General features: G+C 53.6%; 1 protein-coding gene across 1 annotated transcript; it reads right to left on the reverse strand.

The window, feature by feature from the left end:
• Nucleotides 1–17,490: 17,490 nt before the first annotated feature.
• On the reverse strand, nucleotides 17,491–48,251 carry WSCD1 (WSC domain containing 1; the record flags this gene model as incomplete). The annotated part of the gene is made up of 8 exons (XM_082860367.1): nucleotides 47,611–48,251; nucleotides 41,085–41,199; nucleotides 40,559–40,743; nucleotides 36,263–36,384; nucleotides 22,943–23,102; nucleotides 22,071–22,235; nucleotides 19,255–19,455; nucleotides 17,491–17,843 (listed from the first exon to the last, which is right to left on the reverse strand). Exons 1-8 carry the CDS (start codon nucleotides 48,035–48,037, stop codon nucleotides 17,491–17,493), a joined length of 1,728 nt encoding a protein of 575 aa, XP_082716493.1. The 5' UTR covers nucleotides 48,038–48,251.
• Nucleotides 48,252–71,344: the final 23,093 nt, after the last annotated feature.

The following is a 71,344-nucleotide window of genomic DNA, read 5'->3' on the forward strand; positions in this document are numbered from 1 at the left end:
AAACCCTGAAGGGGAAGATTTTATTGCTTGTAGTGTTTGAGGTTGTCTAACAGTCTATTTGGCAGTTGGACTTAAGGAGTGAGAGTAGAGGACTTGAACTAGTGAGGTTGTATCAGTGAGCTAATGGTATAGTAATGCTGCATAACAAACCACCCCAAAACTCAGTGGTTTAAAACAGTATTTATTTTCACAATCTTGGATCTGCAGATTGATTATAGTATGGCTGATCTAGGGTGGGCTCAGCTCCAGGCTACAGGGTAGACTCAGGTCTTTTTCACCTGTGATTCTTCTGGGGCCCAGTCAGAAGTGGCAGCATCTACCTGGCACATAATCTTCTCAGGTGTATCACTGGAGTCCAAAAAAGCAAACTCAATTACACAAGAACATTTCAGGCCTCTGATTGTGTCACATTACTAACATCTTATTGACAAGTCATATGGTCCACCCAAAGGTCAAGGAGTGAGGAAGAATACGAGGCCATGGAAAGGGCGTGCAAGTAAAATTTATTACAGAGCAGTGAAGAGTCAGAACCAAAAATTCAGTCTACCACAATGGAAGCTATAGGAGTAAGGAGGAGAGAACGGATAAATGAGGTGATAGGCAGAAAGAATAAATAGAAGTTGGGAGCAGATGGGATGTAAGTGGGGAGAGCAGGGGGAAAGTCTGTGATACATCCAGGTTACTGAGTCAAGATTTTAGTACCATGAAAGGGTAAGAACCACTACGGTAGGCTGGGCATTCCCTAGCTCGGCACACTTCCTAAGGCATCTCAAAGACCTTCCGATGGAAAAATGTCATAGTGGCACATAACTTATTCTGTAAAATTGTAATTTCCTAAGAGTTATTAGGTCTGTGGATGAGAGTAGAGACCAAAAAGCAAAGTGGAGGTAAGATGGTGGGCAGGTCAATAGCCCACCCTGTATCAGCTGTGTGACTCCTTCCCCACACCAGCCAGCTCACTCCTCACGCCCCCGCCACCTGGCTTCTGCTCCGCAGACCCCACTTTTCTGATGTGACTCTCACCAGCTCATCAGTGATTTTCTCCATGCTAAGTCCAACAGACACCTGCCAGCTCTCCTTTTAATTCTCTACAGCATGTGACACTGTCAACAATTCCCTTCCTGAAATCCCATTCCCTGGGATTCTGCTTTGGGATTCTCATTTGCACTGCTCTCCTATCTCCCTGAACATTTTTTTTCTCACTGTCTTTTCCTGGCTCTTTCAAATTTTCAAGGAGGGAAATTTTGGCGACAGAGTTAGAGAAAAGAAGTATTTGGCAGTAAATCGTCCAAAAATTTTTTGCCTTGGAAGCAACTAGAGCCTGACGCTACCAATGCCTGCTGTGCTGTGGAGCTGGACGGGTGGTAGGCTCATCTGGGGCCTCCTGCCTCATTTGAACAGTGACCCCCACCCACACCTCCCGCCACCTCCAATAATAAATTCAGGCGCGAGCTCAGCCAGTATTAGCCACATCAACATGTCTGACCCCCTTCTGAGTTTCTGAGGGGAGGTTTTGTAGCTAAATCGTCTGGGTCTCCCACACAGCCCTAGCGCAGGGTCTGGCACGTAGCGGATGTGTTCTACTGATTGTGTCAAGTTAATACCTATCACACATGCAGAGGGGAAGGGGCACAGCCATGAGTTAAAAAGTTAAAAATCTGCTTCTCCCACTTCACGACAACCTTCAACCTATCTTTCCACTCCATCTCTCCTCCCGTCACCTGTCTGTGCTCCACTGAAATTGCTCGCGTGTTTGTCCGAATGGCCGTTCACCTCCCCACCCCCTCCCACCCCTTCAGCATTCAGCTCAAACGCCGCTTCTTCCACGAAGCCTTTGCCGATTTTCCAGCCGGAAGCAAGCGCTTTGCCTCTGAACTCCAGTAGCCCTCTCTCTGCATCTCTTCTGGAGCATTTTTTGACTGTCCACCCTGTGTCATGTTACTTCTGTCTGCTGCTTATGTATTCCCTTACCTGATTGCCCATTCCTTGTCATGGGGAATTTGGTCCAAGTTTTGCTTTTCCCCAGTATTTAGCTAATGATTTGAAAAGAGTGGGTCCTCAGTAAATCTTTCGGTAATAAACAAATGGGGGTGGGGGTGGCAATCTGGGGAGAAATCTGATATATTCTTGAAAACTCCTCTCTCAAGCTTGTTGTTTTGGAAGGGAGAAGACTAAAATCCGTTTTTATTGAATCTGTCTCCTGTTTGCAGAATTATTTTGTGGTCTCATTCACTGGGCCAATTATCTTTATGAAGATGAATTACGACAGGCGAGAACCCACTTGCCTGGATTACTGTGTGCTAACTGTGTAATTAGTGGCCGGCGTCTAGGAGGGGAGTTTGTTGGATATTTCCATCGGAAAAACAAAAACACATTATGTTCCATAAAAAACAATGAACAATGATAATTTCATTTTTATTGGTCATTTAAAAACATTCACTGATAATTCTCCCCCTGTTTAATAGGCATATGTTTGCTTCCTTCAAAATATATCCATAAAATTGTTGCAAAAAAACTCCCACTCTTACATAGTCGTTCAGCCTTCTCCCATTATGAAACCTTAATGAAGGATTTTCAAAGATGGAAAGTGTAGAGTTCAGCAAGGGCATTAAACGAGTGGTCCAAGTTACCCTGAATGAACAGGTCTTTCCCGAGAATCTGGCTCGGGCCAGGCCCCAGATGAACTACTGCCTTGTCCTCAAGCCAAGAGACTTTTCACACCTGAGAGGGTCTATCCTCTGTTTTGCCTTTGAATTAGACCGAGAAGAGTCCTTGTCACTAGTATCCCTTCCTTTCCGTAGATAATCAAGAGGGGACTCCAGGTCTCTTCAGGGTAACTGGACTCCAGGGCCAGGCCAAAGGTAGACCCGAAACAGGTGAAATAAATGTTAACTATATGAGCGAATGACCCTAGGCTGGCCGGCTGGCTGGATGAATGAATGTTAGATGGATGGATGGATGGATGGATTCCACTGAACTGGATGGGACTTCCCATATCTCATTCCTTGTGGTTCTTGCAGAGACTATATATGTATCTCACTGCCGTTGGTTCCCAGCTCTTACGGAAAGAGAACCAGAATCTTGAGCTCCCAGGGAGCTAGTTACAGCCTCTGGATCCATCTCCCAGGTTCAGAAAGGAAAACGCTTTCGTGTGTTTCCAAAACCACCTTAGGACGTTGTGTCCGTCTTCCTAAGTAGAAATTCAGTCCTCTGCGTGAAATGTGTTGCCTTTTCCTCCTTGGTCCTTTGGGCTGTGCACCTTTGTTTTCCGGCCCCTGTCGGATCCTTGGCCTCTACGTTCACTCTCCTATCATGTGCAAGGCCAGAAAATCGCCACGGATGAAAATGGAGACTGAAAATCCAATTGGCGGCCTCTCAGAGGGAGGAAGCTCAGAGACCTTCCGGACATACTGGTTTCTCTCCAGAAACAAGATCCACCGACTCGTGCTGTGAAGTGCTGGAAGCCTGACCAGCCTTCCCAGCATGTGTGTTTGTGTGTGTGAGTGGAAGTCTGTGTGCTCCCATGTCTCCAGAATTCTTCCTGTGGGGGGGAAGGTGGGAGAAGGGAGGATGGAGAATGCTCTAGGGCTTGCCCCCCTACTTCTGATCATCAGGCAGGGCTGGGCGGCCGCCAGCAGGCCAGTGGGCCACACCCCAGTCCGTGTGTTTGCTCCCGGCTGAACCCCAGGTGAATATGGCTCCCCCCCGAGCTAAGCTTTTCTGCCATGTGCTCACCCAGCACTCAAGGTGTCTCTGAGACCAAGGCACAGGGTATCCTTCCCACATTCCTGCCCCATGACCTCCATTTTGCTAGGACCTGTGGTTCCCCACAAGCAAAGCCCCAGCTGCAGCCTGGTGTCTGCTCTGCCCTGGCGGCTCTCCATCTGCCCGCCCTTTTGTTTCCTACATCCCATTTGGCTTTATTGGACTCTGCAAACACTTTCTGCCTGTACCACTCTCTGACACCATGTAGCACTCTTCGAACCACTGTTTGTCCCCGGAGGGTCATGGGAGGGGCTGTGAATGAGCCAGAGTCACCCGCCCCTCCTGTCCTGGTTGCAGCTCCTGGGGATCATCACAGCATTGTCCTCTACCCCGAAAGATGAGACATTCTTCTCTATATCCCTTAGGAGTATGTCTGGAATGACACCCACTGGTGTGGCTTCTATAATAAGTGTGTTGATGGAATTTTCCCGAGTGGCAGGGGGGGCACCATTGGATGATGAAGGAAAATGTTCATGATCATTACTTAGATGCTAGGAAATGCCTTGCTTTAGTCAGTGGAGTGGATAATTTCTCTATATTTGTGTGATGTTTCCCCTCATTACTCATTTGCTCCTTGATGTGTTTGATTATTCATTCAACAAACATTTCACAAACACCCAATGAAGCCAATGGGTCAGAGAAGTTAGCACGGGAACTGGGCACCCTAGGTTCAAATGCCAGCTCCCTCATTTCCACACAGTTTTTCAAACCCCCAATTCCTTATCTGCTAACTAGGAGTAAATATAGTATCGGCGTCATGAGGTTGTTCTGAGGGATTCAGTAAGATCACGTTTTAAATCCTCCATAAATGTTAGCTACTATTACTGTCATTGATGTTGTCATTGTCACTATTACTTTTAGCCAAATGTCGAGTGGGATGCTGCGGAAACAGAGATAAATAGCATGGCCCCTGCCCCTCAAAAGCTCACAGCCCAGCTGCAAAGGCCGATATGAAAAGTGCCAGTGAGGGTCAGTGGCAGAATGATGGAAGGGGACTGTGGGGACTGCAGAGGAGAGACCTGTGAACTCTGCCTAGGGACACAGAGAAGGCCACTCGGAGGACGCAAGTCCGTTCAAGTGGGCCTTGAAGAGTATTTAAGATGCTAACAGTCAGAGAGGTGAACGCATGACATTCCAGGCAAATGGAAGACCACAAACATGGGCAAAGGACAGCTAACCATCTAGGGTAGGTGAGCATCCTAGGACGAGGAAGAGGATGGTCATGTGGCCAGGTTACAGAAAGCTTTGAATGCCAAGCCAAGGCAGGGGCTGGGGGCATTTGGGGTTTATTCTATTGGCCATGGGAAGTGATTCCAGCATCTTAAGCAAAGGAACAATGGGATCTGATCTTGGCCAAGGGTACAACTTGCCATTATAAAAATAAATACGTTCACCTGAGACTCTGAGAAAACTGGCAGGAATAAGCAGCCAGATTTTCAGCGCTTTGCCTGTGTGAGTTAGCTTCCTGCCACAGGCAAGGGGGCCAAGAAGAATGATGTCACGGAGGCTGTGGGATGCCTCGTGTTCAGAGCCGGCAGCCAAATGACGCCTACCAGGCACCGTGAGGCAGGGGAGGTAAACAGGAAGGCATTTAGCGCGACGCCTAGCTTCCTCCAATCCCTGCGGCCCTGGTGGGCCCCTGGCAATCTGGGGAAATTATAGATGGGACACCGAGGGGCAAAGCACATTAGAGCCAGATGGACCTGAGTCTGAACCCTCATTCTGCCACTTAACTAGCTGTGTGACCGTGGGGACCAATTGCTTAACTTTGCCAAGGCTCAGTTTCCTCATCTGTAAAATGGGAATCATGGTGACCATTTCACAAGGTCGTGGTAAGGACTCAGTGGGAGAATGTACGGGAAGTTTTAAGCACACGCCAAGTATGCAGTAAGTGCTCATCAAATGGTAGATGTTAAAAGGGGCTTTGGGGAACTTTGAAAAGACTCAGCACACAGGCCTTCTCCACTTCCCAGCACCCCTTCCTCTGTCAGGTCTTCTTGCAGTTCCTCTCTGCCCAGGCTGCAAACTGCCCCAGGACTGGCTGGAGAGTAGCATGAGTGGGAAAGCACAGCTGTCTGCCCTGGAGGGTTATGGTCAGAGAAAACAAAGGCATATCATGCATTTTTTCACCACTTTCCTCTTCAGAGGGTAAAATACACGCCATACATCTTTTTTTCCCCCAGAACCTTACACATTTTAGCTGTAAATGGTAAAACACATCAATGAATTTCCCCATGAATATTTATTGAAATTTCACTTTTAATACAAAGCCATTTGAAAAGTGAAACTCCAAGGAAAACCATTTTGTGCAGCCATTGATTTTAAAATATTTACTATGAATATGCTCATCCTAGAAATATTACACACTGCTTTTTAGTATTTGTTCTGGATGAAATTGCAGAGATTTAGCCTAGGTGGTTTTTACAAGCTGAACAGTGTTGTCAAGATGATCCTCTGGACGGCATTCAGCTGGCTTTCCTTCTAGTCCTGGATTCGTTGGTTTCTAGCAACTGTTCCACAGGTGTCTCTGGGATTCACAAATGGCTAGTCAGTGGGGACTAGAGACACACCTGGAGCAGATAAGCTCTGAAAACAGATAATTAGAGAAGCATGGACACTTGAGCCGGAAGGAGCTTAGAGGTCATCTCGTCCAATGCCGTCACCTATACGTAATGGGCCCTTAAAGATTGGACGCCATTTTTTAACCCATCCACTGGACTGGCAAACACGAGAAAGACTGATAATTCCCAAAGCCCATGAAGACGCAGGGGAATAAGCATTTTATACGTTGCTGATGGGAATATGAATTGTTAACAGACGTTTTTGAGAGCAGGCCACCAGTATTGATTAAAATTATAAGTACACACACCCTTTGAACCAGCAGTTTAACTTTTGGGAATCTGTCCTGTAGATCTAAAAGCACTCGTATAGAAATGCATAGGTAGAGTGAGGCTTTTTTCAGCATAGTTTGTAGTGGCCCTAACTAGAAATTGCCTGGATATCCATCAAAAGGGCAATGTGTGAATAAAGTGTTCTCTGATTCTGTAGACTGGTGGTGTCTAAGTATTTTTTTTGTTTGTTTTTGTTTTTGTTTTTGTTTGCGGTACGCGGGCCTCTCACTGTTGTGGCCTCTCCCGTTGCGGAGCACAGGCTCTGGATGCGCAGGCTCAGCGGCCATGGCTCACGGGCCCAGCCGCTCCGCGGCATGTGGGACCTTCCCGGACCGGGGCACGAACCCGTGTCCCCTGCATCGGCAGGCGGACCCTCAACCACTGCGCCACCAGGGAAGCCCTCTAAGGGGCTTTTTTTTCATTGTTCATTTAGTGATAGCATGCACCTCCCAAATATGGATATTATCTTAACTGTAGGATAAACAAATGCAAAATAGAAATTTTAAAAAGGTGAGATAAAAATAAAGAGAGATAAAACTTTGAATAGTTTTTCCTTGTGCCAATGGGGTGTATGCACCCTGTTTTGGAGATCCTTACTAGAGAATATTATGCTACCTTCCTAAAAGAGTGAAATTGAATTTGGGGGGCCATCATTTGATTTTGCAAAAATGTGATTATACAATGCAGATTGTTCTTCCTTTTTATCTTCCACTAAATGATGCACTATGTTCATGGATATAGATATATGGATATAGGTATAGAGACACACACACACATGCTTTTACATATTCATAGGAATATTAGAGAAGGGTCTGAATGGATTACACCAGGCTGTCACTATTGGGACTATATTGGGGACAGGACAGGAAGGTTTGAAAAGAAAGGAAATTGGTGGGGGGGAAGATATAAAAAAGACTATAGCAAAATGGGAAAATGTTCGTAATATAATGCTAAATAAAGAGGAAAGCAAAAGTCTACATTAGTTCACATAGGTAAAAAATTAAATTAGCATATGATAAGGGACTAGAAAACTATATGGACAAATGAGGGTAGTGATTGGATTAGGTGCATAACTTTTGTCTTGTGTTTCGGTTTTCATTTAACCTTAATATTAACAGCTACCGTCTCGTCTCCCTCTGGGGTATTTACTCCTAGGTTCTCCTTCTCCCAGGACAATGACATCACCCATTGTTCTCTCTGCAGAGACCTTGTGCATACTGGTGCCCATGCTCCATGGACCCCACGCTCCCATGGTTTCATTTCACACACCTGGCAGGCAGGCTTGTGTCTCTCAGGCCCAAGTCCAAGTGACCAAAAGAGAGAATCGGATCACCCCAGCTCAGGTTAGAGAGTCCCAATGAACTGTGGCTGGGAAGACAAGGTCGTGAGGTTAAACCCAGATGTCACCTCCCCCGCCGTGTTTGAGTGATAGAGAAGGGGACGGAATCTTCCACAGATGCATGGATGGTTAGTGGCCCAGACAGTTCTGGAGCCCAAATTCTGCAGATCCCAGGTCTGGTGAGCTTTCCTCTCCTCAGAGTTGTCTTATTCTCCACATCCGAGGACTAGCTCAGTGATCTATGGGGTTAGGACACGCAAGAGGTATCAAACAGGGCATTTCTGTGGGAAAATGGCAGAGTAATTCACAGAAACAGCATGTGGGTGTTTAAAGGAGTGAGAATAGCTGAGCGTGTCTCTGGATTATTTCCATCTGTTGTTCTTCTGCAATCAAAAGTCTGCATAAAACGTTTCACTTTTGGAATCCACTGCCCAGCGCAGCCGTCAGATCTGAGGGTTTGCTGGCATCCTTTGCACCCAACATCCTCTTCCTGGCCCCATGACTTGGCCTGACCCTGAGCAGCAAAACAACCTCAGCCCAGTGATGAGAAAGACAGAGAGAGAAGGTCTGGGCAGAGGGTCCTTGGACGGGGCTGCCATGGTTGGATAAGCCCTGCTTGGTGCTCTGAGGGGCAGGAGACGAAGTCAGGTCCAGGATGCTTCCTCAGTCAGAACTCAGTGGTGCCCGAGATGGTCCCACTGTCCTTGGCTACTGGGCCGTTGGAAGGGAAAATTCAATTATAATCCTAACATGCTTGGTACATCTGAAAATGTGTCATAGTAATTAAATGCTAATAAGGTGAGGGAGAATAAATGGGTAGTTTCCTTAAAGATTACACTCCACCACCCAAGGTCAGGGGGAAATTATAAGTAATGTAGTGGGGTAGTCAGATCACTCTGGCTGAATAAATGTCACAGTGAAGGCAAGGAGTCATTCAGTTTTCTATATTTGAACATCTCATTAGCGTCTGTGTCATTCAAAGATGTATTGGGTGGCAGAAAGGTGACATTTAAGGCCTCTCATGGAAAGCCAAGCCCTTAATTATCTGATGGAGGTTAATGTGGCCGTGGAGCAGGGGAGGCCTGGGCGGAACAGGGAGTAACGGATTATGCTAAGAGCTGGTTTCACGGGTGAGCCCAAGGAGTGGGCCATCCCGTTAGGATGTCTGGCCAGAGTTTTCCTGACTTGTTGATTCCCTGCCAGGCTGAATGTGGGGACCAGGACAGTTCTCCTTGGTATTAAGAAGTGATGCCTGTGATTATAAGGGAGGAGACGGCAGGAAACGAGCCCTCACCGTTAACAGTGATGTAGGCAGGAGCCCCGCCAGGCTGTGGGTCTAGGGAAGCATCGCTGAGGGTGCTGAGGTCGGTGGTGTGGCTCTGTGCTGGGGAGACACCCAGCGGAAGCAGCCGCGGGGCAGACTGTGAAGGGACTGACTCAACGGTCGAAGGTCCTCCGCTGGAGTTGGCGGGCAGCTACGAAACGGCTCCCAAATGATCTCACCTTTTGGTATTCATGCCCCTATATACTCCCCTCCCTTGGATGTAGGCTGAATCTTCTGACTTGCTTCTAACGAATACAATACAGTAAGAGTGATGGGATGATTTCCAAGATTAGGTTACAAAAAAACTGTGGCTTCTATCTTGTTCACACTCTCTTTAGGTCTTCTCACATTCTTACTCTGATGAATCAAGCCTTACGGAGAAGCTCACATGGCAAGGAGCCAAGCGTGGCCTCTGGCCAACAGCCAGTGAGAAACGGAGGTCCTCGGTCCAACAGCCCGTGGGAAACTGAATTCTGCCAATGACGATGTGAAGGAGCTTGGAACTGAGTCCTGTCCCAGCTGAACCCTCAGATGAGACTGCAGCCCAGCCAACTTCTTGGGTGCAGCCTCATGAGAGTCCTTGAGTGGGAGGACCCCGTTAAGCGGTGCCCAGATTCCTGACCCAGAGGAACTCTTAGTTAATGAATGTTTCTTTACATTTGTGGCTCTAAGATATGCCTAAATTTGGTGGTAATTTGTCACCTGCTGATAGATAATGGATACAGTGAGCTTTAGACTCTGTGAGGCTGCTGGGTCAAGGAGCTCCAGGCTGCCCAGGAGGCAGACTCTCCTTGCTCTGTCTCTGCATTTCTCACCCTTGCGCCATCGCATAGAGAGAAAGGCTCTACCTCACCTAACTTGGGAAGTGGGGCTGGGAGAGAAACCTTCCTCATTTCCTGCCTGAGCCAGGGCATGGGAGTCGGTCCAGGGAGGATATCCCCTCCATCCTTCCCTCTCTTGCCACCCATCCAAACACACTCTCCCTCTTCTATTGCTCTCGGGAGAAAAAGGAAGGGTGAAGGGGGTGTTCTGTGTGCTACACCTCGGAGCCTCCAATAGAAAGGAGGTTTTTATTTAGAAGAAAAAAGTTTTGCTAGGGGTTTAATGATTAACTTTAAGGAATGAGCTGCAGATCTGGAGGAGGTAGAGAAGCTACCTGTCCCAAGGCAAACAAGAATGGCGTCCATCGGCAGTGGAGGCTCCCATGGGGAGCAAAGGTGGGGATGACACCATTAGACCATTTACCTGAACATCCAGGGAAGAGCTTTTGACAAGAATCCTGCCAATTTGTCTCCTGTTCTTCTCTATGAGTCAGGAGCAGATGGGTGACTGAGAACTTATGTAACAGTTCAAAACAACTCTCCAGTGGCATTTGGGGGCTGCCATATTTCTTCACTTTTTTTTTACCTCTGGCACTGAATGCTTATAGATCAACCCAGTCCCCAAGCGTCTCAACAAACAGGGGATGGAAAAATTCACCAAGTGTCTCAGCAACATCTCCTCAGCTCACAAATAGGAAGAAAAAGGTATTATTTTCCAGGAAGATGTTACTTTCCTGAAAATTTTACAAGCCAGGCGATTTAAGATTTTCATGCATCCTCCTTCCTTCCACTAATGTTTCCTGTGCCTCTTGCATATCAGGTCATGGGCTAAGGGCTGAGGTTACAAACATAGATACTCTTCCTGTCTTCACTGGTTTAAAAGCCAGTGAAAAAAATACATAAATATAGCCTTTCAAGTGAACGAAAAAATGTTGGTGAATTGATCATCAAATTAAAAAAAAAGAATGGAAGGAATAAACAAAAATTATTTGATGTTAAGAGGATTTTATTTCTCCTCTTTTCCATTTTGGAGGAGACCTGACGAAGCTTGGCTTCTCAGGTATCCAGGCTCTTGTCACCTGTAGTGGTCAGGATGCTGGCATGTGAGTCAAAGGGGCAGCTGTTTGTCAGCAACTGGAGCGCACACCTGCACAAACACATATACATAAACACACAGACTGCTGGGCTCCGGTCCACCAAAGATGCCTATCTATTAATATCTTGGAAGAGCAGGGCCTTTCTGTTGCCTCGGGTGCTGGTAACTTAGGATGAAAACTCTGGGCTCCTATCTTGTGCCAATTACGGTGCCTCTCTTTAACCCCAGTCCTTTGAAAAGTGCTGCTCTGAGCAGATTTTCAAGTACTGGGGATGCTTGATAAATGGCCCTTAACATTGAACTCAGGTGCCCACCAAAAAGCATCTTGGCAAAGAATTAGCAGTGAAACGAATGGAGTCGCTTCCAAATGAGCTGAACGTGCACACGTGCCTCATTTTCAGCAACTTGTTGAAGAGTGATGGGGATGCCGTACAGGGGCAGTCAGGTGGTTTTGGGGAGGGAGCCCACATTCCGGCCCTAGTTCCCCCACCCATTCTCACAGCCGAACCTCGTAGGAAACCCGTTCCCATTCCCAGTCTCATTCTTCTTATCTGTAAAATAAAGGATTTGAACTTCGGGCAACTCAGTCGCAGAAACTAAATTTTTCTTCCCCGCGAACAGAAATAATGTCCACCTCACTGAGGCACATATGGGGTGACATCTGTGACACTTTCTGACCTGTAAGAACACTATTTACTGTAATTGATCATCACTGGCTACATCATCAAGCCATGGATCTGTCTCAACCTGAAAACAATATCGCAGGTACCGAAGACACCTTGGAAAGTTCATTCATTCAGCTCGTGCTTACGCATCCAGCATCAACTGGAATTGTTTTCATTTTTGTTATCAAGATTCCTCCTTTTATAGAAGCAATTATGTTTGTCATCTGGGTAGATATGCTCGTGTTTCCCACGGCAGGGACCCAGATTTCTGCAATGCTTCTGCATAGTAGAAGTTCTCAGGCGGGCCCCAAATCTATCTTCAGTCACAAAAGGGAGTACTGGGGACAAATGTACTCACATCGACTTCCTGGGACTCCTGACTCCCTCTACATATTTTCTGGACCTCTGTCCTGCACACTGTATTATGGTCAGACTTTCCACGGAGAGTTTGAAGATAAGGGCCACATATAACTCCCTTTGTCCCTCCAATTTTTAGCACACAGTAGGGCTAAAGAGGTTAAAACAGAGGAGGGGACCTCTCAGTGGCATCATCCCACCTCTCCGCCAATGGCAGCGGTTCTGCTTTGCCCCAAGCTTGCGTGTCCAACTCAGCAAAACCGAAGCGGCAGGGCTACGCAGACCTACCCTCCTCCAGTTTACTGCCCATCAGCTGTTACCTGAACATGTCCCTCAAAGGGGGTCTCACGCTCAATCCAAGTAACTTGTCAAAGCATTCCTTCCAACACGACATCATATTCTCCATGAAAGGAGTTACGGTAAATAGAACAGGACCACGGTTTTATAATCATCACAGATTACTATCCCAGTCCTCTCATCTGTCAAGTGGAGATAATCACATAGCATCGGTTAAGGATTAAAGGAGACAGCTTCTAGTGTGGGCTGGGCGATCAAGAGGAATGATTTTCTCAGGATATGCAGGTGACCTCATAATGTACTGACTTAAAGACGCTACTTGTCCTGGCTGACAGAGCACAGCTTCCTCCTGAGGATTTCACACCCACCCCCCATTCCCGTAAAAAGCAGCTTCCTAACCGGACAGCTCATTCTTGTCTGAGCCTCCGTCTTCATCTGCTTCAGCCATAGAGACAGAGAATGTCAGAACCCCAGGGCCTCTCAACCCAAGCCCTTTGTACACAGCTCTGGGTTGTAAGTAACAGAAACCAGACTCAACCCAACTTAAACAATAAAGGGACTATATTGGCTCATGTAACAAAACCATCCACGGGCAGGGCCAGTCACAGGCAAAGCTAGATCCTGTACTTAACAGTGTCATCAAGGACCTGGTTTCCTTCCCTCCCGACTCTCCCTTCAGTTATCAGCTTCATGCTGGGAGCGGTTCCTGCCCCAGGATCGCAAGACAGGTACCATCAAGACCCAGGATTACCTACTTCCTCGTTCACATCCAGCAGAGTGCATGAAAACATTCCCAGAAAAAGTCTTGAAATTCCATCTGGTTCCATTGCCTTAGCTCTTATGACCATACCTGAACACATCACTGTAGCCAGAGAGATGGGGGGGTGCTGTGGGCTCAGTCTAGGTCACGCGTCCCACCCCAGAAGTGATGGTAGAGACAGCTCCAGCACATCATAACCCGCCCCTGCCAACGGACATCAGGGTCTGCTGGGAAAGGAAATGGGGCAATGAACATTGAGGATGCAACCAACAACCTTGTTCAGGCCAACTCGGCAAATGCTGAGTGGTCATCAACGTGGGTTCAGACCAATCAATTTCTCCCTAAAGGCTAATGAACTACTTCGGAGGCATCACATTTTAAACACCTCCAACAAGTTTCCAGCCAAAAGAAATCAAACTTCAGCCCCAAGAATTCTTGCACCCACAAAGATCAATCCCAGCACTTCCATCTCCCCTCTTGGGACCCCCCCTAAGAACCAAGCAGCTCCTGCTACTTTTAAGGGAGAAAAATGCATTCTGGTATGCAAACATTATTGCATATTCACGCACTCAAAGTCTAATTGTAGCTGTAAGAGACTTCATTATAAGATGCGCACGTAATTAAGCAGCTTTCTAACCAGGGTTTGGAAGCCTGTCTATTCTTCTCTCTCATTTACATATCGCGGGGATTATCAGGATGAGTTTTAGTTTTTTAAAATTATATATTTTGGTTTTTCCAAATTGATCCACAAGGGGAGGTGAAACCCATGAGAATTCCATGTTTTAACACAGGTTTGTGTAACTCCACAGCCTTACTATTAAAGTTGGAATCTGTAGACAGTCGGGGTTTCCCTGTTCTGGTTCCTGATGCATTTGTCACGCTTCTAAATACAGAGCCTCTTTTACTGTGGCTGGTTGGGACAGTATCCTCTTTATGGAGAAGCTAAGAGCTATAGACGAGACCTAACATGGAGAGAGACAAGTGGACTTTCCCAAAAGGACAAATTCCTTTCCTGTGTTTCTCAGGAGCTGGGCGACAGCTGCTGAGAACCGTGTACACACAGGACCTTAGCACCTCCACACACAGGGCCTCAGCACCTCCTCACCCAGTGTCTGGGAGCACGTGCCAGTGGTCAGGTGCCTTGCTGGCTGGACTGACTCAACACGACCTGGATGCACCCTGATCCCATCATTCCATCCATCTGCGTGCCTGGCTAAGGTGCAAAGGAAACTACAAGGCCGTTTGAGCAGGTGGCCCTCCACCTGGAAGGAGAGGAGGTTTCTGGGTACCTGGCAGCAGGGAACGGACTCACGCATCGTCCAGGAAGAACGAGGCGGTGCCGCTGTTCTCCTGACCCCCTGGGGTGATGCGGGAAGCCCAGGGGGCCAGGCCCTGGCTGCAGTCCTGGTCGGTCCTCCAGCTACTCCACTGCTCTTCACAGACTCCTCGGCATATGAGCCTCCATCCCGGAGGTCGTCTGGGTGGCCAGGACGCCAGTCTCCAGAGGAGGCCAGCTTCCCTATTCTCCATCACTCAGTGCTACGGTCTCCTGTGAGACTTTAGGTTTGCTCTGGGATGCAGGTATCCCCTGGCCCCCCTTCCAAGGCAGTGTGGAAGCTCCTGGTGGGTTTCAGTTACACCTACAACTCAGGAGAACTGGCCTCATCAGGGGCCGTCGCAGACTTGGCCACAGAGCCATGCTGTATCAATAACTGTTTACAAAGACCCTGGTGTTTCCAGCTTTGAGCTGAGCCGAGTGATGCTTTAGAAGGATCTAGAACAGCGTCGGCATCGGTGTGGGTTTGGGGGAGCCTCAGGAAGAACCTGGAGACCACCAGGAACAGATACTCTAGGCCATTCACCGGCAAAACCGAAGGCGTGGGAGGCTTCCCTCTGAAGAAGGGCAGGTCCGCCAGGCCTCCGGGCCCTGCCTTCCCCACTGGGAGTGGCCCTCAGCTCCCACTACCAGCCAGGGAGCAGAGGGTCTGACATACCCATGCCCGGCTTTCCCAAACCCCTCACCCCCTTTTCTCCTGCTGATGCAGAGGTCAGACCAGCAGGCCCAGCGCAGGCCTGGAGAAGCTGCAGAGGGGCTCAGGGGCTGCCCAAGTTCAGGGCCGCCCACATTCCTCCCTCGCAGGGGTCAGTGTGCAGCTGAGCTCTCCACAACCCGCCTTGGGTCTCAGCTGTCCTGGGCTGTGCTCCTGGGCTCGACCCCACCCTCCAGACCTGAGCCCCCTGGTCTCCGCAGCCTCATTTCTGAGCCCAAGACATGTAGCAAAGGGCGACCCAAGAAGGTAATTAGCGGGCTTCCCTGGTGGCGCAGTGGTTGAGCGTCCGCCTGCCGACGCAGGGGACACGGGTTCATGCCCCGGTCCGGGAAGATCCCACATGCCGCGGAGTGGCTGGGCCCGTGAGCCGTGGCCGCTGAGCCTGCACGTCCGGAGCCTGTGCTCCGCAACGGGAGAGGCCAGGCTGAGCACTAAGTGGCTGCAAGGAGGGTCCCTTTCTGTGTCCCCTCCTCTGTCCTCGCCCACCCACTCCCGTCCTCCTGCTGCACAGACTCAGACAGACACACGCCCCACACCCACTCACCTCTTCTGCAAAACATACAAGGGTTTTCTAAGCCTCTGAGCCTTTGTACATGCTGTTCCCTCTGCCTCAATTACCCTTCCCCTCTGCGTGGCTGGAATAATTCCTACAGGTTCCTCAAGACCAGTTCAAAGCCACTGTGATGCATTCCCTGACCCCCTGGGAGCCCGCACAGCACACACACTCCTCTGTCACCGGGTTTCTCACTCCCATTTGTGATAACCCCTCCCCAATCCCCACTAGAAAGTGGGGGAGGGGACCTTATGAATCCACCTTCTCAGGAGGCCCGGAGGCTTGTACACAGCAGCAGGCATCAGTGCCCGGGACTTCCCTTCCCCTTCTTGGATGAACGAGTGGGAAAGATAGCTTCACAGAAAACAGAGACAGAGCGGGTGACAAAGAGGCCCAGTGACAGGAGGTGGTGGGTGAATAACAGAGAGACAGAGAGGGCTGGGCCAGTGGGGGTCAGACAGGAGCTGCAGCCTGGTTGACAGGCCATGCCACCCCCCTTCCTCATGAACCCGGGGCGACCCCGTGGAGAGCAGGGGCCCGTCAACATAGGGGGGGACAACCAGCGGCACCCAAGACTCATCCCTCCTGGGTCTGCCCATGCCCACCCCTAGCCCCCTTCTGCTGGCATTGCTGGTGTACGGGGCCCCCAGGTCTCGGGCTCCCCTGGAGGCCCAGCCCCTTCCCTGCCCTGCTGTCTCCTCGCCCCCACACCCTGCTTCTGGGACATGGCCCGAGTCCCCAGCGTTATGGGGACAGTCGGAGAAAGAAGCCAGGCAAGGAGGCGCCCACTCCAGGGAGTGCTGATTTTGGACGGGGGGTCGGGGGTGCACAGAACTTGTGGCCGGTCCTGAGGTGCGGGGTTTGTGTGGACAGCTCCGCTCCACCCATGGTGCCACCAGCCCACCCCCAGCGAAGGGAGCGGCAGGGCCGCAGAGCTGGCGGGGCCCGGTCATCGCACCACACACACTGTGGGCTGCAGGTGCACGGTCAGGGCTGCCCGGCCCGGCGGGCACAGGCTGGGAGCCCATCTCCAGGCCGGGCTCCCGGGTCCTCAGAGCACTAAGCTCGCCCAGCCCAGTATCCCCCAGTCAAAGCCCCTGAGCAGCAAGCCTGCACTGGGCTGGAAACAGGAAGCCCGGGGCCTCCGAGAGCCCAGGGTGCACGTGTGTGTCAGTGTGTGGGAGAGACGGACAGGCAGCCCCTAGGAACGTGCAGACGCCACACGCCTGCATCAACGTTCACGCCTGCAAGTCTGGGAGTGTCTGGCACAGCCGGGGTGGTGGCGTAGGCGCGTTAGGGCACTGTGAGCGGCGAGTGGCAGGTCTAAGCGGGTCTGGCTAGGAGTGCGTGTTCCCTCGCGTCCATCCTGTGACATCGGGTCCGCCTGGCCGGGGCTCACGTCCAGTCTCCCCGTGCGGGAGGCAGGCAGCCCTGGGGGCGGGTGGGGAACCTCCTTGCAGGTGGCATCGTCACCCGAGCATCCCAGGGGGGCACCCGAGCGTTGGAGCACGTGCGTAGCCCCGCAGGGGCGGCCGGCTCCCAGCCGGGTGGGCAGAGCGGGCCGGGGCCTATCATCTGGGCACGTACTCCCGGGGCAGCCCGGCCCAGTTGTGGTCACGCAGGGCCCGGTCCACCGTCCGGATGTAGCCGTTGATCAGGTCCTTCATCGCGGGGGTGAAGGGCTCGAGGTCGTGCGGGCGCCGGCCACGCCGCCGGAAGCTCCCCTCCTTGTTGTTCTCCACGCAGAGCAGGCGCTCCTCGCTCACGGACACGTTGAGGAAGGCCACCATCTCCCGCAGCGTGGGCACCAGGCTGCGCCGCAGCTGTTCGTAGTGCACCACCAGCAGCCGCTTGCCGTACTTGAGCCAGTCCAGCACGTGCGAGGACCACCATGACGCGTAGCTGTTGACAAAGTCCGGCCACTCTGGGTGGGAGAGAAGGGGCGCCGTGTCAGGGCCCGGGCCCGGTGGGGCTGCTGGCCTCCTGGGGGCCAGGATGCGCCATCGTCCACCACCCAGGGCGACCTACCCGATCTCCCACGGAGGAAGGCCCTCTTGGTGACCTTGTGTAGGGGAGGGTTACTGTCAGGCTAGGCTCTGAAGAGCTGCAAGCCCGCCTGGGAGCTGTGACCTCAGGTCCACCTTCCCCCAGCAGTTTCCTTGGAAACACACCAAGTTAAGACGAACGGGGACTGTGCATTCCAAGAACTGGTTCTCTCTCTGGTGGACCTCGCCCTCTGGGACTGTCCCTGTGTGGCGAGAGCCCAGGGTCTCGGGCTTATGGGACACAGTGGAGTTAAAGATGACCAAGGCAGGGCCTCTCTGTCGAGATGACCCTCGGTTCACCTTGATGTTGCCCTGGCAGCTCTGCACATCCAGTCTGGGTAATGGGAGCCGAGCAGTGTGTGTGGGGCAGCTTCTGTGCCTCCTAGTCAGATGAAGACGCTGTGCAGGCCGGATTTCCTGTCCCAGGGCCTCCTACACAGCTACGTGAATGGGGTGCCTAACTGACGCTTCTTGTGTCTTGTGGGTGCAATCGCCGGTGTAACCAGTGACGTACAAGGAGCCCACAGACGGGGCCGCTGCAATCTCTGGCAGGTGATCTGCTCCATGAGGTTTGTTTTCAGCAAATTTAGAAATTCGGTGGGTCTTTTTTTTAAGTGGGGAGAAGGGTGCAAAGGTCAAGAATCACCCCAACAAAAATCGCTTCCGTAATTGGGCTATTAAGACAGCTAAAATGCTGTGGGAAGCATCTGCCTTCTCTAACCTTCACAATGACCCCATGAGATGGGACCACCCTTGTTTTTAAGGTGAGAAAACCGAGGCTCAGAAGACAAGGTCTGCAGCTTGCCTGGGGTCACTGGGCTGGTAAGAGACCCAGGAGGGATCAGAGCTCAGCCTGCCTGCATCCTCAAGGGGAGTCAGCAGGAGGGCAGGGGTGGCTGATGGGGGCTGCTCTAGAGGGAGGGTGATAGGGAAGGCGGGGACACCCACCAGCCTCAGGTGATCCGGAGTCACACAGGGACGGAAGCACAAGCCTGCCCAGCCTCAGGCCCCGTGTCTCATCGTGCCACCCACACTGCCGGACACAGCTGCATTTCTGATGGTTTCGTTTTATATCACTCGCTATCCTGACTTGTGTCTCTTTAATTCATTGTCCAAAGGCTAGACTGTTCGTGCCTTGAGGGCAGAGACTGTGACCCCTGTAGCCTGGGCTCCTGGCACCTTGCCCAGTGCCTGGCACATAGTAGGACTTCAGTAAGCGTGTATCAGCAGACTGACCCCACGAATAAAGTTGCAACGGTTCCCCCCACCCCGCCGGCCCCTTCTGCTCACCTTTGCTCTTCCAGTTGCGGTCAGCTGCGTAGCCCAGGTGCCCGGCACATTTCCTGTTGAACTCGGCCACCAGGGACCTGTACGGGTTCCGGATCAGCAGGATGGCCGAGTCGAACATCTCAATTTCCCTCCTGCCGCTCTCGTGGGTCTTCACGCAGATGGTGCGCCGGCTCCTCCAGTGGTCCTTCTCGCCCTTGAACCCTGCCCGGGAGAAAGGCATCGTGGAGCCCCCGCTGCCACTGCAGCAGACAGGTCTGAACGCTAACCTGCACCCCTGAGGGAGAGCCGACATTGGGGACACGGCAGAGGGCACTGGGATGGCCTGTGGATGGCCGATAGGGCCTGACCCTGCCCAAGAGACAGTGAGGGCAGGAGGCATCTAAGTGGGGAAAGATGGCATCTGCAAGAGAAAGAAGATAAGGCACCTCCTGTAGATCCCAGCAGTCAGCAGGCAGAGCCGATCATGCCCTCTCTCTAGACACTGCAGTGCATCCATCTGGGCATCTGCGTGGCTACGTCACACGAGCACTGCAAATAACCCTGTGAGTTGGCCACAGCGGAAGGCACAGCCAGATGACGAGACTGAGGCTCAGAGTGGGTGTGTGACTGGCTCAAGGTCACACAGCACCACAGCGTCAGAGCCAGGGCTCTCTCCACGTGGCTCTGTGTGTCCCTGTGAGGCCTCCCCACAGAAGGGGCAGGGTCCCCATCCTCAGGCTGAAGGGCAGTCAGCAGCTGTGGCCCCACCCTCTGACCTTATGCCACAGTCCTACCCTCTGACCTTACACCACAGTCCTACCCTCTGACCTTATGCCACAGTCCTACCCTCTGACCTTACGCCACAGTCCTGTAACTGGGCTCCAGTCTTGCGTCTGTGGAGACTCTACCCATCCCTACACAGAGTCACACATTTATCAACAAATATCATCGTGTGCCCGTTCTGTGTTGGACTTTACACTGGGGACAAAGGGGTAACACCCAGACCCCGTCTTTAAGCTGACAGTCTAGTGGGGGGAGAGCCCAAGGGTAATACAGAGCATAGGGGCTCATGGGGACTAGTTTGGGAGTGTGGTGGGATGTCACAGAAGGCCTCCTGGAAAGATGTCCCCTGAACCTGGTCTCCGGGCCACATCTCAACGTAGCCCGTGCCATCCAGCTCTGGCGACAAGCTCCAAAATTGCCCATGAGCTTGCCTCGGGCTCTTGGAAACATAAATGAGTCCCACCCCCCCACCCCCCTTCACGAATGGTTGCGAAGTATTTGTATCTACAGCAAGTCTTTGATGCCTGGAAAATGCAAGCGTCCTTTGAGTCTGTAAGTCTGGGGTCACCAGCTGAAACTCAACACATGTTTCAAATTCATCTCTGCCACGGGCCAAACACCAAAAGTCTTTGCTTTGATTCATTCTGTCCAACAGCTGGGAAGTTCCAGGAAAGAATGAGTCAAACCACGAGCCAAGTAAACATGAGATCTGGTCTTTGACACCCTGCGGCCCAGGGTGCCTTTTGTACTGCCTTCGCCTATTTCAACAGGTACCACTTTTCCGCGTAACTCAGACCGCGCTCGCCCGTGACGGTCTGGCATTTTGGCATTGGAGCTTCTTTGCGAATTTCATGTGTGTGCACATGTGTGTGTGTGTGTGACTGCTCTGACAGTGCTCTGAGGCCAGTGGCTACATCTAACCAGTCTCGTAAGGCTCAAAGATGCATTGGGGAATCTCTAAAGTCATTCTGAGGCAGTGTCGACCCAATCCTTATTATGTCCAGCTATCGAGCCATTGGGCCACTTAGCCATTTGTAGACTGAGGCAGCCAGCTGTTTGAATAAGGGAAAGGCCTTCTTTCTAGATGAATACGGTGGGTAGCTGCAGCCTGTACACGTTAGGTAGTTCCCAGGGGACTAGGCCGGAGTGGGCAGGTCCATGTGCTTCACCTGGTCACTTCACCTGTAGCTGCCGTAACACTCAAGCCTCCCGGGGGTGATGAAACTGGGTTACATGCACACCCTTGGCTTTTTCCCGACCAGACCAAGATGGCTGTGGGTGATTCCAGAACCCGCTGCCCACCTCAGGAAGTTTGCGTTTTCTCCAGGCTGTTAGTATCCTCATTTCCTCAACCAAACTCTAAGAATCCCAGAGAAACTGTTGTTAACGCTTGACAACAGAGAAATATATTTCCCCAAATATAGATCCCACTTGGCTTATCTGAGGTTCGTAGTCTTAAACAGTGCACAGATTCGAGCCATTTTAAAGTTCATTTACTTGACATAATGAGGCCTCTTATTTCTACAAGAGAAATATTAGAAATCATTAAACTCTTGAAGATTTTTGGACCTCGTTTTAAAAAATCGTATTTTGATAAGCTACACTTGCCTCAAAAAAAAAAAAGAAAAAAGAAATGAACACATGAAGTCAGTTTCCCCTAATTATTGAGGGTTCTAAACATTAAGGAAAACTCAAGAAATGTTTACAGAGAGGGAATCTAAGCTACTAGGCTTTCCCTTTGCATCCAGAACAGATCTTGTGAATTTTCTCTCAAAGTGTGGTCCTAGGGCTGGCTGTGTCAGCACCACCTAGGAGCTTGTTAGAAATGCCAATTCCTAGGCCCCATCTCAGATCGACTAAGTCACACTCTCTTGGTGGAGGGGGGCATGCAAACCAGGAAGCTATGTTGAATTCATAAGCCCTCAAGGTGACACTTAACGCGCGTTCGAGTTTGAGAAGCACAGCTCCAGTGCTCCAAGGAGGACCTGGGCTGGAGAAGCTGCAGCCCGGGCGCTGGGAACCGCCTTCCTCCCTGCCCTGCAGCCGGCACTAACCTTTGTTGTAGAGAGTTCCATCGAAGTAGTAGCTGCCCGTGTAGAAGCCGGTGGCATGCTCGATGAGGTGCCGCGCCCATGTGTTCCCGGCTCCCGGGAAGCTCGACAGAGCCACGAACACTTTGGATTTGGTGGGCAGGAACCTCCGGTCCGTGCACCGGGTATCTGGAAGTGCAGAAGTCGTCTCCGGGTTACCCACCTCCACTGCGACTCCCAGACTCTCTCTCAGACCTCCCTAGATAGGAAATGCCAACCCACGACTCCCACTGGGAGATGAATGGGAAAACTGAGGCCCAAAGAGGGGAAGGGATTTGCCACCTGGACCTTGGCTGCATAGGTCCACGGCTGGCCAGAGAAAGCCCCAGGGACGACGAGACCTCCCCGTGTAAGAGTCTGGTGGGAATCAGCGTCCTGCAGACTCCCAAGGTCAGCTGGGGCAGACCTGCTTCTCACACAAGGAAGATGCTGGAGCCTGGGCACACAGCCTGGGGGACTTACTGGTCCCCAGGTCCTGGACTGGCTCAGGGAGGCCCCCGTGGCCACTGGGCTGCCATGTCACCCAGCCCCACCACCCTGCCACTGCTATCCCTCTAGACCCTGCCTCTCTGCTCATCCTCAAACCACCTTCATCCCCAGAGAGACTCAGATAACGGTCAGGTGCTCTCCAAACCGAGCCCCGCATCCTGTGTCCTGCCTCCAGGGATGGTGGAGGCCTCCTGTTCCCGTTATCCCAAGATAGGACCACCCACCAAGACACCTTCCCCGCCCAGGACCGCATACTCAGTCCAAACCCCCAGACCAAGTGCCACAACCAGTGGCAGACACAGGAGGAGGGCCCCGCACGCCTGTACACCTCCGGGGGCAGAACTCACCCTGCACGGGCGTCTGGTAGACCTCACAGTACTCCGCTAGCCTTTGGGCCTCAGACTCCTGGCCACACAGCGAGCTGTCCACAGCATCCCGCAGGTTGAACTGGGGGGTGGGGTAAGCACAGTAGCACTCCCAGCCCCTGAGGACGGCCAAGGGGAACTCCTGCCAGGGAAGGAGAGAAAGAGAAGCATCTTGGGCGAATGCAGGGGCCACGCCCCCGCTGCTCAGGGACCAGGGTGAGCACGGGGGACGTCCTGCCAGCTGCATGGGATCTACAGGGGTGTCTGTCCATCCTCCCAGCGCTGGGCTCTGGGCCCAAACCCAGGGGAGACAAAGCTCCATGAGACAGGACCTCTGCCCTCTAGCAGCTCATCCCTGGCCGGTGACGAGTCCACTGTTTTTTGTTTGTCTGTTTGGTTTTGTTTTTTATGATAATTACAGTCTTTATTTATGTAACTGGTCACAAAGTCATAGCTGGTATTTATAACTACCTTCTTCTATTACCCATTCTTTGTGTGTGTGTGTGTGTGTGTGTATAATTTTTTTTTTTTTTTGCCACACCACACGGCATGCAGAACTTCCCCAACCAGAGATCTAACCCGTGCCCCCTGCAGTGGAGTCTTAATCACTGGACCACCAGGGAAGTCCAGAAAAGTCCACTGTTAATAGCACCGGTGCTATTACAGAGGGGTGACTCCACGGGAGGGACTGGACCTGGATTTTGGAGACATCTAGGGGGTCGTCAGGAGTGCCAGGGAGGGAACAGCGTTCCAGGGGGGAAACCACATGTGTCTGGGTTAGAATGGGACAGAAAGGCCCACCCAGGGCAGCTCAGCATTCAACATCTTTAACCAACAGACTGTGAGCCCCCAGTGAGGTCTGGAATTCCCACCAGCCCTCCCTGGAAAGAGACAGACCTAACCCCTGCTTCTGCAGTCCTGCTGCAGGGTGGGGTGCAGGGCCGGTGACAGATTCCCACACAGCATCTCTCCAGGACAGGAGGGGTGGGCAAGGTCAGATGTGCTCAGGCTGATGGGGGCTTCCTTAAATCGCAGGGGCCCTGCCAGGGTTAGAAGGCCAAGCCAATTCCTGGCGGTTTTTTACATATGTTTTCTTGGTTCCCTCTGGGGAGGAGAATGCACCCACCGCACAGCAGCGAGAGCTGGGGCGCTGGCATTGGGAAGGCCTGAATGTGAATTCAGGTTCACAGCCTGGGTAACCTTGAACCTTTCTGAATGTCACCATTGAACAAAGGGAATAAAACCCACCTTGCACATCGGTTATGAAAACTAGATGAGAAAGGCCCAGATTGCCCAGCGCTGGGCCCAGCACACAGTAGGTGCTTTCTTCACAGAGGAGCAGGCCATCCTCGGCCTCCTTTCCCTGGTGGGCAAGTCCTCCACTCACCTCTCCCAAACATTTTACTTGAGCACCTACTATGTGCCAGGCACCGGGTAGGACACTCAGCCCCATTTCCACTCTGCCTCTCCCTGCATCTTACAAACAGGAGATGAAGGCCCCCTGGAGCACAGAGAGAGGAGAGGAGTCAATCGGGTGAGTGCTTGGGGGCGAGGGAAGCAGTGGGCAGAGAAAACTTCTCGCTAAGGGAAACGCTGAACAAACCTTTTTATTTTTTGCCCACAGCAAAAAAAAAAAATCTCATAAATAAATAAATAAAGGAAAATCAATAGTGTCTTCTGAGCGTGGCTTGGCGAGCCCAGGATCTCGGCACTCAGAAAAGACAGTGGATGGTGTCCCAGCCAGGGGAGGGCGATGCAGAGCCTGGGGCCGGCTGGTCCCTTAGGAGGTAGGGGGGAGGCTGCCGCCAGTGGAGGGCTGTTCTCCCAAGCGTAGGTGGGATGTTCTCCCAGAGGCCTCACAGCCCCCACGAAGGCCTCTCCCCATCCCCCTCCTCCTTCATCAAGGCTCAGGGGCAGCTTTGCCTCTGCCAGCCGCACATCCCTCTCTCAGGGCTGAGCTGCCATGTGGGGACAGGAGAGGATGCTTTCACTATTCTTACACTACACACCCCTGCACACGCACACACACACACACGCACACACACCCCTGCACACGCACACACACCCCTGCACACGCACACACACGCACACGCACACGCACACACACACGCACAAAATCTGCTTCCGGAGCTCAGTGCTCACTTCGGCATTAGAAACGCCCTTAAACATTTTATGGGACCATAAGCAAATCATCTCCCCTTTTGGAGCCTTAGTTTCTCCATCTGTAAAATGGACATATTCCTTGAGTTGTCCTGCCTGGAAGAGTTGGAGGATCTCACTTCTCTCCCTCTGGTCCACCGTGAGGGCCAGTGAGACTAGGACATTTACCCCCATGCCTTTCCTGGACGAGGCTTGAGTTGCAAACTTCTCCCAGGACAGGGGGCTAGCGGTAGGCAGTCATTCTGGGTGTCCATGGGCTCATGTCCAGAGGCACCAGGGAGGAAGCACCCGGTAGGAGAAAAAGCACCAGGTTTACAATCCAACAGACCTGGACTCGAATCCCGGGGCCACGGCTGAATATCTGTATGACCTTGGACCAATCACTACCTGTCCCTCAAGTCTTGGCTGCCTCATCTGTCATCTGGGGGCAATAATATTCACACCATAGAGTGCTGGGAGAATGAAGGGAGGATGATGCATGAAAAGGACCCAGCACATAGTAAGGGCTCCCTTACTCTTAACTCTTAAGACCTGTAATTGTACTAGAGGCGGGCCCCAGACCACCCTCCTGACACGCAGAGTACCTGAGAGTTTGGTTCCTAAAATTCCTCTTTCTGGCTCCCCCTCCAAGGCCCCAAAAGCTCAGGATCAAGCAAAGCTTGGAAGTCCCTCCCCCAAGCAGCACTTGTGATCCTTAATCTCAAACAGACACATAAAGAAAAGAATCGCTGGGACTTCCCTCGTGGTTCAGTGGTTAAGAATCTGCCTGCCAATGCAGGGGACACGGGTTCGAGCCCTGGTCTGGGAAGATCCCACATGCCGCGGAGCATCTAAGCCCATGTGCCACAACTACTGCGCCTGCGCTCTAGAGCCCGCGAGCCACAACTACTGAAGCCTGCGTGCCTAGAACCTGTGCACTGCAACGAGAAGCCACCGCAACAAGAAGCCCGTGCACCGCAACGAAGAGTAGCCCCTGCTCACTGCAACTAGAGAAAGCCTGTGCACAGCAACGAAGACCCAATGCAGCCAAAAAATACATTTTAAACATATATTAAAAAAAAGAAAAGAATTGCTTTGAGGGCTCAGTGGCCACAATGGGGCCCTAACCCTGGAACCAGGACCCACTCAGCCACAGCTGCCGTCACTGTCAGAGCTGCGGTGATGTCCAGCACAGGCAGCTGGGGCCGCTGGGCTTGGAGTGAGGGGACAAAAGGCTGGACAAACGCCATCAGTGCCTCTGGCTAGACTCCACCCACCCTGGGGCCCCCATGTCATTTCTCAACAGAAAGCGAATCTGTGTCCTGATCCTCAATGAGAATGTCGTTGGCTTTCTGGAAGCAAGTTCTCCTGCTGATGTGAGTTAGTGAAAAGCCATCACAAGAACTGCAACCTCTGGCCTCTCCCACTGCTATCCATCCTCTCCCGAAAAGCCCTCATCCCGTCTCGTCCCAGCTCAATACCTTCATCACAGCGAGCAGAGGGAACAAGCAGCCTGGGTACCACGGCGGCAGCAGGGAGCACGCAGCTGTCTGCGTCTGTGTCTCCCACACTTCTATCCACGCTGGCTGTTACAGGCTGAATTGTGTCCCCTAAAATTCATATGTTGATGCCTTAACCCCCAGCACTTCAGAATATGACTGTATTTGGAGACAGGGCCTTTAAAGAGGCAATTAAGTTAAACTGGGGCCATTAGGATGGGCCCCCATCGAATCTGACTGGTGTCGTTATGAGAAGAGATTAGGACCCAGACACACAGAGACGGAGGAGGCAGCCATTGTCAAGCCAGAGAGACAGGCCTCAGAAGAAACCAACCGTGCCAACACTTTGATCTTGGACTTCTAGCCTCCATAACTGAGAGAAAATAGATTTCTATTGTTGAAGTCACCCAGCAGTCTGTGGGAATTTGTTATGACAGGCCGAGCAAACTAACACTAGCTTTCTTACCAGTCCTTGGCCACTGCAGTCTCGCTCCCACCTCAGGGCCTTTGCACTTGCTGTGCCCTCTGCCTGGAATGTCCTTTCCCAGATACCCTCATGGCTTTCTTCTTTTCAATTAATTTAATTAATTTATTTATTTTTAATAATTATTTTTAATTTTTTTATTTTTTTAATAATAATTTTTAATAATAATAATTTTTTTATTTTTTTAATAATTATTTTTAATAATTAATTATTAATTTATTTTTGGTTGCATTGGGTCTTTGCTGCACGCGGGCTTTCTCTAGTTTCTCTAGTTTCTCTAGCGGCGAGTGGGGGCTACTCTTCGTTGCGGAGTGTGGGCTTCTCATTGCAGTGTCTTCTCTTGTTGCGGAGCACGGGCTCTAGGCACACGGGCTCCATAGTTGTGGCTCGTGGGCTCTAGAACACAGGCTCAGTAATTGTGGCACACGGGCTTAGTTGCTCCGCAGCATGTGGGATCTTCCCGGACCAGGGCTCGAACCCGTGTCCCCTGCATTGGCAGGTGGATTCTTAACCACTGTGCCACCAGGGAAGCCCCCCAGATACCCTCATGGTTTTCTCCCTCACCTTCTGCAAGACCTCTTCTGTGAGGCCTTCCTGGCCACCCCATTTCGAGTTGCAACATCCCTCCTGCTATCACCGATACACCCAATCCCTTGCTGTGTTTTCTACTTTTGTTTCAGTGGTATAACTTACCTCGATGGGACACTCTGACCCTGAATGTACCACCCAGTCTGTTTTGATGAACGCCTAGCAGGATACACAGCATTTCCCTCCCACCCGTTTCCTCGGCCCCTTCCCAGTCATACCCCCGTCCCCCAAAGCAACCCCTAGTCTGACTTCCATCATCACAGATGAGTTTTGTCTGTTCTAGAATGGCCTGTACATAGAATCACTCAGCACATGTTTTTGTGAGCCTGGTTTCTTTCAGAAGAATATTTGTGAAGTCCACCCATGTTGTTCTGTCTGGCAGTGGACTGTTGCTTTTCATCGCTGAGTATCGTTCCGTGCGCGGACATAACAAGTTGTGGACTCCTTCACTTGGCGGATCCCTGGGCTGTTTTCAGTTTTTACCTGTTACGAATAACGCTGCTGTGCACATTCTTGGGCAAGACTTTCAGTGGATACACGTCTTCATTTCCGACGGGTACATACGTAAGGTTCCTGCTTCATTTTTCTCCACGGTGCTTGTCACCGTTCGACATACTATGTATCTTACCTGGTTTACTATCTGCCTTTGCCCACAAGGATATAAGCCGGGATTTGTGTGTGTCTGGGGTGCCTTGCTGCATTCTCAGTACCTGGAACGAAGTCTAGAACGTGGTGGATGCTAATGGATGTTGGATGGATGAACCAACGAACGAATGGATGTCCTCTCCAGATCCCAACTCCCCCCAGAGTGGTTGGCAACAGACTCGGACGCGAGCCTTCTGTTGGTCACTTGTGCCATGAGTAAAGAGGACAAAGCCTGCTCCATCTGAGCAAACCCTCCCTGACAACAGGAGCCCCACGGGACTCCGCCACCCTGAGATTCCTGTCCGGACAAGAACATTTCACCAACACGGTTTAAAAAAAAAAGTCTGCTCAGGGCAGGCTGGGTCTGTCTCCCTCCCCGGAGGGAATGGCTGATGTCGGTGCCCCACGATCCTGTATCCCAGGGCTGTGGGGCCAGGCTGCCCCCACCCGAACCTTTTTGCTTCCTTGAGTGGCTTAAACTGTCACGTTCCCGGGTGTCTGCAGAGCAACGGGAGAGCTGCAGACAGTAATGTGGTTTTATTTACAACATAACCTCTTCAGCAACATCACTGGATTCTGAAAACACAGAACAATTTTCAGCCCCTTGGGGATTTCTAAGACATGATTTCCTTAAAAATTAAATATTGATGAATCTTATCTCTCTGCCAACCTTGCTGCTCCCCGGCACCTCCACGTCAAGCTGCAGGGGGAGAGAGAGAGAGAGAGAGAGAGAGAGAGAGAGAGAGAGAGGGAACAAAAGCAAGAGCGAAAGCACAGAGAGAGAGAAGAGGAGACAATGAACCAAGACTAGGCAGAACAGGAACACAGATGTGATACTGCTTCGAACAGATGAGGAGTTCCGAGGGCAGGGTGGGTGCACACCCTGATCCCAGTACTTTCTCTACAGCCTGAGCCTGGGTGTCCAGGATGGGGGCTCAGGCGGGGACTGGGTCTGCAGTGTGTCTGGGCATTCAGCCTGGAGCCGGGTCACGATACGGCCAGGGCTGGGCTCTCCGGGCGGCGGGGACCCACACGCCAAGGCTTGGCCGTGGCCAAGGGGTCAAGGAGCGGACATTGCAACAGGCAAGGAGCGAGGCCTCAAGAAGTACCCCCACTGGGGTCTCCTCTTCTCCATCCTCGCTCCTCCTTGGGCACCCTTCTCAGGATCTCCAGGATTACACAGAATTACCAAAACTTCCGAGATGAGAACTTCTGGTTTCAGAAGGCGAAGCTGAGGCTTGGAGGCCGGCGGCAAGCAGCCCACGACCTCAGGGTGTGTGGGAGCAGAAGCCAGCCTTCCGGACTCCCAGTCCGGGGCTTTGCCACACACCACACTCAGCCCCCGGGAGGCAAAAACGTGAATGCGGTGGGTTTGTGACGAAATTCAGGAACCGGCATGGAGGTTGCCTCTTACCAGTCTCTTGCCTCCAGAGGAGAACTGGGGAACATTCAAGACACAGAAAGGAGAGGAGAGGCCCACGAAGGGGGATGTGGGGACGGGGATGAAAGGACCGACTCTTGCTTTCCGGCGAATATCAGTTTGAATGCAAACCCGTCCGCTGATCCTGTAACTGAGAGCATGTTTCCCTCTGATCTCACTGCAGGTGTGGGGCTGTGTGGTTTGGACGGGTCGCTACGGGAGGTGGACCCAGATTGAGGCCTGTCGTCAGGAATTCCGGGCTTTGAATCTCATTTGTGTGACTGTCGACAAGCTACCGGGCAGCTGTGAGCCTTGGTTTTATCATCTGTAAAAGGGGCATAGCTTAATGATTAAGGGCTCTGGTGTGAGTTTAAATTTAGATGGCTTGAGTCTTGATTTCTCCAGCTGTAAGGGGGATTTTAGGATGCAATGAAATACTCTCATCTCTTGGTATCTGCAGGGGATGGGTTCCAGGACCTGGCACAGATACCCAAATCCGTGGATCCTCAAGGCTGCGGTTCTGTGTTCATGGATTCAACCAATGGCTGATGATGCATACTGTGGTACGAATTTATTGAAAAAAAATCCACACATAAGTGGACAAGTGCAGTTCAAACTATACTATTACGGGGCCTTTCAGAGAGTAGGCCCTCAGCAAGTTGGCTGGTCCGAGTCCGGAGGAGGCCAAAGGCATGGGGTGGGGGCATTAGGCCATCTCTCTGCATTCACTCTTCTCCACAGGAAGAGCTAACGCACCAGCCCTCTTCCACGTGTCCAGCCTCAAAGGTGCTGCCTCAGGATAACTTTGAGCTTAAATGTCAGAGTGTCTCCAGGGGCCCCTAGGGGATGTCCCCTTGGGCGATGGCTCTCCGCAGACTGGAGCCCCAGACAGCAGACAGAGGTAGTAATTCACAAACCCCAGACCCACGCAGGATGGACTGCATCTATCGGGATGCAAGGGGACGTGGCCAGAGCCACCGCACAGCAGAGAACAAGCCGGCTCCGCGTTAATGCGCACAGGCAGCTGGGTTAGCACCTCCTTTAAACGGAAAAAGGAAAAACCTCAGAAGAAATGTCGAAGGGAAAACATCCAGGTGATAACTATTCTGTATGAAGAACGTATACACCCCAAAGAGGCTAAAAGAGGGCAGGCAGAAAGGATAACACCTCTCTCCCTGCGATGCCTTTCTCAGTAGGACCACTAGCAGTTGCTGGGAGAGCAAACCTCAGATCACAAGGTGTAATAGCAGAAGCTTCACACGTTAGTAAGCTATTTGCAGATGGTACCAGATTTCGCCCATCAGTCCCACCGCAGGAATGGCACACTCCCACGAACGGCCTATCTACTCGAACAGCAATACGGGGCTTCAAAATTAACGACCCCGCATCCGAATGGGCAGCAGTGCAAACATCTAAGATCATTTTCACCTTCTGTTCAAATGAGGGAGGTGATAACATCTAGAGGCCAGAGAATGAGCAGGTTTTCTTCCATCACCAGCACGATCGCAGAAAATTAGACAAGATCATTTTACTGTGTTGAAAAACACATTACACAGGTCAAGTCGCCCTTGCTGGCAGAGAGTCAGATCATTAAGATGCGGACGTGGCCCCAAATGTTCTTTCCCCGTCAAACTACACTCTGGGAGCTCCTCAAATCCGTTGTAACTAACTAGCAAAAAAAGGGTAGAGATTTTTATCGGGAGCCACAGATAAATCTCAGGTGGTACTCGAAATCGGGGCACGGCACCAAGAAGGCTCCCCGTCTTTTCCTGCTTGCGTGCCCCACCTCTGGCATCTGCCGCTCCCGGCCCCTCTGCCCAGCCAGCCCTAATTAAGCCTGTTGTCCCCACCCTCAGGTTTAGCCCCGCCCCATTTAACAGTCTGCTGTGAGCACTTTCCATCATAAAAGTCATTGAAAACATTTTCAGTGGCTGTATTATAGTCCGCTGTATGGCCGTGGCATAATGTAACCGTTCCCACATCGTGGGACATCCGAGCTTGTCTTGCGGCCAAATTAGAATGAGATGAAACTGCCACTGGGACGTCTCTGCAGCCTCGGTGCCACCCGCCTTTCCGGAGAGGAAGTGCTTGGCACGTCGGTCAGGAAAGTACAGCCAGAAATCTCCAAATTCACCTCTGTCATTCACCCTCAACGTCCAGGAGAGGAGAGGGAAGACCCTTCCTGCAAATAGATCCCTGGCCTCTGCAGGCCTGGGTCAGCTGAACTTCCAACTGATCCTGTATCCACCAGACCTCAACGCTGGAGGCGGAATTTGCTTCTTCATCCTCCCTAAATAGTTGTAAAGGACAATCGATCACCAGGATTCAGATGCGTGGGGAACGTGAACCGGGCCTGGTATGGCTGAGACAACACATGCTAGGTGGCCCTCTGGGACAGTGGGTCCCTGCAGGGGACCCCTGGCTGTGTCTGGATGCAGTCTGGGTTGTCACAGCTAAGTGGTAGGTAGTGGGTAGAGGCCAGGGACGCTGCTAAACATCCTACAATGTACAGACAGATCCCCGAACAGTTACCCAGCTCGAAATGTCAGCAGCTGCAAGGATGAGCAGCCCTGCCCTAGATGAGGTCAGGGTCCCCGCCTAGCTCCCACTGGGAACCTGAGAGCTGACGGGGAGCATCAGAAGGCCTGAGTACAAGTCATACCGACAACCGCAGAGCAGAAGGAGGAGAAGCGAAGAACGGACTTTCTGGGAACCGGCGGCTCACTCTGTCAGGCAGATGGTGGTCTGACTTACAAGCATGGCATCTGGGGCCTCATCCTTGCCCTACCGGGAATCCCTAATTCCAGAGCCAGGTCACAGGTGGACTTCACTCACAATTTTGGCAAGGCATCTCCGGGGGTGGCCCTGAGGACTGCTGTCTCCCAAAGGGATCCACAGAGAACACCCCTCACCCCGGAGCATCCTACCCACAGCTATGAAGCCCCACGCCAGTCACACCGCCCCCTCCCTGCCACACCATCCGTAGCTCCCTCCTACCCACCGAAAAACATCTGGACTTGGAGGCGGGCATTGCAGCCTGTCCCCGTCCTACCTTTCACATGGCACCGTGGAGCCCTGCGCTCTGGGCGGGCTGGCTGCCTTCCCACTACCTCACCCCTGCCCCGCCACTGCCTGGTTTTATGATGCACTCCTCACGCCCCTCCCCTGCCCGCGGACGCCGCCCCACACCCTCCAGCTCTAACCCTTCCAAAAAGCTGCAGCCCTCCTACTGAAGCCTCCCTCCAAGCCTCCTTCATCCGCATCAGGCAGTGACCTTCCTCTGCTGTATGTCAGAATCACCCAGTTCCTGTCTTAGCCCTTCTTCAGGGGTGAGCTCTATCTCCCGGGGCAGCTGGCATCCCCCGCATAAGCGTCAGTGTATGTGTTTGGCCCCTGTCCCACAGGTATGTCCTGCCAAGACCTGCTTTCAACTTGAAAGCTGGAAATGGTGACTCTGATCCTCACAGCTGCAAACATTCCGTGGATCGAAACAATGGGATTCAAGGAAACAGCCCCTGTCCCTGCCCCATCTGACAATACAGGGGAGGCCAGGATATGAGCCAAGCTGTCAGCACAGATTCTGACGCCTGTAGGGCAAAGGCCATTTCTGAGAACCCTGGACGCCCTTTCATCCTTGTTCTGACCTCAACAATTCGCAGCATCGCTGCCCAGAGCCAAACAAGTAACCAGCCCTTGAAACGCATCTCAAGGGGAGACGTACAAAATGCAAAGGTGCAAAACGGCATAAGCGATCGACAACCCTCGGGTATCTTTTGGCGCACGTTGCAATGTGAGATTGCAGCGACCTGGATTTCTGTCAGTAAACATGAAGAATGGCTGGAAATGGGAGTTGAAGAGTTTAAAATCTTCAAGTTCTGTGTCTGTAACCACAAGGCAGAATTCTCTGGGCCCCTGTGGGCTGTCCCAGGGGAGGCATCCCCAGAATACCGGGCCCTCTACCTGGGATGCTGCTTTGAAGTTATCTTCTCCAAAAGAAGAGGCACGAGGATGCCTTGCTTCCCTCTCATGCAGAGCTGGTGGGGCGTAAAATTAACACAACCTTTGCCGAGGGCAGCATGGCAAAGTTTACCCACAGGACGAGGACAGACAGCCTTTGACCTGTCATCTCCTAAGAATTTCATCTGGCAGGTCCACCACCGACACAAAATGACCCACCTACAAGGATAGTCATCAGAGCCTTGTTTGTAAAAGCAAAAGACTGGAAACAACCTAAATGCTTAATAGCGGGGCGTTGGTTAGAGAAGTTATAGGACATCCATGTAATTGAATAAAAGAGTGGGAAAGCGCTTTCTGTGCCAATGTGGAGCAATGTCTAAGAGAGAGGAGGGGATCGTGGGGCAGAGCAGTGTGTGTGGCTCGTTACCATCTGTGGGGTTTGTAAAGGCATCGTGACTCTGTAAAGGAACAACCACTTGAATATTCATAGAATCTCTCCGAGAGTGGCTGGCCGAGGTCAGGTCCGTCAGCTGCGTCCAAGGAAGGACATTGAGTGGACGACACACAGGGGTGAGAGGAAGACTTTCCCCTCGACCCCCTTTGGTGTCTTTTTACTGTGTTCCACGTGAGCATGTTATCTATTGGAAATAATTTAAAACATCAAAGAGGCAGAGCCGTGATGCTGCCCGCTCCCTTTCCTCTTGTTTCTTTTCCTGTCTCCTGTCTCCTCCCGCTAACTCGCCTGTCCCCTTCCCCCGCCGATATCACACCGAGAGGCGGCAGCAGCGTGAAAAGCACGGGGCATGGTGTCGAGAGTGGGATGTAAAGCCCCGTCGCTCTGTGCCTGCGTGTGAGAGCTCTCACTCCTGCAAACCTGCACTAGCTCCGCAGCAAGCAGGGGTCAGACTATCCCCGCTCACGGAGCACTGAGAGCCGTGAGCCGACCACCAGTGGGAAGGCTGCAACCCAGCGCCCGGCACACAGGAAGACGCCTCTATGTCTGCTGACCGGGAGGCTGGCCTTCAGCAGGCCCAGATCAGCTGAGTTCCTCTGATTCCAGTGCGCGGCTGTCCAGGGAGCCGCTCTGAACTGCAGGTGTGAAGGAAGCCCAGAGAGGGCGGCTTGCTCCCCTGCTGGGCGAGCAGGTGTCCCTGCCATCTCTACTGGCTCTGATCCCACCAGGGGGAGAGGGGCGGAAGGGGTCCCCAGGCCAGTTGTCTGTGAATCAAAAAACAGTCTTTTCGGCTCCCAGAATTGTGTCTCATGAGCCCTGATGCCTAAGACATCTTTGGCAGTGGCTTTAGAAATGCCGGGAGATGTCAGAGAGCCACTTCAAAGGCCGCGACTGTGCAAGAGGGAAGCGAGCAGGAAAAAGGCTTTGTCTCCCCCCACCTCCAAGGGAAGCATCTCAATAGGGCTGAGAGCGTGGCAGCTCCCTGTGGGTCGGGGCCCCCTGCAGGGAGTGCTTCTTTGTGTCCAACTACAAGTGCTTTGGCTGAGGCCCACGCCCTATACCCTTCTAACAACCAGCAGGCTACGGAGCTAGGCAGAGTTCAAATCCTGGATCTCCCCCTTCCTGGCCGTGTGACCTCGGGCAGGATGCCCGAGCTCTCTGTTTCCTCACCTGCAAAATGCAGTTCATCAGAGCACCTACGGTTGTCAGGAGGATTAATGGGTTAACATGTGCAAAGTTGGAACAGAACCTGCAATAAACGACCAATACCCGTTAGCTTCTGTTGATAAAGACCATCATCGTTGCCAAGGCCCTCCTCTCTCCTAGCCCTACTCGGTTACACTGCCACGTATCACAGTCCCGTCAAGGCTACTGAACCCCAGCACATCGGAGCAGCCCCCAATCCCAGCCTACTGCCACCTGGGGCTATTTCCAGGGCCACGGCCTCCAGCCCAATCTGGAGACCACGGGTCTCCAGCCCCAGCTCTCAAAGCCCTTTGGGCGGCCCGCCGGTCCCGCCAGCCTCGCTTCACACCCCGTCCCTGGTCCTGCTTTGTGCAAGCCCCACGTGGCCTTGATCAACATTTCCCACCCTGGAGCTGGCATGCAATGCAGGGACAGTGGGCTTTGGTGCCCAGCCCAGCCCCTGCACAGAGCCACACTCCAGTCCTCAGCCCAGGCTGAACCAAAGGTACATGAGTGACTACAGCCCCCGGAAGTCAGATTCATGGCCCAACGCCGTCAGCGCAAATAACAGAAAATCTGCACTCCCCAAGTCCCAAGCCAGCATCTTCCTGTTTCCAAACCAAGTCAACTTAACATCTGACACTTGTGCCAAGAGCTCACGTCGGGAAAGGCACGATTCTTTCAGCTTTACAACCTTCTCTGACAATTCCCCACCCAGCCCCGGATCACCTCGTTAGCGGGCTTGCTGCTGGCATCCTCGGCGACTCTCCTGCATCATTGCCCGCCTCCCTCCCGGACCTCCCTCCTCAGCCCCCACCCAGGCTCCGAGGACGGACAGCCGCAGCCCCGCACGGGCACCTGCCCCTCCCTGAGACCACCACTCAGGCTGGATGGTTAAAGGACAGGGCTGTGAGATCATAATTGCTCTTACTTTCTGGGAACAAAATCCTGAACACGTCTCCACGGTCACGTTGGCCTGTACCAGGGAGTCGGGGAAGGCGTGGGTGACGTTCTCCAGCAGTCGGAAGCAGCCCCGGTACGTGACGGTCCTTCCTGCGGGGAAGGAAATGGGGTTCCGGTGAGAGATGGTGCCCACCATTCTTGGGGCCTGTCACAGAGGAAAACGGTGGCTTCAGAGGCCGAAACGGGTGGAAATACACTCAGGAAAGGCAGATTTCCAATCAGAGAGGGCAAACTGCCCGTAGAGGCTGTGGTCAAGCCAAGCTCCTGAGAGAAACCAGGCACCAGAACCTTCGTTAGCCTTGGTCGCCGGGGTCACCGACAAGGGACCATTTGCTGAAGCTTCTGCACTCATGTCTTGCTTCTCCTGCCAGCCCTCGGGGGACAGTGTGCGTCCTCTCCTCCTCCTTCCCTTCCTTCCTTCCACAGATCAGGATTCTGCATCCATTCCGTACTAGATTCTGCACTAGGTGACCCAAGAGATTGACGCTCTGGAAAACTCTGTCCTACCCACACACGCACGAAAAGAAAAGTCGATTTGGAAACCTGAAATCCTGCCACACTCCCTCTTGCTGTGCCGTCGAGTCACACCACTACTTTACTTTCTCTGGTCTTGAACTCCCGCCAAATTCTAGGAATACTCCTCAAGCCCGTGGTACACAGGCTGCCAAGTTGTTCTACAGACCTTCTGGTGGGGAAGTTCAGCTCCCTAGTTGGCTTCCTTGGTGTGGGGACAAACCTTCTGGAATGTTCCGGCACCAACTGTTCCTATTTCCTCCAGACTCCTCAGAGTTTCTCTGGATGGCGTCCTGATTCTCATCCCATGCTCCTTTTTAACACAACATCTCCCGGGGCTCAGCACCTCTCCCGGTTCTCTCCACCTGCCACACCTCTTGGAGAGAGCAGAAACCCTCTAGCCCGCCGGCACCATGGCGGGAGGCTCTCTCCATGCAAAACGACAAAGCAGGACCAAACTCTGGGTCTGGAAGCCCATCCTATCGACCATGGCACCAGTGGTCTGGGCGTCAGGGCACGGACCTATCAGGGCACAGAGGAAGGAAAGCAGCCTGGTGCTGGGAAAAGAGTCCACGCAGAGCATCCTAACGACGGCCTGGGATCAAGCCCCGGCACCGCCAGGGACTCAGTCAGCCATCTGGGCGTGTCATGGACTCAGAGACTCTCCATTTTCTCACCTAAGGAACGCCTGGCGGCTAGAGTTGTTCTGAGGGATGACACGCACCCACATGCCAGCCCCCGTGGGGCTGCATCTCCCAGAGCCACTTTCCTGCCCTGGATTTTGGTGCAAGGGCCTGGGGTGATGATTTGTGCAGGACCCACAGAACTCCGTCCCGTCCTGTGGCATGACTGGGCCCCCAAAGGACAAAATATCTAGACGGACTGGGCTGTGGTCCTCGGTCAGCTGCACTGGGGTGGGACAGGCTCCAGGGAGGCAGGCTTCGGGCCACATGGCAAGCGAGGGTGAGCAGTGTTCCGGTGAGTACCTCCCTGCGGCCTGGGAGGAGGCTGCATCTGGGTCACCCCAATGATCCCCACACCCGGCCCAGAGCCTGACACACAGCAGGTGGCCAATATGTGTCGACAGAATAAGGAATCGGACACGACAGGGCAGGTGAGGGCGCGGCATAAGTTGGAACAGGTCAGTGATACAGGATGCTGCTAGAAGTGCAGTATCAGCTGCCTCTAGGCTTCGCCGCTGTGACTGTCGGGGAAGAGGCTGTGACCCAGGGCAGTCCATTCCACACCCTTCCCTCCCGCTCCCCAGGTGACAGCTCCAGGGGCGCCTGGGGCAGAAGGACGCCTCCAAGATGGAGCCACGGATGACCTGCTCTGCACCTCCCTCTGATCCCAACCCGGGGGGCACCTTCACGGCTCTTACTCCTGTGAGAGCTCCTTGCCAGTAAGAAGCTGGAATTTCAGATGGCCGGTCACCTGGTCACCTCTTGACAGAGATCCTGTCGGTTCATGCCCTTGAGAGGGGAGCAGGCCGGCAAAGGTCAGCCGTGCAGGCTCCCCAGCCTGCCGGAAGGGGCGGCTGTCCCACCGTTTCAACATTAACTATGACAACAAGTCTAGCCGGCTTGAGATCTGAGGCTGGCTTGAATGACTGGACCATCTGACCCTTAACCAGTGGGCAACCTAGAGCCAAGTACTGATCTCTGAGGGTCAGTGGCTGAGCAGGCAGGACGAGCTGCCAGGGCAGCCCAGAGCCCACATACAGACCTGATCCTCCTGGCGGGCAGGGCTGAGGAGTCGGGGGGGCTAATGTTGTTTGAACCCAGGAAAATCAAAGGTCCAAGAAGCCCTCCTGGAGCACTTTGGTCCTCAGGAAGCCCATGTGGATGCCCAGATGACAGGGCGGGACTTGGTACATCCATGTACCATGGCAAACTGCTGAGCCAGGACAGGGCCTGCCACGGAGTAGGTGTCAATGAGTATCTGTTGAGGTAATGGCTCATTGGTGAATCCGTAGAGTGCACTGTCAGGGTCTCCACCCCGTCCCCATTCCCCCATCCGGAGCCCTGGTTCCCAGACAATCCTGTCTGAATATAGAAAGCACTGGAATAGCCTAGCTGGCCGGGTCTGAGCACTGAGCCACTCTCCCCATCACTCTGACCCCAGAGATGGTAGCCAGTGTTGGCTTTGCAGCTCACCCATGCTTCTCTGAGCTGGGCTTCCGGACTGCTTAGCAAACTCCTTCGTCACTCGGAAAGCTCTCCCAGAAACCCCTCTGCCGTCTTCGCGTCTGACCTGACCCCTTTCTCTGAGCTCTGTCCCGTTCTCGAACTAATCCATCAGCTCTCCCGGAGCCCTGGTCCATGGCCAGAGGTGGCTGAGTTCATGAGTTGATGCTCCTGGATGCTGGGCTGTGCTTCCATCGCCTGCAGTCTCACACTCGCCAGCGGTGGGGGGAGGTCTCCCACGCTCTGACTGTTTCCCAGCCTGGCCCCTCCCAGTCAGGAAGAGGACGGCCCCCCAAATGCGCAAATGTACACAGCCATATTAATTTATAGAAGGGCCTTTTATAATTACAGCAAGTGGATCTGCAGCTCATCTTGCAATGAGGACAAATTCGAGTTTCACCAACACCTAGCTGGGCCCCCTCAGTGGTCATCTCTGTTGAGATGGCATCTCTGCACTTTCAGGTGAAATTCCGGGAGGTTCAGTCTTGCTGTTTGATGCACCAGTTTACTCTCCCTCATGGTCGATTATTTCCCCCGGGTTCTATAATTTTGAATTGTAAACTCATCTTCAGTGGGAATTTAGCGACAGGAACCCTTTACACCTGGGTTGGTGGCACAGCTCCCAAGAGAGAATTTTGCACGTGCCTCTATTGGTACCTCCAGATGGCCCAGAGCCAAACTTCATGTTGGAGCTTTCAGGACCAGGCAGACGGCACAAATCTGAACCTTAAAACGCAGACAAACGCAAGCCTGCAATTATAAACTCTTAGGTTATAAATTCTTAGGAAAATTATTTTTCACCCAAAGCTCAGGTCAAAACAGACAAGTTTTTCTATTTCTGGCAGGTTTTTTTTTTTTTAATGTAAAATTTCACTGATTTATACTTCAGTGAAATTGGATCCAACTTTATACAGAAGTTTCAATCCAACTCCCTACCCTGACAGGCTCAAAGCCTCCTTTTCTGTCCTCTGTGGACATGAAAACCTAAGCCGTGTGATCACAAGATAAGCAACTTCCCCTGGCGGAGACCCAGAGCTGCACAGCATCCTTGATTACCTTCATCTCACCACTGTGACTCCTACTTCCCACTTCTTTCCTGGAGCCAGGGATTTCCTTACTTTCTTGTTAGTTCAGCTGTGCATTTAAAACAATTTTACCCAGCATTTCTAGGTGTTTCATAGCTAGGAAACATTCAGACTACCTGGTCTGCCCCATTGCTAGAAATCAAAGTCTGCCTCTGCACTTCACAAACTAGACTGGAAACCAGAGAGGGGAAGCAAACTGCCTGAGGCCACACAGCATGTCTGAGACACACCTAGACCTAGGCCCTGGGCCTCCTGATCAGTTTCTCACTCCTGTAGAGGATAAGGAAAGATGTGCCTCAGTCATGAACTCGCGCGAACTTAGGCTAACCTCATACCCCTGCCGCGAGCCTGTCTGGGGAAGATGGTGAGGAAGGCGGAGCACAGGTTTGGTCCCATGTGGTTTGCATGAGGGGCTGCAGATGCGGGGGTGGTGGCAGAGCAGGGGACAGACGGAACTCAGGGACAGACTGGCACACTCACGCTTCCTGGAGCCGGGCTGCAGCTGCTCCACGCGGTACACGGAGAGACGGCCCACACCCCCGCACACGGAGCTCTTCTCCCCTTTGCACTCATGGTTACACTCCTCTGGCCCCATGCTCATTGCTGGGAGCCGGTTTCCACAGTAGCATTCGGCCCCGGCCTCCAAACCGGCATAGACGTAGGACCTGCAGGCAGAGCGGGGCCTGGGGTGAGTCCTGACCTTGGCCCAGGGCACTGAGGTCTGGTTCCAGGAATGGCAGCTGGGTCTGGGGCCAGGCTAAGGGTGAGTCCTGGCATTGCAGGAAGTGAACCCCAGCTCTCCTGACACTGAGCCCAGAGCTCTTTCCATAACCCCCTGCCGTCCCGTCAGTAAACTTTCTTTGTTCCGGACAACTGGGATCTGATCGGTCGAGCTCTGCTTACACTATGACAGCCAACTGGAAGCCGACGCATCACCTCAGGGACACCACTTCCACTTTCTGGACCTTATTTCCAGTGGAGTTGATGGTCAGGGTCCCACACTTACCGCTCAGCGCACGCATTCTGGCAGTGGGAGACGGTCATCTTTCTCAAGTCAAAAAACACAGCCCCCTTCAGAGTTCTCTCCTGGCCGTCGTCACTGAAGCATCCCATGTATGTGCCTGCAGGCGGGGAAGAACAGCAGAGACTCAGAGGCCCCGGAGAGAGGGGAGATTACCTGGCTCCACCCTTGGCATTGCCCTTCCTGGCTAAGGCTCTTCTCAGAGAAGCCCAGGGGATGATGCTGTGGTCCAACCCTCCCTGAAGCGCCTCTGGACACTTCCATATTGTTCTCGTCCTCCCCCTTTTCCTAGTTAATGGCCCACTGTCCCTCCAGACACCCTGCCAGGAGCCTGGCATCAGACAGAATACAACTTTCTTCCACTGACCCTCACCCACTGAGTCTGGCTCGTTTAATTTCTTCCCCTGGACCCCTCTCCTCTCCATCCCTACCCTTCCTAGGCTGGAAAAGGCCTCTCTGCCTCCAAAAATGTCTCGATAGGCAGGTTCTGTCACCTCCTCGTGATCCAGAGGGAAGAAATGTGTTATGGAAAGTCTGATCTTAGCTAACATAAAGATCTTGCAAACATGGAGTTATATCAAGAAGAAAATCTGCCACCCCAGGAGGAAGTAAGCCCCCATCCCTGCAGGTGTGTAAGCAGATGCTGCTTACACACCTGTTAACATGTAAGAGAGCTGTCCTGTGTGGGAATCTTTAGGACCAAGGGACAGCTGAGCCCTCCCCAGTGAGGGCATCTGTGGCACATTCCTGCAAAGGGACACTAGGGGACAAGACTCCACAAAGCAGCGACAGTGCTGACCCAACCGTGCACATGTCAGTGGGAAACAGCCCTGACCTGTCACCTCAAGAGAGGGAGCTGCCTCCCAGAAATGCACAGCAAAGCCTGGAGAACTCGAGCACTAAGCAGGTGTGTCAGGTGTGTAAATGTCATGTGCATCGCAGCGCGCTGAAGGAACTGTGCATTGGGAGTTTGCAAACACGCCATCACGTAGTCCGAGCTGTGAATGCACACCCTCAAGAGCTGTGCCCACATCTGGACCAGGCACCCGTGATAAAGATGCTTCTCGTCTCCAGGGCAACGCCTACACTCAGTTCCAGGATGTCTCAGGTGGCGCCTGAGCGGTACGCTGCAGCCTCCGGAAATTAGGCTGTCTCTGGGAAGCCGCACACCCAAGGCCTCCCAACAGCCTGCCAGCTCCCAAACGGCTTTGCGGGGAGGAGTAGCGATCTCATCCACCAGTCCAGGAGCTCCCTGTTCAGGCCAGACTGGCTTTTGCTGCTGCCAAGAACCTGGCCCAGAGCAGCAGCTCAGGGCCGCCTGCTGAGTGGTTTGGAGGAGTGGGTCTGCCAGCCTTCATTCCTGGGGCCCAAATCAGGGAGTGATTTTCCCGGGTATGAACAGCACACTTAAATCCATCTCTGACCTTGACTAAATCACTTCAACATTCTGTGCCTCAGTTTCCTCAACTTTCAAATGCATAAATGCAACCCACCACCCCACCCAAGCTCATCCCTCTTGCCACATTTGGACATGTCCCTGCTCCCTCCCGCATGTCCACACTTTACTTCCTACCTGTCCTTGACAACTTACAGCCCTGACCACTCCAGCCCACTACGGCCTCTCCTTTCTCTGAATTGTCACATTGAGTGTCTGAAAACCTTGCTGTCACCCAAATCCTTATCGTTAACTGTTGTTGTTAAAAATCGTGTACACCTGTGTATCCTGTCCCTGTACCATGACTTAAGGCTCATTGAGGGCAGGGACCACACCTTCCCCTTAGCTGGTGACTCACCACACAGGGTCAGGCACGATGCCAACAGTGGGTCAGAGCTCCTAAAACCCACACTGACATCCTGCGAGGGTGCGAGAGGGGGAGCAGAGAGCCCAGATGCAAGGAGGGGCTGGTCCCATTGGCTGCACCAATGTGCGATTCCCAGGGCCCCAGGTTAAGAAAGGTAAGGCAAGAGGAAGATGACCAAGATGGGGGAAGATGGGACTCTCCGCCATGCCAGGAATGGTTGAAGACCCAGAGACCTCAGGTTAGAGGACCTGGGGCTGAGGAGACAGCAACAGTCTCCTTCTCAGTGTCTGCCAAAGGGTCTCCCCCCCTTCCAGGCTATGAACCTCTTGAGGTCACCTTCATTGCGGATGCCCAGCAGCGCACACGTGGCCACACCCAGTGTCTGTCCATGGACACAGGCTCCACTCCTCTACTCGGGACCCCAGACACCCAGTCCCCACAAGCTTCTCTCTCTTTATATAAATCTCAGGACTACCAAGACCAGAAAGCTCTCACCCAGGTCAGTGAGAATCAGTCGCTCTCCTTAGCCTGCCTACTTAGTAAAAAAAAACCAAAAAACTAGTATTTAAGAAATTTCTGATGTGTGTTGCTCAGCAAAGAAGAAATTCTATTATCGCTTTCAAGTAAACATCCAAAACAAGCTCAGGGGTTGCTAAACATTTATCACCGTTGATGGGAAATTAACCAGAAGGTTCTAAAGGTGCCTGGGCTCAAGACCCCTGAAGGCTGAGACCGGCGCATGCACATTTTGCGGGGAGAGTGGGGAAACAGCCTTAGGGAATGGGCTGCCTTAGATTCAAATCCAGGTTCCACTACTATCTGACTGCGTGATCTGGCATGTGCAGCTTCCCCTTCCTGAGCCTCCACTTTCCCATCTGTAAAATGGGGATATGGTCTCCTGGAATTCATGGGGTGGTTGTGAGAATTCCACGAGATAACACAGAAAGTAACTAATGCAGGCATGGCATGTGGTACGGGCTCAGTGGTGACTGCTTTTATTGTTTATATGTCATTATTAACAATAAATATTTTTACATGACTATACTTCCCTGAAATGCAAAAATCCTTCGTCATTAAAATGGTGATAGCACCGCTGACATCATAAGGCTGTTCAAAGATTACATTAAATGAAATAACAGATGTACATCTAGGCACGTCACAGATGCTCAGATAAGTAACAGCTATAATTATTCTGATCCTACACTCTAACCTGGGGGCCGAGTGTGACAATGGCTCCGTACATTTATTTTTTTAATTTATTTATTTTTGGCTGTGTTGGGTCTTTGTTGCTGCACGCGGGCTTTCTCTAGTTGAGGTGAGCGGGGGCTACTCTTCATTGCGGTGCACAGGCTTCTTACTGCGGTGGCTTCTCTTGCTGCAGAGCACAGGCTCTAGGCATGTGGGCTTCAGTAGCTGTGGCTCCCGGGCTCTTGAGCACAGGCTCAGTAGTTGTGGCTCACGGGCATAGCTGCTCCGCGGCATGTGGGATCTTCCCGGACCAGGGCTCGAACCCGTGTCCCCTGCATTGGCAGGCGAATTCTTAACCACTGCGCCACCAGGGAAGTCCCGGCTCCGTAAATATCAGCGGAACACATTAATAAGAGAGAAAGAAATGGTTTTGAGCAGTCAGGCTTGGGTTCTTCAAAAACAAGAAGAGGCTAACCAGCTACCAGCTGGCCATCAGGTGGAACTGACAGGTCTGGAGGGGACGCCCACGCCCCGCTGGTCCCATCTCAGTTTGTAGCAAAGGCCTGAGACGCAGGCGCCTCCCCCTCTGCTTGTGAGGAGGAGAGGAGCCCCTTCTCTTGGAAAAATAATGAATGGCTTTTCTAACTCCCTGACAGAGTTAGAAAGAGAGAATGTGCAAAAAGAAAGGACTTCCCAGGGAGGCACTGGGACACATTCTGAGACGGATTTATTACTTTCGGCTGAAACGGAGGCGATACGTTATTGTCTGTGACTCCGCATCTGCTCATTTGCACATCAAAATGGACATGCCGTGAGGCTATTAACGATGGCTTTGGAGATATTGCAATGTCTTTGCAAATTACTATCAATAAAAAACAAACTGGCTATGGAGAAGTTCCTATTTTTCCCCTAGTAAACTTACTGACATTTTATTCCATTATGGATGTTGTCCAAGGTATAATGAAATGCTCAGTGATTGATGGGGCCTCCTGCAACTTCCAAGGCTTGCCTGCCGGATCCCCTTACAGGGGGATGGCAGGCTGCCTGGGCCGCAAAGAGACGCTCTCTTTGTCTGCAACCCCAGCAGCTGTCCCGAGGGCTGGCCTGCGAGCTAGCCTCCACCAGGGAGGCCCCCCTGGCTGTGCGGGGCCCACAGAGCCCCAAGAAGGGAAGGGGGCTCCCAGAGGATCCTCAGGCCAGTGCCCGCCTCTCCCCACTTTCTCTGAAGATCTCCAGCCAGGATACCACAGCCTTTCCCAGAGGGCGAATTCTTCCTCCAATCCTGGGGGATATTCAAAATACTGAATAACCTATTGGGGCAGGGCACCAGCCTGTCAGAATTATCACCATTCAACACCAGAACCTGACTGTTCCCGCTGTACCAGGCATTAACCCTTCACTTGCTAGGTTTGGGGGTCACCAGGGAGGGTCAGCCAGAGCATCAGAGTGTGGAGGGCACTCAGGGGCTCAGGGCAGAAACTGGTGGTGTATAACGGGTGACGATCGGTCCCGTTTACATCTCACCACGATCTCCTCAGCGTTCACGGCAGCCTCTTCCATCGCCTCTCTAAATGATGACTTAAGGGGTACCCACTGGTTCTCCTGGATATACGTATTCTATACACAGGGCTATAACCAGGTCACCCTGAGTCCTCTCCTCTGCTGCCCAGTCACCCTGAAGCCAGGTTACAAAGAACTTGTCACTTATGTCTAATGAGCCCCAAGCCCTTTGCACGTGCCTCTATGATGCCTCAGTCACACTGTGGGGTAATCATTTGGGTGCACATCTGATTCCACCACCAGACTGAGCTTCTCAAGTGCACAGTGCATAGCACACGTGGAGACTCATACGTAGGTCCTCAGTAAGTGTGGACTGAGAGAAATAAAAAGAGGAATCATGGCTAATTTGCCCAAGGTCATAGAGCCCATAACTGGCAATACCAAGAGAGAAACCCAGGTCTGTTTTCAAAACTTGTGCTCTTTCCATGCCTTCTTTCCAAGAAATCCATGGCAACTTTGTTTAGTCACTTACACTTTAGTCTAAATGAGTTACACTGTTATAGCCTGCATAGAGACCCAGCTTCTAGATGTGTTGGGCAGAGTTTACAGAAATTGTATCTATATGAAATGAGCTACAGAACCAGTTCCTCAATTCTCCCTCATTCTTACATGGAAGCCTTGCTGAGGAATCCCACACAAGGGCTATGACCTAGAGGATTTCAGATGAAACTTCATTCCATGGAAGTTTCTTTCTTGTAGAAGGCAGAGTCCTCCAGTCTTCACTGTACTGGGCCACCAGACTCAACCTCCTAAGGCTCTTGCCTCATCTTCTTCTCTATCCTGCCACTGAGGACTCTAAGCTCCAACTCCACTTCTTATACTCAGGATAGCAGTTCTCCTGTGATTTGTGGTACAGGACCAAATGGGGTGGTGACGGGGATGCTGGGACACTGACTGAGATCAGTCACCACCCAACAATAGCTGTGCCACTCCGTGGGTGCTCACGTCACACAGGCTCAGTTAACTGGGCCCTGCATAGCCTGGATAACTTGGTGTAAAGAGTCCCGACCTGGAACCAGGCTGACCCCATGACGGAGTCCCAGCTGCATGACTCTGGCGGTCTGATCAGCGTCCCGCCCGAGTCCCCGCGGCCTTGCTGCCTCCAGGCTGCACCCTAAGATGCATGTTCTAGCCTCGCGCCAAGCCCCCACTTGCTCCATAACGTACCCTTTACTGACCACCTTCTCTTCCCTGCCTCACTTCCCACTCCCCTACCAGTGTTCCTGGGATCACATCCCAAATTAACCAAGTCCATTTAAATCCTGATTTCAGGGTTTGCTTCCGGGGAACCCAGACTAAGAGAATGACCTTGGGGGAGTTTAAATAATAAGAGCTGCCAGTTCCTGAGTGCCAGCGAATACCTCAGGACGCCTAGCCCAGCGGCCCTCAGCTTTTGCGTGCACGAGGACCACCTGGAGACCCTGCTGCTCCAGGCTGCCGGCCCCCGCCCCAGAGTCTGGGACTTGGTAGGTCTGAGAATCTGCACTTGCAGCAAGCTCCCAGGTGATGCTGAGGCTGCTGGTCTGGGACCCTGCTTCGCAAACCGCTGCTCTATATGATCACATTTAATCCTCACCATAACCCTGGGGCAGGTATCTCAACCTCCATTTCCGAGGAGCCCAGAGAAATTAAGAGACGTGGTCACCCAATGAACTTGGAGCTGAGCCAGGATTCAAGCTGAGGTCTGTCTCAGCTCCAAGATGCTCGCACATCTCAACCTCCAGCCACGTGCGAGCCCAGCTGGGGAGCGAGCAAAACTCCAGAGGGCTTCCCCTCCCAGGCCCCTCCTGTCTGCCTCGGAGCCGGGGGGAGGGGCAGTGTGGGAAGGCCCTGGGCTCTCGGCACCTACTTCTCGGGCTGCCACCAGGGCCAGGGAGAGGGGACCCCAGTCCTGTTGCCCCGAATGGGGCCCCTGGGAGTAGCTCCCATACAGGCAAGGAGACCCAGGGCTGAGGACCTACCTTGGCTGCTGGCGGCTGGCCTGGGGGCCTCGGGGCCCAGGGCGGGCGGCCCCTGGGGGTCCCCCTTGAAGTGGTGGAACCAGCGGCGCCGCAGCTGGCGCAGCTCTGAGTTGCGGCTGCGGAGCCAGCGGGGGCCGGGCCGGGGCCGGGCCAGGGGGCCCCGCAGCACGTCCACGCCGAGCAGCAGCTCTGGGCTGACCCGGGGGTCGTGCAGGGCTCGGCTGTCCAGCAGGCCCACGCCCAGCGCCACGGCGGCCACGGGCAGGGCCTGCAGGGGGCCGGGGGCCCGGGGGCCCGGCGGGAGGCCCACGCGGGCTCGCTGCAGCAGCAGCAGGCTGCCGGTCATCAGGTAGGCGGCTGTGAGGAAGAAGAGCAGGAACTGCGTCCGGCGGAGAAACTTCTGGAGTCGGAAGAAAGGTTTGGCCATGCCCCTGGGCGGCAGGGCTCCCGGCTGGAGCCCAGGGACGGCTCCTAGCACCCAGGTGGGAGGGAGGCTGGGGCCTGCGGAGGCGTCATCCCTGCATCCCGGCAGCAGCCTGTGCTCTCCTGGGGTTACTGTTCCTCCCGCCTGGTTTTCAGCAGGTGCTCACGTGACACCATCACTTAACTCCGGCCCGGACCCTGCAGCTGCAGCTTCTGCCCAAGTGTCACAAACTCTGCCATCCCTGGGCTCTAGCGACCCTCATCTCCAGCTTATAAATCTGGAAAAGAAGAGAAAGGGCACTTAGATGCAATAGGAGGGTCCACTTCTCCCACTGCACCAGGGTCAGGCACCCTGCACTCCGGGGCTCTGTTTACCAAAGGGAACCGCCGTGTTGCAAGAGCACATGACAGAGAGCTGGATTCCAGTCCCAGCTCTGCCACTGCATGACTGTGTGACATCAGGTGGGTTACTTCAGCTCACTGGGCCTCAGCTTCCTCACCTGTTAAAGGGGGCTAACACTCTATCCCGGAGCGGCAGGAAGATCCAATAACGATAGCAGTAAGGAGGAAAAACAGTAGCAGAGTATGTTTAAAAAGGATAACCAACAAGGGTCTACTGAACAGCACAGGGAACTCTGCTCAATGTTATGTGGGAGCCTGGATGGGAGGGGAGTTGGGGGAGAAAAAAAGAAAGAAAGAAACACCTTCTACTCCCATCAAAAAAAAACCCCCAAAAACCCCAAAAACCCCACAGCAGTGTCTTTGTACTGAATCCTTACTTCATGCCAGGCACTGAGCTAAACGCTGTATGTATCATCTCATTTAATCCTCACACCAACCCAGCGAGGTAGATACTGTGCAGTACTATCCGCATTTTACAGATGAGGAAACTGGGGCAAAAGGAGGCAACGTAACGTTCCCAAAGTCACACAGCTGGTGAGCAGAGGGGCCGAGGTTTGGAACAGCCTGTATTCAGAGCCTGGACTCTGAACTGACACGTGGCCCAGCCTATAATGAGACCCCACCACCTACGTGTGCACCCAGCCCAAGGCATGAGTATACAGCAGGAGCTCAATACATGCGTGCTGACTCCCCGGGTGCCTTGGGGCTGCAAACTGTCTTTTGGAAATGCTTCTGCAGACGTGGGTCGGTTTTAACACAGGAGAGGGCACACGGGGAGAGAGTGGGCTTGCATAATCTTTCCAGGCTTCCTGAAGGCGGGAGGCCAGAGCAGGAGAGTGCCCCAGGCCATACACCTGCCAACGGGGCTGGACACCTGATGAGGTGAAGGGGGGAGGGCTCTCAGAGCAGCCGTCCCGGGTGCCCCTCTGCTCCCCAGGACTCAGCTCTCATGCTGGGCTTTGGTTTCCTTTGGCGGCGCCTCTGAAGTGCACTGTCACGGGTTCGCAGAGGGTCCCGCAGCTGCTGTGAGCCGGGCTGCTGGGTGAGGACGGCCCTTAACACAAGGACAGGCTTGTCCCGGGGAGAAAGACTCCTAGGAGCGTGACTAAGCCGCTGCCTGTAACAGGGCCCGGTACCTCCGCCAGGGCCCCACGGCCCCTCAATGGCTGCTCTGTGCCCTACGGACGGCGGCTGGGTGTGAGAGGAAAGACAATGTTTGGGCTCTTGCGGCCTGGCACTCCAGGGTCCCGGGAGGGGCTCAGACCAGCATGACCCTTTTTGATTCAATGCTGAGAGCTGCCAGGTTCTGAGGGAAGGGGCAGGATCTGGGAATATGGGGGTCTGGTGGGTCCTTCAGGCTGGGGCAGGGGTGGCAGGCTAGGGAATCAGCAAATGAAGGTGGAATTAAACCCTGAGTCTGGGAGCCCTTCCAGACGGGTCTCCAGAGCTTTTATTTCCTCTCTAAGCTGGTGTGTGCCAGGCCCACCCCAGCCAGCCTCGTCAGATTTGTAGAACCGCAGAGAAAATGCCAAGAAGTCCTGACTGATCTCCCTGCCTCTAGCTTTGGGCCCTCCAATCCATCCTCTGCAAGGCCGCCAGGGTGATGCCACTAACACACAAATCTGATCATGGCTCTCCCCTGCTTAAAACCCTTTTCAGTAGCTCCCCATGGCCTTGGGATAAACTCCAAGCTCCTTAGCGTGACATACGAGGCCCCCTTCCTGATCCAGCCCAACCAACTCACCTCTCGCCAGGCCCCTTCCTTCTGCTTCCCCATGACGTATGCACATGTGCGTGTACACACACACACACACACACACACGAGTCCAGCAGAGCGACCACACAGCACATCTGCCCTGGTGCCTTTATACACAATGCATTTGATGTCTTTTTCTCCGTCTTTGCCTGGTGAATCCTTGTGTATCTTCCGAGAATCAGCCCAGGTGCCACTTCCTCCAAGAAGCTCTCCCTGACTACCACCTACCCACTGGTGTAGATTTCTCTGTCTTCCCACAGCCCGTGCTGACCCCCATCCCAGCATTCACCACCCCGAGATAATTTTAATTGTCCCCGTACTTGTCAATCATCCCTGCAGGACTCTGACTGACTCAAGCCTAGAGGTCATGCCCTATGCATTTTAGTAACCCTGGCCCCCAGCATGAGCCCCAGCAGCATAGATGTTCAGCCATCTCTGTTTCTGAATACATTTTTTAAAAATGAAGGAGAAGATATGTTAATAGGCGAATCATGATATCAGAAACCTCCTCCTGTGGGTGTCAGGGCAATGAAATCTCAAATTCCGGTTATTCAGAGCTGTGGGAGCCTCACTGGAAACACGGGAGATGGAGTAATACGTAAGCACAGAGGACGCCGCTTCACCAGTTCAGGCCTTACAGATACATGGAAATTAATAAGGGTGCCTGAGCTTTATGTTATCCTTCCTGTGTCGTGCTACGAAGAGAGGTTTCCAGATCTGCTTGCAAAAGGCTTCTGGTTACAAGATTGGGATTCTACCAGTGAAAAATCCTATAGAACTAAAATATAAGGGGAGAGAGGACGCCTGCTGTGGGGAGAAAGGTTCTGATGAGTTGGAGCCACAAGGTGGGCAATGGATCAGCTGTTCAGAATTTTGAAGCCAAGACCCGGCCAGAACTCCAGACGCATTTGTATACAGGCTCTGGGAGCACACTACAAAGGGCACAGTGGGATGCGGCACTGTCAGGGCGATCACACCGGGTTCCCCAAGCCCCCCCCCGCCAACCAGGTCCTCTCTAGAGCCACCCCTTCCCAGAGGGGCCTCCCCTGGTCTGGGGAGGTGGGCACTGGACGTGGGGGCCGGGGGCAGCTACTTTCACGCCAGCGCTCTACGACCCTGGCCTCCTATAAGGCAGGCTGCCGCCCTGAACTTCCAACGTCACGAAGCCGATTCCCAGCCCAGAACACCTGCCACAACAGGAACCCGTCCCCCTGCCCAGACTTCCAGCCCACTTCCCACTGACATTACATTCGTCAGTCGTCCCCCACTCTCTGCCACGCTCACCTCTCCCCCAGGGCACAGATGACACCCGATCTCACATTCTCGCCACATCCCCAGATCCTAGCACACATCCGGCAGGGCAGTGCCCCGTAAAAGTGTTTGTTGAGTGACTGAACCTGAAAGAGGCCTGGGGTGGGGGTGGGGGGCTGGGCTACTGCAGCATCTGCACAAGGGCTCACAGCCAAGCCACAGGGCAGCTGCACAGCGGGAGCGGCCAGCGCCTGGGGCGCGTATGTAGCCGCTGCCCGTCAGCTGTGCCCGCTGTACCCCAAGGCCAGGAGGCCCTCCATTAGAGCAAATCCACCTTGATCAAGTCACCGCACAGGGCAGAGCCTCAGGCTCCTCATGTTAAATGGGGGTAAGCAGGCGTTGTCCTGGGATCGAATCAGGGAGTAAGCCTTCCGTTACCTACAGCCTTCAGCTTACCAGCGCAAAAGAGGCAAACATGGAGACGCTGGAGGAGGGGCTGCAGCAGCTGAGCTGTGGGGGGAATCAGCCACCCACACCTCCTCTCAGTCTCCAACTCCCTGGGGTGGGCGCACTAGCCCAGGCTTACTTGAAGCTGCCCCCATGCTAAGACAGCTGTTAGCGATTGCTTGCTTTTTCAATGCCACCATTTATGAAGCACTTGGCAGCGTTGAATAATCCAACTAGACTGGGTTGTGTCTTTCACCTGCACCATGTCGTTTACTCCCATCTCCCGCCGAGGCAGATGCCCTGATCACCCCCATCTGAGAGCCCCGGTCTCTAAAGCTCAGCTGGGTGAAGCCCCTTGGCCAAGGCCAGACAAACCAGGACCGGAATTCAGACCCGGCTCCCTGCTCCCAGAGCCCACCCCACGCCCACTAAGCTTCCCGCCTCTCTCCCCACACCAGCTTTACATGAGGCAAGATTGATTCCTGAAAGGGGGTTAGCGTGTCTCCATCACCACCTTTTTGAAAACATGCCAGGATGAAGCTCCCAGACATGGTGCCTCACACGGTGTCACCCCCCTCGCCCCACCCCTGTCAGACCTCCCAGATGCTGCCATGTGGTCAGCGTCCCAGCCTCCTGGGCCCCTCCCCTCCGCTGCAGGGCTGGACCATTCTTCCCCCAGGCATGCTTCCCATGTGACACCGCCTGTCTGGGAATCATGCAAAGTGCTTCAGGGGGACGATGGGGGGCAGGGGCCCACCCTACCTGAGGCTCCGGCCTTGTCGGGAGGGGGGAGGCACCAGGGAGGCACGAGCCTCAGGCTGGACAAAGGTGGACGCCAGCTGTCCTGCCTGGCGGCCTGCCAGAGGCCCAGGTGTCACCCCAGAGGAGGCCACGGCCCAGGGGAGGGAGCCCCTCAGCTTCTTCCCAGGAATGAGAGGAGAGTATTGGGACAGAGGGGCTTCTGGGGGTCTCAGCTGGGGACTTAGACAACTGAGCCCTTGGCTATTACTCTTGTTATCTGGGCCCCAGGTGGCAGCTGCGGCTCAGCCCAAAGGGGCGAGGGTTGGGCAGATGACTCCAGGCTGGGGTTCCCAAGGGACTGAACAGGAGAGGGGTGGCGACAGCCGGGAGAGGAGAGAAGGCAGACCCTCGGGCCTGGGGGCTGGAGAAAGAGGTCAGAGACGGCCTGGGCCTCACCAGTGGCCACTGGGGTTCAGTCATGTGACTCCATCACCCCTCACCCTCCCCCACCAGAGAGGACAGGCAGGCGAGGGGAGAACAACTCCAGCTGCCCCAGAAGCATTGCGGCCACTGCGGCCACTGCGGTGAGGGCTGCAACCCTCTGGGGATCCAGAGCGGTGCGCTCTTAGCAGGGTGACAGCCCTAAGCTCAAGGCACAGGGACTGCCGTGTTGCTCCCCAGACAAGGAGGTGGGCATTCGTGCTCTAGCAGCTGGGAGCCCCAGCCTGCGTGACCAGCAGCTGGGGTCGGGGCAGGCGGCTGTCTCAGCCTCAGGACCTCGGCAAAGCCACAGCGGGGAGCTTCCAGCTGGGCTCAGTGCTCTGAATTAGCCCTCCCCTGTCTCTTCCCACCTTCAACCCCTGCCTCTGCCCTGCTCAGGCTCAGTGCCTGTCATCTGGACCCCGCCCCCTCTCCGAGCCGCTGTCCCCTCCCAGCATCCTAACAAAGAGATCTTTCCAACACCAAGAACGAGCACTGCTATAGCCTGCAGTGGCTCCCCAGGACTCAGACGGCCAAATTCAAGCGCCTCAGCCTGGCATTCAGTGGCCCTTCCTGGTTCAGTCTCCCAGCAACTTCCCTTCAGTATTCCTTCCAGAACTCGACGCCCCACTGGGCGTCTTCATGCCCCCTTACACATACTCTTCCGTCGGCCAGGGATGCCAACGTGGGCCCCATCTTGTGGCTCTGAAAGGCTTTGTGGCTACCAAGGCTCAGCTCTAATGCCACCCCCTCCAAGAAGGTTTCCTGATCCCCAGAGCAGAGCCACTCCCCAGCGCTCGACGGCGAGGCTGGATGCTCTGGGCGACGTGTCCTGCCTTGAGTCCCGGCTACGCTGCCCACTTCTCCTCCCGGCCTATGAGCCCCTCATAGACACAGGCAGTGCCTCTGTCCACCTCTGGGTGGGGCACAGGGCAGACCCCAGAACTCTGTGCCCACCGGCCACCCTCCAAGGCTCAGGGCCATGCTGCCCTCATCCCAGGGTCTCACGCCTCTGGCTCTTGGAGATTCAGAAAGAGAGTAAAGGGCCCACTAAATACAGATCTGCGGGGCCCTGGGGTGGGACAAGGTCTGGGAAATGGGAATGGGGTGGGGTCCCTGCCTTTGAGGAGGCAAATCTTTTCATCTTCTGAACTTCAGAACTTAAAAGGTCCAAAATAAGAAATATTGCTAAAAAGGTATAAAACATAATAGTAAGGCTGAAACTCCATTCAATGCAAAGGAGGTGGGGGGAGGGGGGAATCCTCCAGCAAACCAAAGTGCTGGGGTTCATATAAATAAGAATAAATCTTTATGGACCATATTAGAGATTGCAAGGTACTTTCACACACTCTCAAGTGTGCTGAATGAATCAACAGATCATCAAATGAATGAATGATCTTCCCATAAACTGGTGAAGTCAAATCATTATCATCTCCATCGTGGAGATGCAGAATTTGAGGAAGACAGAGAGCAAATTAACTTGACCAAAGACACATAGCTATCGCTAGACTGAACTCAAGTTTGCGGATTCCAGGTCTGTGGCATCATCTACCATATCACATGGTCTTCATCTGTTCAACTCCAGGGATGGAGATGCCTCCAGGCACCCCTCTAGGGGCCAGGGCTGCAAAGAAAGACAGAACACGACCAAACGCACTAAAAGGCATTTCACCTTTTTTGTTGGTTGATCTGGGGCCCAACCCACTCTTGCAAGAGCCAATCACAGACACTTTTAGGCTATCTCTGGGCCACCTCTTTAGTAGAACCTGATTTTGTTCATGTGTTCGTATGTTTCTCCATTGAGTGGCAAACTCTCGAGGTTTGTGCAAACCCCACTGAGTGATTTGGATAAATCTGGGCAAGTGGGTGGAGTACCCAGCCAAAGTGAACCTCGCCCTTCTCTGGCTCTGTGCCCGCCGTGCCTCAGGTCACTGGGATGGGGGACTTATGCCGGGGGTGGGGGAGGCCAAGACACCTCGCGCCTTCCTGTCCTCAGCACCCTCCTGGTCCCCTCATGAGTTTCCAGGAGCAAGAAAAAGAGAATCAAAGTGGAGGAGGAAAGCCTTAACAGCTACCAAGAGGCACACAATGTTTTACGATGCACACAATTAATTCACCCCATTCTTCCAACTACTCTCAGTTCCGCATTGGGAGATAGAGCTCCTCCCTAAATACGTTCTCCAAAAGTGCCACCCTTCCAACAACTTTCCAGGTGATACGTCAACATGCTGTTTGTCAAAACCACGAGGAAGAGAGATTAAAAGCTGCAGTGTGAAAAGAGGCCCAGGGAGAAGGTAGTCCAAAGCCACGTTCAAGCACTCACACGTCAGATGAGCAGGGCTTGCCTCCAACCCAGTTCCGCCCCTGCTGGTGGGTCTGATCATCACTCACATCCTATGGATAAAGACCCCGAAGGTCTATAACACTGAGCTTTGCCCTGGCCTCAGTGTAGCTCCGGAGGGAGAGTCTGGGGCACTGGTCTCACTACGGCTGACTTGGGTCTGAGCCAGATAGGACCTCAAGCCGGGCGTGTCTACAAAGAGAAACACGCCCTCCTGAGAGGCGCTGCTCAGACATGGTTCAGTCCTGGTCTAGAGGCTCTGGGTTGCCTGTTCAGGCAGACTGTACAGGCAAGCAGCTCTGCAACTCACTGCCCAGCGCTCAGAGGCTCAGGCTTTAGCAGCCGACCAACGGGTGGCCCACAATACCCACTTCTGCCTGGTTAGGCAGACAGGAAGAAAGGGGCAGGGGTCTGGCCTTCTGCCTAATCCTAGCATCTCTTCGCTCCTAGCCAGACATGCTGCAGGCCACAGGACAGTGCCCCGCAGGGCTCCAACGTCCACTGAATAAGGGATCCCCTCCCCCCCAAATAAGGCATTCTTCCAGAGGAGCTGTGGCAATGGTCCTGCTGAAGACAGGGGGATGCAGCTGCAGGTGAGGGCCAGGGGGCTTCTCCTGGGGGAAGATGAGGCTGCCGGGCTCAGCGCACCAGCCCAGCTGCCTGCCACGCTTCCTTCAGCGAGTGTGCATCAGAGATGAACACGGCTGCTCCTCCCCATGGAACTGCTGGGCTCTGATGGCCCACCGGGGCATCTTCTCCAAGGGACTGGTGAGGCCAGAGCTAAGGGTATGGCGTGGGGCTGGGGGCGGTGAGGGGAATACTCGAGGGAAACCTCCCCGCTGCCCTCTCTCCAGCCCTTGCAACCAGCAGGCAGGGGCGGCTGCAGGCAGAGCGGAGCCAGCCAGCTTTCTGCCTCCTGTATTCCACTCACCACAAGCCCTCACTCTCTGTGCCCGATAACCTAGGCTATTATTCAGAGGAGAGAAGGAAAAGGCCCCCCCAGCTCCTGTTCCCAATCACGGCGTCCCAACATGGGATAACCCGAGGGCTCCATAAACTGAAGCACGCCCTTCCAGCGGCAAGAGGGAGGACAGCGTCTAACGCTGTTAGAAAAGTAGAGAGGAGTTCCGAGTCTGTCCATCTTGGGAGCAGGTGGGGAGCAGGCGAGCGTGGGCAGCAGCGGGATCCCAGGGCAGGACGGGGTGGGGGGCTGGAACCCTTACAACCAGCCCTCCCACTGCTCAGAGAAGGGTCAGAGGTCTCCCTCTCCGCCCCCGCCTCCCCACGGGCGAGCCAGCACCGAGCAGGCATCATCGGTGGGCTAAGATGCTCAGGAAAACAGACCCCCGGGGGGTTGGTTACCCTGAGGCAGAAGACCCCCCTGGAGGCTTCGCATGAGAAACGAAAAACGCAATTAGTAGCCTCCAGTCGTGAGTTTCCATCTACTCTTAGGAAAATGCAGAGCTCTCCTTGGAGTAATTTTTCTGGACGAAATACGTGCGTTTCGCCTTTGCCCGTGCCTCAAGTTCACCAAGAGACAGAGAAAACCCTCCGCTGACCGGAAGCCTGGCGTGGTGGCGGAACAAGAGGGAGCTGCCACTGTCTCCTCTTAGAAGAGGCAGTGCGCACCCCAAAGCCTGTCCTCGCCCCCTCCCCAGATCCACGGCTCCCTCCGGGGAAACGGAGGGTCTCTGAGGATTCCAGGAGGCGGACGCGGCTTGGGAAACTGCTTTGCGCACCCCCGCCCCATCCCGCTCGTGCCGAAGCAGCTCCCCAGCCCGGCTCCACGCGCACACACTCCCGGGAGAAGCCGCCGTGGCCCCGCGACAGGCTTCCCCCCGCCAGCGCGCCCCGGAGCCGGAGCAGGTGCAGCCCCGCCGCGCTCCCGGCCGCGTCTACACAAACTTGTTGGCCCGCGGCTGGGGGAACCCTGCCCGCAGCCCGCGCGGGGGTCCCGGCTGGGGCACCCGGAGATAGCACTCACCCCGCAATCGCGACCAGCTGGGGCGGCCGCTCCGGCGGCCACGCGCCCACCTCCCTGGGGCGCCGAGCCCGCAACCCCGCAGTGCCCGGAGCCTAGGCGCCCTTGGCGCCCGCACGCCCCCGGGCGGCCCGCGGCGAGGAGCGGCCCGACGCGCCCCGAGCACAAGGCGCCGCCACCTGGCTCCCTGGGCTGCGGACGTCCGGGCTGAGCCGCGGCGGCGGAGCAAGCGGGCGCCGAGCGGGCGGCGGGCGGCGGGCGGCGGGCGGCGGGCGGCGGGCAAGCGGGCGCCCGGCTCTGCACATGCTCACTCGCGCGGCCCGGGGACAGCGGCCGGCCGCCGCCGGGTCCTAGAGGCGGCCGTCCTCCCACCACCCTCAGCCCGCCGCACGTGGGAGGGGTCGCGGCTGGCGGGGCGGGGCGGGGCGGGGCGGGGCGGCGCCCACCCCCAGCCCAGGTCCTGGGGACCAGCCCACCTGGCGCTGCCACTCGCGCTGCTGGGGAGCAGAGACGCTGACACTCACTCCCATACACACACACACACACACACACACACACACACACACACACACACACACACACACACACACACACAGAGCCTCGCTCTCCGTAAAATACACACACCGGGCGAATGCATTGGCGCTCACACCAGCACGCGTCTACACAAGCACACAGGGCACGAGCACGCCGCCACACTCGCTCAAACCCTCGGGGACACACGCACACTGATTCAAACACACTGAATCACTGCTTCACAGACACCCGGACACCTACACTCACACACACACACACACACACACACACTGGGCTCTGTCTTGCTGGGGCACTATGACAGGCACACCTGTACCTCCAGCCACCCAGTTTGTAGCGCTCTGATACCAACTCACAGAAGCAGACACACACTGGATCACTGTCCCATGCAGAGCTAGACACTGACACCCACATCCTTATGCATGCACACACAAACGCACACACACACCGCTGTCTGAGACAGTCACCCACAGAATCACTACCCCACAGACAAATACACTGACACTATCTCCTATGCCTACACACTCAGGACTCTACCGCCAGCTACTACACTGCCCCACACAGACCTACGGTGACAAATCCACACCTAGGTATAGCCGCCCACGCACCGGAGTCCACTGACAGACACACTGTTGTACAGAGAGTCATACTGGGCATTGGTCTGCAGGCATACACAGAGACACACACACACTGAGGCGGACAGGCACTGATACAGACACACAGGTGTACAACCACACTGCTGTACACAATCCCCTTCTTAAAATAAGGGCTGGATCCAACCTTGAGGATTTCCCCTCCACGCCCCACCCCTGCTCCCCGGAAGCCCCCAAGCCACAGTGCTACCCCTGCCCTGCCAGGTGCATCAGTGGCCCCTGCCCTCACCCAGGGCTGGCTGCGGAGATGCTCCGGAGGCTGTGGACCAGCAGCGGCTGCGAGAGCAGGATGCGATGGCATGGCTCGAAACCGGTCTTCCTGAAAGGGAGTTTCATGCCTCCGACTCCCGCTAGGGGCAGCGCAGCTTGGCAAGGCTCAGAGGAGCCCATTTTCAACAGGTGGAGGGCTGGCCCGGAGAGGATTAGCCTGGAGACCAGTGGGAGCTCCGCTTTATGTAGATCAGTCAAGGGGCACCCAGAAGGGAAAGGGACGCGCTTAAGTTTGTCAGGCCAAGTGCCAGAATTAGGAGAATCAGCCCTCCTCCCTGGGACGAAGGTGGGGAGCTCTGGAGTCCTTGGGGGAACTGGGAGAGGGCACAGGGAGTGCGGGGTGTCACCGGCTTGCAGAAGACCCCCCATGCACGTCCCTGTCAGAGTGTGAATGGGTGTGTTGCTATTATTACCAACAACAATAACCCACTGTACGTTTTTGATTTTTGCAGTCCTCTCCAGGACCAGCTACATAATTTGTGGGACCCAATGCAAAATGAAAATGTGGGCCCTTTGATCAAGAATGAATAAGAAACAAGAACAGAACACTAAACCCAGTGCGGAACCCTTCTGAGCACGGGCCCCGTGCTCTGCTCAGTTCTTGTGCTGGTGAAGCTGGCCCTAAACTCTTTCATGCCGGTGGTCTCACTTAAAACTCACAATAAGTGGTGTGTGCCTTCACCACCTTTATCTGCAAATTAGAGAAAATACACCCATTCTTGGGCTTTTGTGACGATCAAATAAAATGCCTGGTGGGTTCATAGCACACTGTCTGCCGCAGGGTACACAAGTAACGCCTTTTAGTAAACATGATAGGAAGAGCTTTCTCCCAAGGCTTTGCTACAATCCAGAAATACCACCTGTGCAATGCTGTCTCGATCCACAGGCTTGTGGTGATTTCTTGTCCTTCAAATGTCGCCTCCCCGGAGGCCTGCCCAGACGTCCCAGCTGAAGCCCCCGCCTCTCTGTCCACTTCCCAGGCTGCATAAAGCATACTGCCCCATCCTCACCTTGTGGATTTATTTGTTTATTGTCTGTCTTCTCTTCCCAGCCCCCTCTCAGCCCCCACAAAGCCACGCGAGTTTCTATCTCATTCAGAACTGTTTCCTCCGTGCCTAGCTTATTCTGGGCACATCGGCATGCCCACTAAATATTTATTAAATAAATAATTAATTGGTTTTTTAAAAGAAAAATGCAATGTGCCTAGCATGACATATTTTTAATGAACTCCAGCAGTTTCCCAGTGGTCACCATGTGTCTTCCCAAGAACTCAGAGACTGCTTCCTCCAGTTCGGGTCCACAGACAGATCCATGTTTGTGCCTGGCCATCTTACAATGGCCCAGTGGGTTCTACTGACCATCAGGGAGACCAGGAGGGAGAGTGTGGAGGGCTCATGGAACCGCGTCCCCCTGCCAGGGCCTGTGGTGGGAAACGGAAGCAGGTGCCCCGCCGATACCCGCAAGCGCCTGCATCCAAGCATCCTCCTCCTTTGACTACTTAGCTCTTGGCTTCTGCTCCATCAATACCCTGGCAGGGCGACACGGACTTGACTGTCCCAGAGTAGCCTGTGGAGGTTGCCTTTCACTCCTGGTGGAACCCTGCATCATTGGAGCAAACATCGTTCAGGGAGCGAGACAACCTCTGGCAACATCTGAAAAGAAGGGGATGCAGTTTCTTCTTTCTTCCTTTGCTTTCTTCCCCTGTAGTAATGCTGTGACTTACTGGTGCCCCCTCCGTGCGCTCAGACCTGCAGCTGGCTACAACACTTTGCTGTGCTGCCCATTTAGTTGCTCTCTCCCATGAGTACTGCAGAGACTTAAATATGCCTTTGTGAAGACTCCAGCCACACAGATGGTAATTGTACCCCCTGCTGAGCCGTGCCTGCAGATACCAGACCAGGCGGGTGGGGGTGGGGGTGGGGATTCTGTACCTTCCTGGGAGGGATGACTGGTCTGGTCTGGGACCATCTGGACTTCCTAGGCATGGACCAGAGGTGCCCTGAAAGTTTCAGGAATTCAGAGGTAGCGGAGAGAGACTGGGATTAGTACGAGGAGGAAGGCTGAGTTTCTTTTCTGACTAGACCAGAAGAGGCTGTGTGGCCTCATGCAAAACCTACCTTTCTATGTCCTGGTTTGCCTTTCTGTAAAATGGGCAGGTTATTTAATTGATATTCAAGGGCCTTTCTTTAAGAGAGGCAGGGGAACGAAATGAGGGTGCTTTGAGGTCAGTTCTGCTTCTCTAGTTGGGCAAATTAAATCCTTTTCCCCAGATATAGTTTTTTTAATCTGCAAAATGCAGAAAGGGTCTTCCTTCCAATGCAGAGTTCCTGGCACACAGTATATATCCAGGAAGTGACCGCAAGGATGATTCAACTCTAACTAGCTCTGGTGTGGGGTCTGATGTGGCAGGAACAGGCAAAGAGTTTGTGGGCTTCAGTTGAGAACTACCTGACCCCACCACCCCTCCTATCCGCACAGAGGCAGCAACGAGCTGGGGCTGAGGAACAGAAAGCACTGAGGCACTGCCAGCCGAGTGCAGAAGTATGTTGGGTTAGACACAGAGCTTCTGGGCTCAGTCATCAGCTGGAAGGTGTAGGGGTGCAGGGGCTGCAAGTAGGCTCTGGAGGAGAGGGTGGCAGAGTGGACCCCTGCTCTGCTCCTCCTGTCTGCCTGGTGTGCACGTGTGTGCTTAGCAGAAGAAACACCTCATCTTTGTTCCATTTTTACGAACTTCCCTGGAAGTCATTCATCAAAGACCTTGAACTTGCATGTTGTCATTTCAATGAAGCTGCTGGAGCACCTCAAGCAGATGGCAGTGATTAAAGAGGAGATGGGTTCACTTTAATAAACTTCTTATTTCGGAATAACTTTAGATTTCCAGAAAAGTTGCAAAGATAGCAGAGCGTTCGTGTGGACCCCTCACTCAAGTTTTCCCCGGTGTTAACATCTTATATGACCAGGGTACCTTTGTCAAAGCTGAGAAACTCACATAGGCACACTCCTATTGACCAGATTCCAGACTTCATTTGTATTTCACCAGTTTTTCCATTCATGTCCTCTTTCTGTTCCAGGATCCACTCCAGGGTCCAGGTTACCACATTGCATTTAGTTATCCCACCTCCCCAGTCTCTTCTGCTCTGTGACAGTTACTCATTCTTTCCTTGCCTTTCCTGAGAAGTACTGGCCAGGTATCCCGTGGAATGTCCAGGCGGCTCATTTCAAACAACTAGACGTCTCAGACTAGAGGAGTTTTTAAACCTGGTGACATCATGTGACTAATGATGCTGTCTCTGTGTGTGAGCCTACTGACCAAGATCACCTGGTCTGCATCCTAAGGAAAGGGGACAAGAAAGAGAGGCCACCATGGAGGAAATTCCAACAGCACAGGGGTTGTCAGATGGCTAGTGGCCGAAATGAAATTCTGGAGGAAACGTAATGTCAAGTTCCAAGTTCCAGATGTAATAATGGCCGATTCCCAGAGGCGCACCTGCTATGCAGGGTCTGCTCATTACCTGTGTTCTTCCTCACCCCAGGTATCCTGGCCACACAGGAAGGGTCACTGGGGAAGGAGCGCAGCTCCCCCGGAACTCCCACCTCCAACCCTACCCCTTCCGTCCCCCACCCTGTGTGGAGTCCCAGATACATCCACTTACACGGTTGGCCCTCTCCCCTCACCTCAGCCTGATAGAAAACAGCACACCGATGGCGGTGGGCACAATAAAGTCTCCCTAAACATCTTCATCAGGGGAAATTAATCCTTTGTTTGGAAGTATTTTTAAGAAAGAGAAACATGTTTGGTTTTTTCTGATCCCTTTCCTCTCCCTCCCCTTTGTAAGGATTTCTACTACAGCGCCTTAAACACAGCTGTGCTGCTGTGCTGGGAAGTGGGGTGGCCACTTTGGGACCATGAGATGACAAGCCAGCCCTCTATGCGGGACAGAGCACAAAGACAGAAGAGGCCTGGGTCTGAACCAACGGAGGACCCCCTTTCCTCTGGACTCATGTTAGAAAACTAAGATCTACTTGTACAGAGACAAATCCTGCTCACTTACGCCCTTTTATATGGTTTCCTTCCTCCAGATTGTGAGTCCTCAATGTCCAGCACAGGATCAGCAAAGTCCTGATAACCGAGTCTGCTCACCAAGTGAGTGGAACTCTAAACGTCCTGCATAGTTTGAGTTCCTGCCTTCTGTGAGGTTGGGCGTACAAGCAAGCGGATGAGTAGAAAGTGGGTGGAAGGGCTGTGGGTGTGCAGCTGGACATAAGGAGTTGTGGGCAGACAGAGGGCAGATGCCCAGGAGGAAGGTTTGAACGTATAGATAGTTAGCTCCTTGAGAGCAGGGAGCTTGTTTGTCTCCAAGGTCACGGCTGTCACCAGCACCCTCCTCTCCCCTGCCCTGAATAGCCTTACCTCCTAGAAGCCCAGTCACATGGTAGCCCCTCCCCTACCTTGCCCAGGTTCCCATCCACCCCTCTCCACCCTCCTCTCACACTGCCTGGCCCCTCCCCCTATAGGTCTCCCTCCGGGCGTTCCCATGCTCTCTGTCATCTCCCCCCATCAGCCTGTGTCACTCCATCTCTGGAGTTTGCCCATTCTCTTTCCTTTGCCTGGAATGCCCCTCGCCTCACAATCTGTCACTCTTTCAGGGCCTGGGACAAACTCTCCCTCCTCCCTGAAGTCTTCCCAGATTTCATGTCCAAATTTAATCTCCTACCCCCATCAGTGTTCCCACAGTTTTGTGCTTAGGATAAAAGCCAGGATGGGGAAACACAGGAGCCAAATAGGAGGAAAAAGTGTGTGTGTATATATGTGGGGGGGGGGGAGGGGGCGTGTAGAACTGTTCAGAGCTTTACTGTCCCAGAAAGTACTTATGTCACCACCTGTCTGCCCCAGGGGAGCGTGGCAGGAGAAGGTGCTGTCACTTAGGAAGAATCCGCCGTTTGCTGGGTCCTACGCTAGGCATTTTACGTTTGTTAATTTAAGTAATCCTCCTCACAACGCTATGAAGTCTGTACTGTTTTAGTTCCATTTTACAGACGAGAAAACTGAGGCTCAGAAGAGTGAAGTGACTGAGCCAAAAATCACACACCCAGAAAGTGGAAAACCTGAGCTGGAGCTCAGATCTGGTTGGCCTCAACGGGACCCGTTCCAGTGGGCTCTAACTTGGTCACTCATGTCCACCTACCTGTCCATCCCCCCCATGCCACCCGCGAGGCACACAGGGACAGCCTCTGGCCTCCTTCCCTTTCACAGCCATCCCAAGGCCAGCACACACATGCTTGTCTTCCATCTCAGATTGTGAAGGAGTTCTATGGAAAGGATGCTTGCTGAGTTGTTGCTAACAGAGGACATGGCCAATGTCATTGCCAGAGCCCAGGGGATCATGGGAGGGAGGGAGGGAGGGAGGGAGGGAGAGATGTTATTCTCTTAGAGGTTCTTGAGCTGTGTCAAGGGATCCTCTCGGGAGAAGGAGAGAAAAGAGCTGCAGAGGAAAGGAATTCTCAGCCCTGCCCTGCATGTACCCTAGTGCCAGGTGCCCCAAGCATGTGGGCTCATCCTCAGGAGAAATCTATTCTATTACAGGACACACATGGGAGAGGAGCAAAGTCGCTTGGGTGAGTAAAGTGTTCCCCCATGTTCCATCTAGTTCCTTCTGCTTCCTTTTATGCGTGTTCCCTAAGGGGAGCTGAGGGATAGAAGTTCTCTGGAAGTTATTCGCTATTCTCTGGAAGTTCATCAGAGCAGACCGACTCTACCATTCACTAATCATGTGACTGTGTGTCCTTGAGCAGCACCCTTCACCTCTTGGAGCCTCAGTTTTCTCATCTGAAAAATGGGGAGAATGAGATGAGAGGAGATAAGGTGTTGGGGGGGGCCTCGGGACTGTGCTTCCCACCTTACATGCACGAAGTTAATTATTTCTTTTCCTCCCAATGTGTTCCCACATTGCATCTGCACTTATATTTTCTTTTGGGTACCTATTGGGTTAATGTCTGCTTCTGAGACTAGACTTCGAAACCCGAAGGCAGAGGTCATTCTAAAGTTCATGAAGGCTGCTTCCCCAGGAGTAGGACCACGGCTGTCATGGGGCGGGGCTTGGGAAAGATGAGAACAGTGAGTGATGGGCGAGCTCCCTCTCCATTCTTGCTCTGTCCACCCCTGCAGGGATTGTGCCTGAGGCTGGGGCATGCACTGGTGCCTGGGGATGGGGTAGAGCGCTGGAAGATGGTGGGTGAGGGCTGGGTGCCGGTGGGGACCTGGGGATTCGGAGACTGTCTGTCTAATTCAGATGGGCCCTGCCAACCCTGCTTTCACCAGTTTGGGCAGCTCAGGAGAGCAAGGAATATGCTTTGGAGGAACAGGCGTAGAGATTGAGAAGACTTCAAAGAAGAAATGTTGGTGGATGGAGGGGAAAGATACTTTAGGATGAGGAGTGGCCGGTGCAAGTCGGCAGAGACGAGGGCAGCAAACATACCTGGAGTGCTCAGGGGAAGGTGAGAAATTCTCTGTGGTTGGCAGGCAGGTGGAGGCAGGAGGCTAGAAGTGTATTAGGAAAGCCTGCGGGATTTGGCCTTTATGCTGGAGCTAGGTAACGGAGAGCCAAAGAAAGTTTTCCACCCATGGGTAGAAACAGTGGGGTATGGGGAAGGGAGGGGAATAGTGGGTCCTGACCATCCCGGCCATCATCCCCAGGCCTGCCTGTTACCATGGCAACCAATGGCGGGTGGGGGGGGGCACATGAGAGGGATCTTCCTGTTTCCGTATGTATGAGTTTGACCCTCAGCATCTCAGGCCGAGTCTAAGACAAAAAGCCGTGGCCACCTACTCCCCTTAGAGTCCCCAGGTGAGGAAGCCGTTTGAGCACTGTCCCAGCGAGCAAAGGCCTGGCCTGTGGCCCCTGTGCCCCTCCTGGCCCCCCCTCCCTGCCCACCTGAGGGATGGCAGGGCTCAGGTGTGCGTCAGGCTCTCTGACCAGCTTCCAGCCAGTCCTGACCAGGCTCTGAGGAGCAGGGAAATGGGAAGTGACAGCAAACGCCAGGAGTCACTAAGTCTCTGTCGCCTCGATTTCCAGGCAGATGCAGTTGGTGCTGAGCAAATGCAGCACTTCAGAGACACCCCTGTCCCCGCAGGAGCCCCCTGAGCCAAGCTGAGGCCTGGCCGCACCCCATGCTACCCTACCCCTCCCTCAAACCGGCCTCCCTGCCCCAGACCCTGGACCCCTGTGTCCAGCCACAGCCCAGCCCTGGCCCAGAACCACCTTTTATAAATCAGATCTGGGTCCTCCACACCCAGCCACAAGCTGGTGGGCTCATCTTGCCCGTCATTAGGACTGTGTCCTCAGAAGAAACGACCTTCCTCGGTACTTTTTAACGATAACCTCCGTGGGAGTTCCCTGGTGGTCTAGGGGTTAGGATTCCAGGCTTTCACTGCAACGGCCCGGGTTCAATCCCTGGTTGAGGAACTGAGATCCCGCAAGCCATGCGGCAGGGGCAAAAGTAAAATAAAGATAACCTTTGAAAGGTTTGCTTACGATAACATCCAACAATTCTGGAGCCAGACTCCCAGGAATAATTAATTACTCCATCTGTGTTCAATGTCTTTGTCTTTTTTTATTTGTACAGACAGATTGAGGGGTTTCTGGCTACCACGTCTTTCCCCAAACAGCCCTGCTTTTTTTGCGGTACGCGGGCCTCTCACTGCTGTGGCCTCTCCCGTGGCGGAGCACAGGCTCCGGACGCGCAGGCCCAGTGGCCATGGCTCACAGGCCCAGCCGCTCCGCGGCATGTGGGATCTTCCCGGACCGGGGCACGAACCCGTGTCCCCTGCATCGGCAGGCGGACTCTCAACCAATGCGCCACCAGGGAAGCCCCAGCCCCGCTTTTTGAAACAGTCTAGACAGTGTCCTGTTTGTTACATGACAGACTTTGGAAGGAATCTTTTCTGAGGGAAATACTGGAGAAAAATAATCGCATCTTACACGCAGGCATTTACAGTCTCTAAAATGCAAATCTGGCCAAGTCACCCTCCTCCTTAGGATCCTTCAAGGCTCTGCAAGATCAGGTGGGAACTCCTTTACCAGTCCAGTCCTGATCCAGCCAAACGTGCCAGCCACATTTTGCCAGCCTTCGCCCCAAACTTGACCTTCAGCCCCTGCATTAAATTTTCTGACTCCCCCAGGTGGGGTTAGGTGTCCCCAATCCCCACACAGATACACGTGTGCACAAACAAGCATGACACACATATCCATGCACACAGGTGCAAACACAGATACACGCACACCTGCAAACAATGCACACCTGGGCACATGAACATGTGTGGGTACGGTAACACATGCACACACAAGTACATGCGTACACACAGATGCACACACACACACACATAAATGCGCGCGTGTGTGTGTGTTTGTTTCTATCATAACGCTGATCGTTGGTTCTTTCCACAGTGCGTTTGGGTCCTCCCATACTGGACCGTCCCTGCTCCTCAGTGCCAGCGCAGCGCCCAGTGAGAGACGAATGAGCACACTAGGCAGTCAGGAGGCACGGCCCTGGGACTGGCTCTGCCATTGCCCTTTAGTGGGACCGTGGATGAGTCTCCATCCTTCCCTGAAACTCAGTTCCCCACAAGGACGATGGGAGGGGTCCATGTGGACCAGGTGGGGTCGGGGGAAGCTGAGAGACCAGTCCACAATTCCCACTGTAGCCAGCACAGCCGGCCCAGCCACCCAACCCAGCTTATTTATGATGCTTTTAGCTCCAAGTGGACCCATTTCCGAAGTCCTCTCCAAGATATGAATTATCTTAAAGAGCTGATTTGTATCACTGTGGTTGGACGATGCTTAACCAGAAAGCACTCCGGCCTTTCAGCAGTTTCCATCCAGGGAGAGCTATGGATTTTTTTTCTCACCCAATTGAGCACTTCAGAAAGGGGGGTGGGGTGGGTTGAAAAACCTTCAATACGTTGCATTTTTAGGAAAAGCCATTTTGACTTATTAGGCGTTGTTGGCTTCGGAAATATGCTCACTAATGACTTCTATTTAAATATTTTCCTCCAGCTGAGAAAAAAAATACTGTGTTAATGGATTTGACATCCCCTAGATGAGTATTTTCCCACCTTGGCCTCTGAACTTCCTTGGCCAGATCCTCTCAAATACTCAAGAGGTCCCAAGTAGGCTACGTTAAGAAAACCCCTGTCACAATTACCTATAGAAATGATGATTTCCAGCGCCATTGGTGATCTGCTAGGTGTAAGCATAAACTTAGCTGGAATCACTGGTTTCTCAAAATCTTTCACGGGTGCCCCAGCCCTTACAGGATTCAATCCAAAGCTTCTAGTCTTGCACAAAAGGCCCACCCTGCCCACATCTGACACCACGATACCCACCCTGCTCCCTTTTGAACCCCAGGCAGGAAATTCTAGGTGAGCGAGTGGCCTGTGTAGGCACACACGGCGCAGCATCTAGAAGGGCTGCATCTGCCTTAAGGCTTTCTGTTGCCATCTAGAAATTCTTAATAATTTTTGAGCGAGGAGCCCCCATGTTCACATTTTGCGCTGGGCCTTGCAAATTATGTAGCAGATCGTGCCCAGATTCACCACACTCTCCCACTCCTCTCTACCTTTTTTTTTTTTTTTGCGGTACGCGGGCCTCTCACTGTTGTAGCCTCTCCCGTTGCGGAGCACAGGCTCCGGACACGCAGGCCCAGCGGCCACGGCTCCCGGGCCCAGCCGCTCCGCAGCATGAGGGATCTTCCCGGACCGGGGCACGAACCTGTGTCCCCTGCATCGGCAGGCGGACTGTCAACCACTGCACCCCAGGGAAGCCCTTTACTTCTGCTTTTATCTCAGTATTGGCCTCACTCCTATCTCTCTCTCCCTCTCTGTCTCTCTCTTTCTCTCTCTCTCTGCAGACCAGCATCTTCCTCAACTTAGCCATAAGGTAGAGCAGTATTACCTGACAGCATCTAAACTGTCCATGGTTCTAGCCATGGGAAGGCTGGACCGTTCCTGATTCCGTCTCACAGTTCTGCGGACACAGCCCCAGTTGGCCCCTCCAGGGTCAGGCTCATCAGTGGTGCCCAGACTACGGGATGATTTTACACTCCAGAGTGGCCTGATCCTTTCACACCTGTCCACCACACATGTCTATCTTTCCTGAAAGGGCCATAAAGGATCCCTAAAGGCCATGTGTTTCTCAGCTTTGCCTCTCCTCCGGTCTGGTGCCTGGAGCCTAAATTGTCATTGAGTAAAGGAAGGCGCGAATGGTAGGGGAGAGGTTTGCATTTCCAACCTCGAACACCATGCACTCTCATGGCTCTTCTGTCCCTTGCAGGGACTTAGTAAAGGAGCCTGTCCTAGGACCAAAAGCATCCCAGGCAGGCAATTCATCCGAGGGGCGCTGGAGAGCCTGCCCTCCAGCCCCACACATCCAGGCAGGGCTCTGCCTGGTTCCCCAGCCCGCATCCAGAGCGCCCCCTGCAGCCGCCTCCTGCTTGCGCCCGACACAAAGCAGGGCTCGGCCTTCTTGAATATGCAGTGTGCCGCTCCAGGGTTTAAGTTGATTTCTGCAGGAGGGAACCTGCTCACTCAACAGATTCTATACTCCCAGAAATTATTAAAGGAGCAGAATTAAATTCACAGGGGTCAGAGGTCAGGGAACACTGGAAACAAGGCAATCCCAGCAGAACCTTCGCTAATTGCCACGTTCGAATGTGCTGGAAGAGCAGAAATGCTGCTGAATTATTTACTTGGGTCTTAATATCAAAGCAAATCACAGAGGATCTGCTCCACGGCCAGTGAGCCCGTGAGCTCAGGGTGTGTCGATCAGCGAATCACAGTACCTAAGGTGTCTCCGGACTGGGCACCCCGTGACCCTTACTGACTCCTGCCTGGTGAGGATGCAGAGGAAAGAAAAGAATGTGCCTATGCAGGAGGCCCCAGACTGAGCAAACCCACATACTGACTGTTGAATTCACAGCTTTCACAGAGTGCAATATACGCTCCTTCTATGAATCCAGCTTCATGCTCCCCTTCCTGGGTCCCCATCTCCAAGAATGGTGTCAGATGGGAATGCCTGTTGTCCATGTGGAAGACTTTTCCAGAACTCCCTCTGGTCTCTCTTTGTCTCTTTGTCCTCTTGGGAGTGAGCTGGCCCCAGCAGGTGGGACTGTGCTGCTCTCCCCCTGCAGGGGGACAGCCTGCCTCGGTCCAGCCAGCAGACCGGAAGTCATACCCTTCAGCCTGGCTGATGCAGGAGTGAGAAAAGATTTGTGGGCCTCCATCTTTATTCTCTGTTGGCTCACCTTGTTCAAAACTTAGGTAGGGGGGGCTTCCCTGGTGGCACAGTGGTTGAGAGTCCGTCTGCCGATACAGGGAACACGGGTTCTTCCCCCGGTCCGGGAGGATCCCACATGCCGGGGAGCGGCTAGGCCCGTGAGCCATGGCTGCTGGACCTGCGTGTCCGGAGCCTGTGCTCCACAACGGGAGAGGCCACAACAGTGAGAGGCCCGCGTACCGCAAAAATAAAAAATAAAAAACTTAGGTAGGGAATAGTGGTGCGAGTTCTTAGAGGGGGCCCCGGAGCCTCCAGTGTTTGTTGCATGCATCAGGTCACCCTCCAAAGCCAATACGCCGCTTGGCCTGGGACACAACCTTCCTGCCCACCGCAGAACTGTTAAAAGATGCCACACAACTGTAAAAGTAAACAAACAAACAGACAAATCCATTTCGCCTAATCTAAGCTTCTAGAAACCACCAAGGTCAAAATGCCCTGTCCGTACCCGGAAGCCCAAGGTCACAGCAGGCTCTGGCTGCCCCAAACCCATTCTATGTATGTATTTGGCTTTCTGAATTCCATTCTCTCTCTTTTCTTTTCTTTTTTTTTTTTTTTTTTTTGCGGTACGCGGGGCTCTCACCTCTGCGGCCTCTCCTGTTGCGGAGCACAGGCTCCAGACGCGTGGGCTCAGCGGCCATGGCTCACGGGCCCAGCTGCTCCGCGGCATGTGGGATCCTCCCGGACCGGGGCACGAACCCACGTCCCCTGCATCGGCAGGCGGACTCTCAACCACTGCGCCACCAGGGAAGCCCCCATTCTCTTTTTTTTATAAATTATTTTTTATTCATTTACTTTGGGTTGCATTGGGTCTTCGTTGCCGCGCGCGGGTTTTCTCTAGTTGCCGTGAGCGGGGGCTACTCTTTGTTGCGGTGCGCGGGCTTCTCATTGCAGCTCACGGGCTGTAGAGCGCAGGCTCTGTAGTTGTGGCGCACAGGCTTAGTTACTCCGCGGCATGTGGGATCTTCCCCGACCAGGGCTCGAACCCGTGTCCCCTGCATTGGCAGGTGGATTCTTAAGCACTGTGCCACCAGGGACGTCCCTGAATTCCAGTCCTTTTAAAAGCTAATTCCGCATTGCACCAACTATTGAGACTCTTTGAGGGGACCCCTAATAAATGGTACCCCTCCA

Source organism: Leucopleurus acutus, assembly GCF_964270905.1.
Source record: "Leucopleurus acutus genome assembly, chromosome: 19".
NCBI lineage: Eukaryota > Metazoa > Chordata > Mammalia > Artiodactyla > Delphinidae > Leucopleurus > Leucopleurus acutus.